Source organism: Corylus avellana, chromosome 2 (genome assembly GCF_965113065.1).
Source record: "Corylus avellana chromosome 2, dhCorAvel1.hap1.2, whole genome shotgun sequence".
NCBI classification, from domain to species: Eukaryota; Viridiplantae; Streptophyta; class Magnoliopsida; order Fagales; family Betulaceae; genus Corylus; species Corylus avellana.
In genome coordinates this window covers 30,759,126-30,831,214 of record NC_142491.1, presented here as the reverse complement: position 1 = coordinate 30,831,214, position 72,089 = coordinate 30,759,126, and the positions used below count along the sequence as shown (strand labels likewise).

Here is a 72,089-nt window from a genome sequence, read left to right as displayed (position 1 = left end):
TTTTTTTTTTTTTTTTTTCGTGGCCAAGGGGGTGGTCCGACCACCCCCTTGGCCACGGGGGTGGTTCGACCACCCCCAGATCGGCCGGGGGTGGCTCCAGCCACCCCCTTGGCCAAAAATGGGGTGGTCCGGCCACCCCGTTTTGGCCAAGGGGTGGCTGGAACCACCCCATCTTTCCCATCTGTTTTCTTTTTTTTTTTTTTTTTAAATATTTTGCTTAAAAAAAAAAAATGAAAAAGCTGACCAAATGTCAGCCCCGCACTGTAGCTGGAACAGTGCCGTTCCTGCTACAGTGCGGGGCTTTCCTTTGCCAAACATAGCTACTGAGTCTCAAACCGGTTTGGTGACGGTGTGTAAATGGTTACCAAAATCCAAGGTGTTACCTTAAGCGTATAATATGGGAGATTACAAATATCAAATGTACATTTTGTGCATGTCTGTCCTTGTGTTTCTATATGTGGAACAATTTACTTGCTAGTGTATTTTTGTTTTCTTTTGTAGTTTCTTAATTTAATAGAGTTATGATTGATAAAATGTTCTTTTTGGAATTTATAATAAGTTTTTGTGATATAGAAAAAGAAACAGAAAAATACTCAACAAAGGTTACCTAACATCATTATTATTAGGTCCCTTGGTGGTCATCCGGCGTATGGGATAGGTCCTATAGCTCCTATCATGGAATAATGCTATATATCACCCTATGATCTATTTCTCATCTTCCGGAGTTGATGTGGCATGTTTTCATAGTATTTGGTGCATGATGATTAGTTTTTGGTTTGAGAGAATCACGTCATATCAACTTTGAAGAGATGAGAAGAGGATAATAGGATGATGAATAGAATTACTCTTCAGTCCTCCCTATTATGTCTTCAACGACAAGATCGATAGCATTTTTAGACTTAAATCCCAATATTTTTTATGGCATTAGGTTAGTCGGTATATATGTAAAATGAGGTTTTCCTTCAATTTGACAAAATAATTGGAAAAAAAAAATGCCATAGAAGTTTTTGAGGTATTACTTTTTATCAAATCATTTCCTATTAACTAGTAATATGTTTTTTTTTTTTTTTTGTTTTTTTTTTTTGTTCATTTATAAGGTGAGCTTCAATGTCCTTGGTTTTAGAGTATCCATGGGCTTGTAAATTGTTAAGTCATCATGACCAAATTTCTTAAATCCTTAGTTAAGCCCTTGGTCGAAGAAGGTTTATTTTATTTACTTCTTAAGGGTAGAAACATTGTTAAATAGATCTTTTTATTCATCTTTTGTTATACTTTCAACGGCGTTGCCACGAATCTAGTTAAGAAAATTTTAAAATTTTAAAGAAAATTTGAAATGATATACATATGTAATTTTTTTTTAAAAAAAAAAGTGGTCAAACCATCCATAAAGGCCTGGGCCACCTCCCTCTAGCCGGCCTAGAACCAACCCCTAAAGGTTGAGAGTGGAATCAACCCTAAGCTTAGGGTGGTTTCTGTCATCCTCTTTCGGCCAAAATATATATATATATAACCCTCAAATATTACCATTTTGAGCAATCCATCATTTAGCCTCTTCTTGAGGCATCGGTGGAATGTTAACTAATCCCCTACTATTAGTCACTTTCAGCCATTAATGCCTACATAAGGTCTGGATCACCTTCATGTGGTGTTGCACGTTTTAGGATAAAAGAGTAAAGGGGATTAACCCCAAGCATTGCCATTTTGAGCAACCCATCTTTTCCTCACCTACCTACCATGTGAACCACTGTTTGACAGTTTAGTCGCTTATATAAGGTGAAATCATCCTAGCAGCTCCGCAAACACTAGGTCGTATCCTATCTCTCTTACTCTCTACTTTTCTCATTCTTATGTATTTCCTATGGCTATTTTAATGCTCCGACTTTATAATTAAGTTAACAAATAGAATAAATTATGTTTGAAAGATTAATAACAAATATTGGGTAATAGAATATAAATCCAAAGAAAAACCAGATCTGAGAGGAGGGAGCAGATCTACTCCCTCCTCTACTCCAAGCTCCTATCCTCCCCCTCCCCTTCTGCTTTTTTTCTTGTTTTTTTGTTTTTTGCTGTTTTTAGGTGTTCTTCGACCAGCCCAACAACTTCGGCCTCTTCCAACGTGCTATGCCGCTCATTTCTTCTTTGAGATCAGTGGGATTCTAGATCTAGGTCTTCAAACTTAGGTCTACTCTCCTCAACCGGTTTTCGTTCCGCCACGCACCAACGCCGGCTACTGCTGCTGCTTATCGTGTCCTTATCTTGAGATCGGTGGGTTTTTAGTGCGTATCGTCTTCTTCACCCCGGTTGCTGCTGCTGTTTGCTGGTTATTTGTTTGTGTTTTTGTTTTTGAATAAAAGTTTTCTTCAATTTAGATCTACTCTCATGAATGATCTATGGGGTGAGGAGGATTAGATCGGTGTGAGGGATTTTCTCTCACAGCCGGAAAATAAAGGTTAAAAAATATAGCTACTTATGTCTTAGATCTAGTTTGTCCAAGAGCAGATATGTGCATTAATTGCAGTTGTACATAGATTAGCGAAAAAGTTGAGGTAATAGATGGTACGTAATTGTAAGATCTGTTTTGTATCTAGGACGTTGTAACCTCATAGCTTTGAGCTATGATTTTTCAGAACTTTTATGCTCTATGATGTAAGAGCTTTATGATCTGGACCTTATTATCAATAAAATTAAAAAGATTCCCGTTTCAAAAAAAACAAAAAAAACAAATAGAATAAACTCTAATTCCATGTGGTGCTACTACTTTTCTATGATTCTCACAATGGGAAGATGTCATGTGTTTTTTTTTTTCTTCTTCTTTTTTAAACCACAAACTCACTTGTATAAATGACACAATATATATATATATAAGTTATTATTCATTGAAAAGTGCAGAAGAGTGCAACCCTATTACACATGATGTATACAAAGAAAGGTTCCACTAAAGTCAAAAAATGGAACATAAAGACAAAAATTGAGACATGGTGAAAAACTAAGGCACACTAAAAGTGTCGGCCCAATCAAAACATCTTGCATTCCGCTCTCGTCAAATAATCCACATTAGACACAGTGGTGCAATTCGCCACACCTCCTTTGCTGAACTATTACCTTGCTGATTGCACCAACAAGCTAACAAATCTGCTACCCCTCCAGACATGACCCATGTGATATCAAAAAGAGAAAATAACATACCATAAAGCTTGTGCCACTTCACAGTGAAGGAGAAGATGGTTGACAGACTCGTCACTCTGCTTACACATGCAACAACATTCCACCACAATAATACCGCTTTTACGAAATTATCCAAAGTCAAAATCTTTCCAAGAGTCGCCGTCCACTCAAAGAAACTGACTCTCAATGGAACTTTTACTTTCCATATACTCCTCCACTAGAAAGAGGAAGCTAGCACATTTGTCCCCGAAGAAGAAAGCATGCAAAAAAAAAAAAAAGACCATACCTCAAAGATATTTCGTTTGGAAGGAGTCCATTGCATGCAGTCCATCCCCCCCCCCCCCCCCCCCCCCCCCCCCCTACGACTACAAAAGGCATATAACTTGCCAAAAAAAGCCATCACCACCTCTACCTCCCAATCCTAGACATCTCGTAAGAAATGAACATTCCACTGTATAACACCATTCGACAATTGCATATGATCCCTAATCTATGCCTCCTTATTACTCACTATTTGAAATAATACAGGAAGCCTCCTTCAAGGACTGATCCCCGCACCAAATATCGTACCAAAACCTAATGTGGGAACCATCTCCTACTTCAAAGCTAATAAATCTTGAGAAAACTCCCCACCTTCTCTGAATATGTTTCCACACACCAGCTCCACAAGGGCCCTCCACCACCTTGGTACACCAACCACCATTCATGCACCCATGCTTGACCTAAACAACCAACCTCCAATGCGCTTTTATTTCCGTAGCATTTCGCCATAACCATTTACCCAGTAAAGCGAGATTGAAATTGTACAAGTTTCGAATTCCCAAACCACCATCTTGCAAAGGAGCAAATTTGAGCCCATTTCACTAAATGGAACTTAGGCTCCTCATTTAGACCACCCCATAGGAAATCTTGTTCACATGAATAGAGAATAAAGACAAGAAATACATAGGAAGGTTGGACAAAGTACTTTTAATCAGTGTGAGCCTCCCACCCTTTGATAGATACATTTTCTTCCAACCGCCAATTTTCTTCCCATCTTCTCGACAATATCATTCCAAATGGTGGTAGACTTTTAAGGCGCTCCCAGAGGAAGACCTAAATATTTCATAGGTAATCCTGCCACCCTACAACCAAAAATGCTTGCCATCCTATCAACATCCTCCACCTCACCAATTGGAACAATCTCAAACTTTGGCAAATTAATTTTAACCCCTAGATTTCTGAGTTGGAACTCATTGGCCCCACATAATACCAATGTATCATCAGCAAACAGCAAGTGTGAGACACTAAGTCTAGGATTGTTTCTTGTTCCCACTGAAGAACCAACCACAAGACTACTATCTTCTATAGGCTCCATCATTCTATTTAGTGCCTCCATAACAATAACAAATAGAAAAGGAGATCGTAGATCCCCTTGTCTTATACCCCGAGAGCTACTAAAAAAACCTGAGGGTTCCCCATCAATCAAAATTGAATATTGGATTGTTGAAATACAGAACGATATCAATTTCCTGCATTTCTCCCCAAACCACTTCGTTGCAATATGAATAGTAAAAAATCCCAATTCACATGATCATACGCCTTTTCTAAGTCCAACTTACATAACAAACCTGGTTCCCCAGATCTAAGACGGTTATCAATGCATTAATTAGCTATCAGAACTGAAATCCAGAATCTATCTCCCCTTAATATACGCATTTTGAGACTTTGAGATTATCATCTCTAGCACATTTTTCAATCGATTCACTAGCACTTTAGAAATCAATTTGTACACAATGCCCACAAAACTAATAGGTCGAAAGTTCTCTAACTCCTCTGCCCCTGCTTTCTTGGGAATTAGCGCTATAAATGTTGAATTTAGACTTTTCTGAAACCTCCCCTTGCTATTGAAATCTCTGAAAATAGCCATTACATCTACTTTAATCATTTCCCAACATGTTTGCACAAAACCCAAGGAAAAAAATCAGGGCCCGGTGATTTGTCTCCTTGTAACTCCTTAACCACCTCAAACATCTCACTTTCTTCGAAATCCCTTTCTAACCATAAGCCCTCCTCACTTCCAATAGGCTGAAAGGATAAATCATCAGGTATAGGCCTCCAACTACAACTCTCAGTGAACAATTGGGTATAGAACTGAACAATATGCACCTTGATATATGTGGCTTCTGAGGACAAAGTGCCATTGACAATTAAAGACTCAATGGCATTGTTCCTTCTACTTGAGTTTGCCAACCTGTGAAAAAATTTTGTGTTCTTGTCCCTCTCCCTCAACCATAGAGCCCGAGGTTTCTGACGCTAGCTTATCTCCTCACACAACAACAATCTCTCCAACTTTGAAGATAACTCATCTTTGCTCCTCCTTTCCTCCTCGTTCAACCCTTACCTTCCCCAAGGATATCAAGCTCCCTAATACCATCCAGTAACACCTTCTTCATTTTCCCGACATTCCCAAAAAACTTCATTATTCCAAAGCCGCAGGTCACCTTTCAAGGCTTTCAATTTAAGTGTTAGCACATAGCTGGGACTCCTATGAAATTGATAAGATTGCCACTAGGTTTTCACCTAATCCACAAACCCTTAGATTTCAACCACATATTCTCAAACTTGAAGTATCCTCCTCTTCTCTTCCTTACTCCACAGTCGAGTAAAATAGGAAAGTGATCAGACAATAGACGAGAGAGTGTTCTCTGAACCACACTAGGAAACTTCCCTTCCAATCTAGGAGATAGTAGAAATCTATCAATTCTAGTCCATCAATCGTTATTTGACCAAGTGTATTGCCCACCCACCAAAGTGATGTCCATCTGGCCCTAATCAAAAATGAAACTGGAGAATTCCCCCATAGGAGTTGAATACCGAGTAACACCTACCCTTTTACTCGGATATCTAATGGCATTAAAGTCTCCGCCAATGCACCAAGGCACTTCCCACAAACTCATGATGCCAACCAATTCATCCCACACGAGCTGCCTATCATTATCTTCATTAGGACCATACACACCATTGAATGCCCATTCAAAGTTATCACTCACACTTTGAAAAGAACACGCAATGATAAAACGCCCCACACAAACCTCCAACTTCTCCACCACCCTTCTATCCCATATAAGCAAAATACCTCCGGAAGCTACTTGTGACCCTGAATAACACCAATCCATATGTGTGCAACCCCACAAGCTCCTGACTAGCTCTCTAGTTACATGATGCAATTTAGTTTCTTGTAAGCACACAATATCCACTTTCCACTCCCCTATAAGACCCTTAATCTTCATTCATTTTTTCTCCAAGTTCAGCCCCCTCACATTCCAAGATAGAATCTTAGGCTTCATTAAACAACTGTTAAGCCCCTCCCTTTCCCATTAACCTTGGTTGCAATCTCTTTCTTGCCATCATAATTGATAGAACATGACAACCGCTGTAACTCTCATTTATCTTTGGAGATTGTTGGTGTTGGTCCCATTAACCTTGGACTTGTTTTGTTCTTTTGATCAACTTCAATTGCTCTAAACAGGGCCATCATCGTGTCCTCATGCCCTTTAAGTGACAAGCCAACTACATGGAAAAAAACCTTTCACTCTTTCCACAACCCATTCGCAAGCCTTTGTCTTATTCAACTCCTCAACCTACAACATGTCCCACATTTGTACTACCAGAGGCTCACACTTCATCACTTTTTCATCTCTAAACTGTATCAGTTCCATGCCAGTGAGCTATTTGTCACCAGGGACAATGTTACCAGTGATAGAATATGTACTGGGGTTACACACATCATCAGTGATCATCATGATGTTTTGAGCCGTTATTTTTAGTAAGAAGATTGTGAGAAATTGGTTTTAGAATTAAAAGTTATAATGTTCAAATCTCTTTATGTTTGGGTGGCGGTTAACACCATTTTTCTCATTTTTTTTAGTCACTTAAATTTTGTGGATTCGTGTTCTTGTACTTCTTTATAGTTGAGGGTCTCTCTTGTCTACTTCATGTATATTTGAATTTCCTAGTTGAGGTCTATTTTGTATAGTTCTTGTGTATTTGTTTTATTCCCATTTGAGCTTTCTAACAAGACGAATTACTTATAAAATAAAAAGTAAGTCGATGCATGTTGGAGTTGAACAAGATTTAGTACTTATTTATGTTTTAAATCGAAACATGGGATATAAGTATGTAATGAGATGAATCTGCAGAATATAAACTTGAAGTGTCTACTTTGGTGATAAGATCAAGAGGATTCTATTACGAGAAGTCAAAAAAGTAACTTAAATTAAGAGAGAAAAGAGTAGATAATGATCATTGTGAGGGGATCGGGCCTCCTATTCTTGCCTTAAGCAAAGGTTAATTTCCTTGATTGATTTGCCATACGGCATGTACATCTTATTTATAGGGAAAATGAAGCTAAATGTCAAATGAGATCCATGAAGTCAAGCATGACAAAAATGAAAACAACATTATCATGGCGTTTGACAAGCCGTGACGAGAACTTCGACAACAGCTTGATTATGGCGTTTGACAAGCCGATGATCCAAAATAGCAGTAGGTTGAGCGCGGACTTCTCCGATAGAAGTAATGTCAAGCAAATGCTGTTGAGAAAATACATTCATGCCCAACTTCGTTTTTAGGTAGGAAATATGGAAGACCAAATGAATCTTGGAGTCAGGTGGAAGATCGAGGCGATAAGCGATAGGACCAATGCACTCCAGAACTTATAGGGCCCATAAAATCATGGAGATAGCTTCATGGATGAATGCACTTGGATAGAAACTTGGCGGTAAGGCTGGAGATGGAGAAAGTCCTAATCGCCAATGTTGAATTCATGTTCACTCCTATGTTTATTGGCCTGATGCTTCATATGGAATTGGCCAACAGTAAGGTTATCGTTGAGGAGCCACAAAATTTGGGTGCAATCTTGAAGAACACGGTCAACCTAATCCACCATCGACAAGCCTGTAGTGTAGGTTGGTAGGATAGGGGAAGTCCGCCCATAAACCGCTTCAAAGGGATTCATTTTGGTAGCAGAGTGATAGGTTGTATTGTACCACCGTTCGGCCCATCAGTGCCATTAGACCCACTACTTGGGCCTATCTCCCATGAAGCTCGTAGGTAGTTTTCCAAACACAGATTCACCACCTCTGTCTGTCCATCGATTTGGGGATGATAAGTGGTTCTCATCTTTAACTGAGTGCCTTGCAAACGGAAAAGCTCTTTTTAGAAGTTAGAAGTGAAAACATGGGAGGGTGGTAAGCCATCGATGAAGTCCATAGAGATATCTGCCCAAGCAATTTGGTTACCCACTTATGTTGTTCCGTAGAGGAGTTTCTTTGTTCTAACAAATATTTGAGGCTGTGGTGATCAGTTCATATTTGGAACTAGCGGTTGATTAAATAAGGTCTCCATTTGGTAACAACATGGACAACTGCTAGCATTTCTTTGTCATAGATGGACATGCTGAGATGTAATGGTGACAATGCTTTGCTGGTAAAGGCTAATGGTCGACCCTCTTGCATAAGTACTACACCTATGCCAACACTTGAAGCATCACTCTCAATGACGAAAGTTTTAGTAAAATCTGGCAAGGCAATCACTAGCGTCATTGTCATAGCATATTTGAGTTGGGAAAAGGCGTCTTCAGCCTTAGTAAACCATCGAAAGGCCTCATTCTTAAGCAAGGCTATTGATGAGGCACTGATCTTACCGTAATTCCGAACAAACTTACAGTAATTGCCTGTTAAACCCAAGAATCCTCGTAAAGCTTTAATTGTTTTCGGAATGGGCCATGCTACCGTGGCATGGATCTTAGATGGATCTGCCACTACACCATCTTTGGACACAATGTGACCAAGATACTCCATTGCAGAGCTTGCAAAACTGTACTTAGACTTCTTCATAAAAAGGGAATGTTGCTGGAACAAGGAAATTACAGCTCGTAGATGACACAAATGATCGTCAAAAGAAGAACTGTAGATGAGTATGTCATCAAAAAAAAAAAAAAAACACAAATTTACATAAATAAGGTCAGAATCTGTCATTCATAAGGCTCTGGAATGTTGATGGCATGTTGGTCAATCCAAAGGGCATTACCAGGAATTCATAGTGGCCATCATGAGTCCAAAATGCTGTCTTTGGTACATCTTCATCATGGACTCGAACTTGATGGTAGCCGGAGCGAAGATCTAACTTGGAAAACTGTTGTGCTCCTCCCAATTCATCAAGTAATTCATCTATTACCGGAATGGGATACTTATCTTTAACAGTGGTGCTATTTAAAGCCCAATAATCCACGCACATTCACCAAGTCCTGTCTTTCTTCCGTACAAGTGACACAGGGGAAGAATAAGGGTTGACGATGGGTCTAATGATGTCGACTTTGCGCATCTCTTATACGGTCCGTTCAATTTATGCTTTCTGAAAGTGAGGGTAGCAGTAAGGTTGTACATTGGTAGGTGCACTCCCGGACATAAGAGGAATTTGATGATCATGTGACCGTTGGGGCGAAATCTCGTTGGGTTTAGCAAAGATATCAAGGAATTCTGATAGCAATGGTGCTAATGCGGATTCATAGTCTTCATGTGTTGCATAGCTTCACTTTTTAATTGTAACAAGTACCCCTTGTAGGTTTGGTGGCTACTAACAAAAGTGATGGTGTGACCACGTTCCCCATGGAATGTCACTCTATTCCCATTCAATGTAAACTTCATGGTTAACTTGGAGAAGTTCCATAGCACATATCCCAGAGTCCAAAACCACCTAATAATCACCATGAGGTAGTAAGTACAAATCAACTCACAGCTCGTGGCTTTGAACAAGCAACTTGACATTTGAAGACTTACTTTTGCACGTCAAGGTTCCCCCGTCTGCCAATTTAACTTGAAATGGCTCACAATGCTCCACATGGATCGAGAGTCTTTGAGCAATACCTTCACCAAGAAAGTTGTTGGTGCTATCTGTGTCAATCAATACTGTAACAGGTTCACGTTTGAGGAGGCCACTAACCTTCATGGTTTGCGGGTTTGAATAGCTGGCTAAGGCATGTACATTGAAAGTCACCTCACCTTCGTCACCAACATCGTCATTGTCTTCTTGCTCGGACTCCTCACTATTAACTTGCTCTACCAATTGCTCAATCATGAAGAGTTTCCCTTGTTTGCACACGTGCCCTCATTGCCACTTTTCATGGCAATGCCAGCGAAGCTCTTTTGCATTTTTTTCTTTAAGTTCTTCTAGGGTCAAACAAGCAGTTCTCTTTGTTGATGTTGAAGAAGAGCCGCCACCCCAGTGAACGGTCCACTTGACATCTAGGTTATTATGCATGTCTCTTCACTAAACTTTTCTTCTTGTACTCGTGCAAAGGAAAATGCAGCTACAATGGTTCATGGCCGATAAGTCTTAACTTCTCTCCTGATACTAGGTTGGAGACCCTCAACGAATGTACCGATCAACTGTCATTTAGACCAATTGCTGGCACGATTGGCCAATCGCTCAAATCGGCTGTGATATTCACTAACTAAGGAAGTTCATCGGATCTTGGCTAGTTCACCATCGACATCCTCAAATGCGAAGGGCCCGAATCATACCAAAAGGCCTTCCACAAAGGCCGCCCATGTAGGTGTTCCACGGCTTGCCTAAAACCAATCATACCATTGGATAGCTTCACCTTCAAGATTGATGGATGCAATATCAACTCTAGAAGCATGAAAAGTGAGGAAAGTGTAGTTTCATGCGTGGATGCAATATCACTGAGGAAAGTCAAGTTTCATGCGTGAAAAGTGAGCGTCAGGATTGTGGCGACGTGTAGTAGGTGGAGACTGAGAAGGAGATAGCCTTGTGCTGCGATCCTCCTGAATGGCTTGCGTAATAGGCTCCTTCAATTGCTGCAGAAACCCAGAGTCGAATCGTGACTCCAGTGGAGTTCCTTCTAGGTGTGGCGAATTACTACCGGAGGCCATTGAATAAGCTTTCAAATCAAAAATTCCTAGCACTCGCTTTTGGTTGCATGTGTAGGGCATGCAACTTTTTTTTTTTTTTTTTTTTCGAATAGGCTATTCTTAGAATAACAAAACCTGGGCTAAGGTTATCTTAAACAAATATCCAAACAGGACAGATCAATTACTAGACTAGAATAAAAACCAAGCCTTAAATGAGGATAAGTATATCCTTGTACTGCAATCTAATATATATATATATATATATATATATATATATATATATATATATATATATATATATATATATATATATATATATGTGTGTGTGTGTGTGTGTGTTGGGGGTGGGGGGGGGGGGGGGGGAGTTTTAGATAGGAAAGGCTAATATCGTGACATATGATGTTCCATTTATCTAAAAATGTAAGAGCTTGACATGTGGCATTCAAAATTAAAATGAAACTGTGCATTTCAAAACTAGGCATTCAAAACAAAACTCCTATCTCCCCTCCCTTACGATCAACCACCCTCAACTGTTTAAAAAATTAAAAGTAAGAAAGTTGAATAGTTTGTACAAACGTCAATCATTCTACCCAAAAACAAACCACTAGAACACTTGCAATTCGCTTACCATCTATTCGTCATTGTACTCCGAGTAAGTCTTAAATATTCTTTGTAAAAACTTAGTTTAAATTGTGTTAATTATGTTTATATATGATATATAAACATAAAAATGAGCAATTATCGGGAACTTGTAGTTGAAAGACTTAATTTTCATCTTGAAAATGAGCAATTTGTAGTGTTCGATGATTATGATTACTTAGATAATGTTTTGAATCAACCGAATATCGGAAAAACTAAATTTGCAGAATGGATGAAAGCAAGTGCTTTGTATGAAGAAGCAAGAGAATTGTTTTATTTTGATTTTCCTTCCAAATGGGAATGGCATAATAAATATAAGGAATGGAAATCAAGGAACCAAAGAAGATGTGTATGAATGATACTTTAAGCTCATCCTGGAAGTGGCGAAAGATTTTATTTGCGAATGTTACTTAATATTGTAAAAGAACCTCGATCTTTTGAAGAAATAAGAACTGTAAATGATGTATTGTACCCAACTTTCAAATTAGCATGTTACGCTTTTGGTTTGCTTGATGATGATAAATAATGACATGAAGCTTTAAATCAAACGTCACATTGGGCTTCAAGAAAGCAACTCTGTGAGCTTTTTGTCACAATGTTGATATTTTGTGATGTTGCAAAGCCTTATAAATTATGGACATCAAACTGGAAGTTGTTATCTGAAGATATTTTGCATCGAGAAAGAAGAATTGTGCAATATGAAGACCTACAACTTAGTGACTTGCAATTACAAAACTATGCTCTTTATGATATTGAAAGGTTATTGAACAAAAGAAGAAGGTCTCTTAGAGAATTTGAGCCAATGCCATATCTAGACACATTACTTCTTAGACAAAGTAACAATAGACTATTGCAAGAAGAATCAGATTATGATAGGAATTCTTTGAGAGAGGAGCATATTAAACTTCTTAGTGGTCTGAATTGTGAGCAAATAAATATATAGCAAGTAATAATTGGATTTATCACATACAACAAAGGTGGTTTCTTCTTTGTTTACGGACAGTAATTGTAGTTGCATCTTCTGGGATTGCAACATTGTTGTTACCTGGAGGAAGCATAGCGCATTCAAGGTTTCAGATACCGATCAAAGTAACAGATAGCTCAACTTGCGGGTTTAAACAAGGTTCACATCTTGCAGAATTAATGACGAGAGCAAGTCTAATAATTTGGGATGAAGCTCCAATGGCTCATCGAAATTGTTGTAAAGCTGTAGATCGTTCATTAAGAGATATTTTTTTCGTTTTAGCTCTATCTTCTAAATAATTTGCATCAATGTATTTGGTTTGCAACTCAGGATATATATCATTCACTATGTCATTAATATGATGACTCTGATGTTGAATTGTTAAATCATATGGTATTGCAATGGACATTTCACCTTCATTATCATCTAATTCGCCATCACCTATTTTCAAAATCCATTGTGTGAATTCCATAGTAACATTATTATTTGGATTTTATTCAAGTCTCATATTCTTTATCAAAGTAACAATTGTACAAAATTTCCATAATGAAGACTTGTTAACTGATGCTTCAACAATTTGTTTTCTTCGTCCTTTAGCTACAACTGGTAATATTTGTCGAAAATCACCACCAAGGACAACTTTCTTTCCTCCAAATAATTTGCGGATCACTAAAACGTAAAATATCAACAATTTGTGCCTTCCGTTCACTCTTTTGATCAAGAATTAATTCTCCAAAATTTCTAGATGATCTTTGTTAGGTTTATTTTGGCCTTATTCAATGATCAAAACATGTGTTTGTATTTTTCTATTTTTTCTCAAGTGTCGGGGTCAAGATTGGATGTTTGACAGTGCTCCTTGCCTTCTAGTCAGATGGGATGTTAGGACGGGCTCGTGACGGGACTTCAAGAAGTGCTCTCGGGCTGTGTGTTAGATGGCACATCACGACACGCTCATGACGAGACACAGTGAAGAGCTCTCGGCTTACTCGTCAGGTAGGCGTCAGGACGAGGATGTGACAAGACTGTAGAAGGAACTCCCTGGTTCCTCGTTAGATGCCTCATCAAGACAGATGCATAACAAGGCTGAGTTGATTTTACTATCCACGTCATGATGCGATTCATTTCCCGTTAAGACAAGAAGAAGGATTTTGTCTCCGTTGGATGCACGTCAAGACGTGAGGTACAGCTTCTGTGATATCTTGGTTTTCTTACTTTATTTATCTTCCCATTGCTCTTGGGAAAGCATTGGATGTGTTTACGGAAGTGTTGTATAATGTTCTGGTACCTGGACATCACTCGGACATCCATTGGGCATCACTTGGAAGTGATTATGTCATTTGGGAATGAAATTCCCATCACTTGGGTGTCATAACAGGATACGTGACGAGAAAACAGGGAGCTACTGCCCATTTCCTGTCATTACGGGTCTGAATCCCGTTAGGACGCGGCTAGTTTTTGCAGAAAGTTCATAACCATTTTTGACCTAGAAAACATCCGAATTTGAAGATGCTCATTAGAGGCACTGTTGTGGATCTAGGAAAGAGCTTTCTAGAGTTATAGCCAGAATACCCAGACTAGTTTAGTTCCCCATATGACTTTTTCAGCTTATGACAAGTTTGCCCTTTCTCTTTGTATATAGAGAAAAGGATGCCCATTTGGGAAGGTTGGACGTCCATGCATGAAAAATAGAAGGAAGAGTCTCTAGAGAAGATTGATTACTCCTCTATGTTGATCCAAGAGGGATTGAGTTGAAAGCCATTGTTGTTTTTCCTCTCTTGATGGTTGTGAAGCTATTTTCCATGCTTCACCATTGTTGTACCAAGTGGAGTTCCTGAGAAGCCTGAAGCTTTGTACCACTTGAGTTGTTGATTGTTGGCGTGTTGCCTTGTTCATTCGTCTACTAAAAAATTGCTACTTTGGATGCATGGTGATGGAAGCCTACCAAAGGGTCGGTAAGGAAAGTCACTGCTTGACGATGGTCATGATGGAGACAAGCTGGGATGCTTGCTGTTCGTACAGAGTCTAGAGGTCCTCCAGGGAGTGAGTATTTTCTATTCTATAACTGTGAATCTCCATCTAGTGATTTCTTGGGTTTGGCGGCTCCGAAGTGGTTTTTACCTTGAGGTCAAGGGTTTTCCACTTCGTAAACAAACCTTGTGTTTTGGTTGTGTTTGTTTTATCCTTCCGTTGTGCATGTTATATGTTTGATAAAATGGTTTAGTTATTTCCTGTTGAAATATTTGGTTCCTAGAGATAGAACACGATCCTAGTAAACTTTCAATCTCCTTCTTCAGGAAGAATCTTTATGGATAACTAGAGAACTATGGCTTACTTGCAAAGACTTGAATACGAAATTCTTTCATACATCCACTATTATTAAAAGGCGGAGGAATGCCATTGATTTCTTAAAATTGCCTTCTGCGGTGTGGACTTCTAATAGACCTGGAATTGGTAATTGTTTTACATCTCATTTCAAGACTTTATTTTCCTCTTATGCTCCTATCTTGGACGAGGATCTTTTATCTCTTTTTGATAATTGTATTTCTCCTGAGAAAAATGCTTCTCTTTGTGCTATCCCAATGGAACAAGAAATTGTTTTGTCTTATCTAGTATTGGTTCTACAAAAGCTTCTGACCCTGATTGGTTTACTGCACTCTTTTGTAAGAAATATTGGAGCATTGTCAAAGATGTGCTGATTTCAAGCATCTCGGAGTTTTTTTTGGAAAAAAAATCATCTTTTAAAAGAGCAAAATCACTCTTTTATTGCTCTCATTCCTAAACAATTGGGGTGCTTCGTCTGTTCATCACTTTTGACCCATCAGCCTGTGCAATATTATCTACAAGATTATCTCTAAAATCCTGGCCAATAGGTTCAAAGTTTTGCTCCATCATTTTATCTCTCCTTATCAATATGCTTTTGTTCCTTCCAAAAGTATCAAGATAATTCCATTTTGGCTCATGAACTTCTTTATTCCCTCAATTCAAAAAAAAAGAAAGGACGAGGATGGCTTATGGCTATCAAAATTGATATGGAAAAGGCCTTTGATTGAATGGAATGGAGCTTTCTTCTAGCCATATTATCTAAACTTGGATTTCATCCAACTTGAATCAACTGGATTAGAATATGTATCACTTCTCCTTCATTCTCCATTCTCATCAACTAAAGTCCTTTTGATCTTTTCAGCCCAGCTAAAGGGATCCTTTATCGCCATTTCTCTTTATTCTTGGCACCGAAATCATTTCTCTTATGCTGCTTCAGCAAGAATCTCTGGATCTTCTTAAAGGTATCAAAATTGCCCGAAATTGCTCTCTAATTACTCATCTCCTTTTTTGCAGATGATCTTATTCTTTTTGCTAAAGCAACTTCTTTAGAGTGAGTATTCTCAAGTCTTGCTTAGACAAATATTGCCTTTAGTCTGGACAGTCAATTAACATTTCCAAATCCTCTTTCCATTTTAGCAAAAATATTGCCTCATCTACAATCAATAGTATCATCGACATCTTTCCCTACATGATGGCATCAGTGTCTTCTAAATATCTTGGCCTGCCTCTTTTCTTTGGTAAACCTAAAGCAACTGCTTTTCAGGATATTTTGGAGAAGGTTTCAAGCAAAATCGAGGGTTGGCGAGCCAAAACTCTGTCCCAAGCTAGCAGCACAGTTCTTATTAAATCGATAGCGTCTACAATTCTTTCTTATGCTATGAGCACTTTTTTGCTCCCAATCTCTCTAAGCTCTTCTCTTGATAGAAATTCAAGAATTTTTTGTGGGGATTCCCAAAAGATAAATCCAAAAATCTCTCTCTAAAACCATGGAATTCTATATGCCTCTCGCGAGAATTAGGAGGTCTAGGTTTTCCTTGGATGCATGACTTTAATCTGGCTCTCATTGCCAAACTGGGTTGGAAATTATTATCTAATTTTGATTGTCTCTGGCTCAAACAGTTTCAGAACAAATACATCAAATATAGGAATTTCCTCTCCTCTCCCAATCCTTCTTCGGCTTCCAGGCTCTGAAAATGTATTCAGAAAATTAAACCTTTTATTCTAGCGGAATCTTGTCTAAAAGTCGCAAGAACCTCCTCTTCTCCAATCTGGTCCTCCAACTAGATCCCCACCATTCCCTCTGTCGAGCCTACGCCAAAATTCCCCAACAATCGGAATCTTCCCTCTCTCCAAATTAGGGATTTAATCAACCCTCTCATCCCCGAATGGAAGACTCCCTCTATCCATGCTTGTTTGATGCATCCTCAGCACAAGAGATTTTTAAAATTCGCATCTCTACGGATCTTGAGCCTAATTACATCTGGACTCCATCTACTTCTGGGCATTTCTTTACTTCCTTAGCCTACCATTTCATTAACTCTTATTCTTCCAATTTTTCCTTCCCTGCTTTTCCCAATCACTTTTGGAAATCTCTATGGAAGTTAAATCTCAATGATAGGCTTAAGCTTTTTTTGTGGAAGATTGCTTGGAATATCCTTCCAACCAAGGAGCGATTAGGACAACCGTTTCCTTCCATTTCTAAACTTTCTTGTCCTCTTTGTAAAGTGGGAGATGACTCTATGCATCACTTGTTCTTCAACTGTGTCTTTGCTAGAGTTGCTTGGCATAATTCCTTCTAGCCTCTGGATTCCGCAGCTTTTAATTTCTCTTCTATGGTGGATTGGATTAATATTATTATCTCTCCAGGTAGTTCTCTTGGTATCCCTCTAGTGGATAACCACAAGTTCTAAATCTTTGCCTATGTGGCATGTAATATTTTATGGTTCTACAGAAATAAAGCATTTCATGATGGACTCTCCTTCGATGCCTGCAGTGTATCTGTTCATATTAATAAAATCACTCTCGAGCATTTTCAGGCTTGGAAATCAAAGTCTCAAGCCCCAGTGGAAAAATGGATCGCTCCTCCCACACAATTGGTTCAAGATAAATTTTGATACTGCCATCGGGATTCTTTTTCTGCGCAGGCGGTAGTCTGTCGTGATCCTAATGGACAGATTATACGCATGATCTCCCAAATAAGTCCTCCATGCCCTCCAAATGTGGGGGAAGCTTTAGCAGCTCTTCTTAGGATTTCTTTAGTGTCTTATTTTCATATTGATCGCTTTATCTTGGAAGGTGATTCTGAGGTGGTGATTTTAGCCTTTAAACATCCAGAAATTTCCGAAGACTGGCAAATCTCCACCATCATTTCTGATATCTTAGATGCTATTCCTATTGCTTCTTCTTGGGAAGGTAAGAATGTTAATAGAAGTGTAAACTTCTGTGCCCATTATAGGGCATGTCGGGCAACAGCCAGATACTACTCTGGCAGCATTCCTTGATAGTGGAAAAAGATCCCTCTTATCTTCTTTTGTTTGTTTCTCGTAGTTTGTCTTCTTTCAATGTACTAATAAAAAATAATAATAATAAGAAACGTAAAATATCTCTTAATGAACTACCTATTTCGATGAGCCATATCCAAATGAGTAATGATACAGGTTACGCGGCGTGCGTAAACAGTAACGCACGCCGCTGACGTGGCATGTGCCACGTCGTTTGCCCCAAATTAAAAAAAAAAAAAAAAAAAAAAAAAACCTTGAAAGCACGCGTGAGTGAGTTTAGGGTTTCATTTTCATTTTCCCTCTCCTCCTCACTCTGCACACGCCGCTCTCTCTCTCTCCTCCCGACCTTCCGCCTCACCGCTCTCTCTCTCTCTCCCCGACCTTCCCCCTCTGCCCACCACTATCTACTTCCGGCAACGAGCGCCACCCGCACACCACCATCGGCAACGCCCACCCACGGAATCAGCTCAGTTCCAATCCGGGACGACGCCCACCAAACTCCAGCCGCGGACCGCCACCGAAAACGCTCACCATCCAAGATCCTACCGGCCGAACGCCACCCACGGCACCAGCTCAGAGGCTTGTTTTGTCAAGATCCGTTTTTTGCAGCTGATTTGGTGAGTGGAATTTTGAAATGGGATTTTTGTGGGTTGTGTTTGGGCACGGCACCAGATCATTGCTGGGTTATTTGTAGGTTGTGGGTTCTCTATGGCTTCACTGTTTTAGTGATGAATTGTTTCTCTGCTTTTCTCTGCAACCAACACCCACAATCTTTGGGTTTTCAATTTTTTGTGTGTTTTTAGCACAAATCTCTGTTTTAGTAATGAACTCTACTCTCTTGCCTGCTATGCACACCTTGTGTTCGGCAAAATGCCTAACCGACATTTTTGAGATATGAACTTCAATTCATGTTTTAAAATGCTCTTGCTAAATACCTATGGTGTTTAGGATGTGTTTTTGAGAATTTTTAGCATTAGTATCTTTGGTTATAACATGCTCAATTTTAGTGTTTGATGAGTTGCCTAAATGAGTGGTACAGGGGACTCAGCCGCATTTGTTATTCTAGTTAATTTTTGGAGGGTTTTTCTTCTTGTTGCTTTTGGGTCTTGTGTTATATTTTTTGCATATGTAGATTGTCATTTGTAATTAAGCTATTTGTTTGGCTTTTTATTTTATTTTTTAAATTTTGTTCGTCGGTTTTGTGTTATGTTCTTCTCTAAAGCTCAAATACAGGTTAAACACTGGGCAATTGGACAAATTCTTATGTCCAATGATGAGTCTCTTGCAGTTCTTTGACCATTTATTAAAATATGTTAAACATGATTACCAAAACCTGCGTTTTTTCTCTTTTCCTTTTTCATTTTCAAACTAACCCCTCTCCCTCCATCTCTCACTCTCTCCCAGACACCCATGCTCGCACACGCAATGAATGAGTCATTTACTATTTAACAATCACATACATGGCTCCCTAAAGTGGAAGAATATGATATTAAGTTTTATACTCACTTATAATGGATTCGTAGTAGGAATAAAAATCCTAGTCATTCCAAAAGGTTAAAATCCAAAGAGATATCTTGAAAAATAGACGCTTATTGACAAATATCTGCTAAACCATATATCGCTTGAAGGTTCTTGTTTGTTCTTCGGTTTTTCTAGGGATGGTGTTTTGGATTTATTACGTTTTAGTTATCTGGTTTTCTTAAATTGGGGGTTGATGTAGGTGGTTGTTATTGGCTTTGGCTGTTTTTATTGTTTGGTTGCATCATTTTTTTTTTTTTTTTTTTTTTTTTTAAAGCTTGTTAAGCCATGATTCAAGTGCATATGTAAAATAAAAAGTAGTGGAACAATGGATTCGGTGAATGAAAAGAGAATGAGATTTTTTATTTTGGGGGCTTTGTTTAATTGGTTTGGTGTTAATTTTCAGTATTTGATATATTTAAAGCGTAAATCAACATGTACTTGGGTTCTTGTATTCTGATTTTTTATTTATTCATAATCTATGTTTGTGACAGAAAGCATGGTGGTGATGTTTTACTTATTTTGATTTTCCTTGCTGACCCCTCTAATCAAATTTATTTTTAGTTTCGACATTATGCGGAATCAGTTTGTTTGCGTCCTATAGGAGAGCTACAAAAGAATCTAGACTATTTTGAACTCATTGTTTATTGGGTGGCTCAAAATTTTGAGAAAAGGGGTCAAGAATTATATGCATGTCATTCGAGATTTTCAAAAGTCAAGTTTAATTAGCCTACATGGTTGTGTTAGGCTGAGTTCACTGGAACACCATACTTCTTTTTCATGTAAAATGCTGAAAATTCTTAACTTTACATCCTAATTCAAATGGATTTTCATGAAATATGAACAAATAGAAAGTAAAATGCTTGAGAATGTCAAAAATTGAGCCTAACTTTATACTTTTCTCAGGAGCCAAAAGGCTCTATTGGGTTTTCAATGAAGGCTTTTTATAAAATGCATAGTTAATATGCTGAGAATTAAATGGAAGCATTGGCACTTTGGTTGATTTTGCATGTGATATTTTAGGCATTTGTTTGCATTTCTCAATATGATGATGAATGTCTCTGTGATGTTTATTAGAAATAAGCTTTTTTTTTTGGAGCCTAGATAAAATGTTTCTAGTGGGTACCATACGACTGAATTGGGGCCAAATCCCGACTTAAGTGGTGTTTAGACGCAATATTTCTAGGTTTGTTTTTGCAGACCTTATTTTTGCAGAATCTATGCATGTTTGTAATGCTTATGTATTTTTTGCATAATGGTACTGGAGATGAACTGAGATTCTAGTATTGTCTTGGTTGGTGTTTTTTAATTAGATTGTACATATGAATAGATTATGTCTGTATTATCAAATAGCAAAGATTACATTTGTGTGGGCATTGATCTTTAATTGTTTGATGTGTATGATCAGGAAGCATCATTCAAGAACTTGGTTGTTTTAGTTTAAATTTTCCATTTTTCGTAGTGGGTATGGTTTATTTTGGTGGGTTCTCACCCAATTTCATGTGATTCTTGATCTGGGTTTTGAGAATTATTGCTTGATCCGGGTGTTTAGGTGGTAAATGCTACCAGTTTTGGTGAAACAGGGCGGGTGGAAATTTCCTACAATCGGAATGTTTGCTTTTCCAGAGGGATGTTGAAGTTTGCATTTGGAATTTATTAAATGGAACTAGTAGTAGTGTCTGAAATTAGGTGGAAATTTCACTTGAGAATTTTTTGTTGTTAATGTTTGTCATTGGTGTTTTTGTTTTTGTATTCCATATGTTTGATGAAATTTTCATGAGATTTTTTGTTGTTGATGTTTGTGTTATTGCTGCTACACCCACAATCTTTGGGTTTAATTATGCTTATTTAAAGGTTTTTTCTAACATGTTTGTATAGTTTTTCTTTTTTCTGACCATGTTGCTAACATTTCCCACTTTTGTTTTTTGGTTGTTATACTGTGCTCTAGAAAATTTAAACAAATTGGTCCAGTCCACCGACTCAAATGTAAGGCTGCTGTCAAAGAAGGTTGGAGAGCTTGAGAAAATAGTGACTCCGCCATAGCATCAGCCAAGGCCATCCATGTCTATTTAAAACAAATTGTTCACACGATTGTCTGTTGTCCAATGGGAATGTACTGTAACCTCTTATGGGCGAAACTTCAAACTAGATTGTGCATAGAAATATAGAGGCCTTGCGTGTAAGTTTGCCTTGTGTAATTTAGGAAATATTTGGGAATGTACTGCCTTTTTTGTAATTTTGCGACCTTGTTGAATAGAATGAAAATGTTTTGTTTTTGTCTAGCACTTGATGTGCATGAAAATATGCAAGGAAATCGCAATTGATGATATTTACTCTTTGTCTACCAATTTTGTTGGGTTGTGATACAATTTTGCACTACATGCCAGGTTGGATTGTTCCTCTTCATTTGGTTAAGAGGTTGACATGCTGCGTTGTGATACAATTTTTATTAGACACCATAACTCACCAAATGTAATATGTATTTTTCATACCAAATGTAATATGTTCATAATGAAGCAATTTACATGGTTTGTCAAAAAAAAAAAAAAAAAAACCAGCAACCCAATATGTTGCAGCGTTACAAATGTCATCTCACTTTGGCATCTCAATTACAAGAAAAAGAGAAAAAGGCAACATTACCAACAATTTAATGAAGCACTACATTACCAACAATTTACATGGTTTGGCAATTACAAGAACAAAAAAAACCAGCAACTCAACATGTTGCAAAGTTACAAATGTCATCTCACTTTGGTATCTCAATTTAATGAAGCACTGCATCTCACTTTGGTTCATTTCAAGAAGATCAACTTCAATCCAGCTCCTCTCCAACCTTCTTTGTCAAGTCTTCAATCAAAAAATTATACAAACATGTTAGAAAAAACATTTAAATAAGCATAATTAAACCCAAAGATTGTGGGTGTAGCAGCAATAACACAAACATCAACAAAAAAAAATCTAATGGAAATTTCATCAAACATGAAATACAAAAACAAAAACACCAATGACAAACATCAACAACAAAAATTCTCAAGTGAAATTTCCACCTATAAATTTCAGACACTAATACTAGTTCCATTCAATAAATTTCAAATGCAAACTTCAACATCCCTCTGGAAAAGCAAATATTCCGAATGTAGGAAATTTCCACCCGTCCTGTTTCACCAAAACTGGTAGCATTTACCACCTAAACACCCAGATCAAGAATCACATGAAATTGGGTCAGAACCCACCAAAATAAACCATACCCACTAGGAAAAATGGAAAATTTAAACTAAAACAATCAAGTTCTCCACGACAGCTGACAACCAAGTTCTTGAATAATGCTTCCTGATCATACACATCAAACAATTAAAGATCAATGCCCACACAAATGTAATCTTTGCTATTTGATAATGCAAACATAATCTATTCATGTGTACAATCTAATTAAAAAACACCAACTAAGACAATACTAGAATCTCAGTTCATCTCCAGTACCATTATGCAAAAAATACATAAGCATTACAAACATGCACAGATTCTGCAAAAACAAACCTAGAAATATTGCGTCTAAACACCACATAAGTCGGAATTTGGCCCCAATTCAGTCGTATGGTACCCACTAGAAACATTTTCATCTAGGCTCCGAAAAAAAAAATGCTTATTTCTAAAAAGCATCACAGAGACACTCATCATCTTATTGAGAGGGTTTTTCTTCTTGTTGGTTGCCAATGCTTATGAATAAAAAAAAAATCAGAATACAAGAACCCAAGTACATGTTGATTTACGCTTTAAATATATCAAATACTGAAAATTAACACCAAACCAATTAAACAAAGCCCCCAAAATAAAAAATCTCATTCTCTTTTCATTCACCAAATCCATTGTTCCACTACTTTTTATTTTACATAAGCACTTGAATCATGGCTTAAAAAGCTTAAAAAAAAAAAAAAAAAAAAAAAAAACAGCCAAAACCAATAACCACCTACATCAACCCCCAATTTAAGAAAACCAGATAACTAAAACGTAATAAATCCAAAACACCATCCCTAGAAAAACCGAAGAACAAACAAGAACCTTCAAGCGTTATATGGTTCAGCAGATATTTGTCAATAAGCGTCTATTTTTCAAGATATCTCTTTGGATTTTAACCTTTTGGCATGACTAAGATTTTTATTCCTACTACGAATCCATTATAAGTGAGTATAAAACCTAATATCATATTCTTCCACTTTAGGGAGCCATGTATGTGATTGTTAAATAGTAAATGACTCATTCATTGCGTGTGCGAGCATGGGTGTCTGGGAGAGAGTGAGAGATGGAGGGAGAGGGGTTAGTTTGAAAATGAAAAAGGAAAAGAGAAAAAACGCAGGTTTTGGTTATCATGTTTAACATATTTTAATAAATGGTCAAAGAACTGCAAGAGACTCATCATTGGACATAAAAATTTGTCCAATTGCCCAGTGTTTAACCTGTATTTGAGCTTTAGAGAAGAACATAACACAAAACCTACGAACAACATTTAAAAAATAAAATAAAAAGCCAAACAAATAGCTTAATTACAAATGACAATCTACATATGCAAAAAATATAACACAAGACCTAAAAGCAACAAGAAGAAAAACCCTCCAAAAATTAACCAGAATAACAAATGCGGCTGAGTCCCCTGCACCACTCATTTAGGCAACTTATCAAACACTAAAATTGAGCATGTTATAACCAAAGATACTAATGCTAAAAATTCTCAAAAACACATCCTAAACACCATAGGTATTTAGCAAGAGCATTTTAAAACATGAATTGAAGTTCATATCTCAAAAATGTCGGTTAGGCATTTTGCCGAACACAAGCTGTGCATAGCAGGCAAGAGAGTAGAGTTCATTACTAAAACAGAGATTTGAGCTAAAAACACACAAAAAATCGAAAACCCAAAGATTGTGGGTGTTGGGTGTAGAGAAACAATTCATCACTAAAACAGTGAACCCATAGAGAACCCACAACCCACAAATAACCCAGCAATGATCTGGTGCCGTGCCCAAACACAACCCACAAAAATCCCATTTCAAAATTCCGCTCACCAAATCAGCTGCAAAAAACGGATCTTGACAAAACAAGCCTCTGAGCTGGTGCCGTGGGTGGCGTTCGGCCAGTCGGATCTTGGATGGTGAACGTTTTCGGTGGCGGTCCGTGGCTGGAGTTTGGTGGGCGTCGTGTTCGGTGGGCATCGTCCCGGATTGGAACTGAGCTGATTCCGTGGGTGGGCGTTGCCGATGGTGGTGCGCGGGTGGCGCTCGTTGCCGGAAGTAGATAGTGGTGGGCGGAGGCGGAAGGTTGGGGAGAGAGAGAGAGAGAGCGGCGTGTGAAGAGTGAGGAGGAGAGGGAAAATGAAAATGAAACCCCAAACTCACTCACGCGTGCTTTCAAGGTTTTTTTTTTTTTTTTTTTAATTTGGGGCAAACGACATGGCACATGCCAGGTCAGCGGCGTGCGTTATTGTTCACGCACACTGCGTAACCTGTATCATTACTGCAAACGACGTGGCACATGCCACGTCAGCGGCGTGCGTGAACAATAAGGCACGTCGCTGACGTGGCATGTGCCACGTCGTTTGCCCCAAATTTAAAATAAAAATAAAAATAAAAATAAAAAATAAAAAAAACCTTGAAAGCACGCGTGAGTGAGTTTGGGGTTTCATTTTCATTTTCCCTCTCCTCCTCACTCTTCACCTTGAAAAATTTTGCAGAGTGTGAGCTTACCACAATTTGGGGCAGCAACTGATGGAGTGACCGAAGGGGATTGGCCACAACTGGGGGTAGCAGCAGGTGGACACGTGGCCGTATCTGTCGAGCTGCGGCTTGCAAAACGAACAGCGTCGGTGGCCTTCCAGGCGTTTGAAGATGGCGGACTGAGCAGCATTTTGGGTTTCAGAAAAATTAGGGTTTGGGGGGGAAGAGTTGAAGAGCTGCCTCTCGTGGGGGAATGGGTTCCGGCTGGAGCTGATGGAAGGAAGTGGAGGTGGTCGTCGGCAGCGGTAATGGTGGGGAGAGGAGAGGAGAGGACACACGGTGCCTGTGGGGGGATAAAATGGGTTGGGGAAGAAAAAGGGAGAAAGGAAATGGGTCGGGCGGTGGCAGTGACGGTGGGGGAGAGGAGATCACAGCGCCGGTTTCGGTGGCATCACGGCGCCGGTGCCGGTGGAGAGAGAATTTGGGCAGAGGAAAAAACGGGTTTGAGGGGAAATTTTTTGGGGTGGGGGGTCTGGGACGAACGTGTTTAGTCTTTTAGATTTTGAATTTTTTTTTTTTTTTTTTTTTTTTGGTAATGGGGGCAAACGACGTGGCACATGCCACGTCACCGGCGTGCGTTACTGTTTACGCACGCCGGTGTAACTTGTATCACTACTCTAAGCGAATCAATGGCCATGATCTTCCCAGCTTTCAAAATAAATACTTATTTCTAAAGGATAAAGGAAATCCCTTTTTCTTTTTTTGACGGGTTGAAGAGATAAAATACAAAATAATTAGAAGAACTGGATTCGACTAATGTGAACGCGTGATTTGTGGCCAAAACTCAAAAGCAAATTATTTACCTTTTTTTAACTCTTCTATTATATATATATATATATATATATATATATGAGAGAAAGAGAGAACTTCGCGTCCACAGCTTTGATCGTGTGGGGTAAAGAAGGAGCGTATCTAGTCGTTTTTACGCAAAGATTGGCGTAGAATGAATCGTCCTTCTGTCGTCGGGAATGGGAACATTGGGAGCTTCGTGGAGGGTAGTTTCCACTTTCCAGCACCCTCGCAATCTTTTTTATTTATTTCTATTTTAAAAGACACACGTAACATTGTTTACGTGGGATGGAGGTACATTGCTGACATATGGCAAATGGGAACTATTACTATGTTCTTTCGTTCACATGTCGCGTTTTAATTGGTCCACCTTGGATATATTAACAATTGGTAGGCTATTCATAATGGACTTTTTTAACGAAATTGCTAAAAACGTATCAGAACTGAAACAAAACTTCCCATCAAGGCTTTTGCTGTAGTCTAAGAAAGACTGATGGGTTCACCACACAGTTGCTCCAGCTCACCTTCTAACATATTCAGTAAATCTGCTTTGCTCCGCCTATAGACCCAGGTTTGAGCGTCCCGATCCCAATCAAACCTCGCCGGACCACTGCACGAAAAACATGTCTTTCAGATGGCAGAAGAGAATTTCAGAAAAACAGAGGAAAGGAATTTCGTTAAAAAAGTCCATTATGAATAGCCTAATAGTGCAAATAACATAGACAAAGATTGTAGACACCACACATATAACATAAAATGCTGGGTCCAGTCCCATATTCACGTTTCATTGGTAAATTTTCTGCATTAAAAGACATGGCCTATAAATGATGAAGCATGCCCCTTTGATAGATAAAGAGCAATTGGTTTTAAACAAGTGATGTCTTTCACATCCAACTCTAGAAATGAATCATAATTTTCAATCAGTTCCTGACAGATAAGAAACGAATTCATAAAATATTGGGAGGTATATTGGATAGTATTGAAAGCAGAATCTCTTTCTATAGGAAATTCACAAAAGCTTTTTTTTTGTACAACAAGAAATAATTAAGTAATTAAACATTGGAATAATCTGACTCTACCTGTCTCTAAAAATAGTCTATTTGATAAAACTTAAGTCTTAGGGAGCGATTTGATAAAAAGTGATCTTAGAGACGTTTGGAGCATTTTTCCCTAATATTAATTAAATTTGTTATGCTATTATGGTATGTACAATTACTTCAAGTAAGGAACGCACACCTAAGCCCCCTTCTTTTGTTGGAAGACAAACGAGGTTGCAAGGCAGCCACTTAAATAAGAAGATTTTGTTGATTAATTTCTAGATCGAATAAATGTTCTAAGTGTTCTATATTTTCTTGATAAGGCCATTAACCCACGGGAATTGTTCATGATATTTCAAAGAGGGCAGAACCCCCAAAAAGCTTCTAAAGAGAATGAAAGAAAAGATAGCACCCCATTAGATGGTATCACAAGAACATCAGATGCCAAATTTGTTCTGAATTATATACAGGACCACAAAAGCACGCACAGGATTGAAGATAAGACATCCTGTGTCTCTTTTTAGTATGAGAGAAGGATGCAGGGTTACCCATATCTGGATGCCTTCTAGGATTGAGTACAAAAATGCTGGTGTGTATGTTTGTGTAATCAGATCATCCTCAGCAGACTTGAGTGAGAGTGAGAGAGAGAGGGGGGGGGGGGGAGGGGGGGGGGGGTGTTGGCGGGCTCTGTTTTAGTATTTTGGGAGCATAAGAGAGTTTGTAAGGGAGAAGAGATCGGAGTTGCAGAATTTGTCAAGCTGGATTCTCTTTGCTGAGATGATTTATATTTTAGCAAGTATGATCTTCATCAAGCTTCTAAAGAGAACGAAAGAAAAGTTAGCACCCCATTAGATGGTATCACAAGAACATCAGATGCCAAATTTGTTCTGAATTATATACAGGACCACAAAAGCACGCACAGGATTGAAGATAAGACATCCTGTGTCTCTTTTTAGTATGAGAGAAGGATGCAGGGTTACCCATATCTGCATGCCTTCTAGGATTGAGTACAAAAATGCTGGTGTGTATGTTTGTGTAATCAGATCATCCTCAGCAGACTTAAGTGAGAGTGAGAGAGACAGAGAGAGAGAGGGAGGGGGGGGGGGGGGGGGGGGGGGGGGTGGTTGGTGGGCTCAGTTTTAGTATTTTGGGAGCATAAGAGAGTTTGTAAGGGAGAAGAGATCGGAGTTGCAGAATTTGTCAAGCTGGATTCTCTTTGCTGAGATGATTTATATTTTAGCAAGTATGATCTCATCTCATCAGCCATAGAATTAATTAATTACTTACTGAGTTGTGATAGCATTAACTATTTTCGGATTGATCCAAGCTTGAAAGTGCGACAAATGTTGGGGGGTAAGGTATGAAGTCTGAACACATGCTGTAAAATGTAGAGCTAAATTATAATGCGTAACATGTTACATCGTAATTCTAAAACCTGGAGGTCTGTAAAAGTTTCAGTGAAGCTTAATTTTTTAATGTACCATTGATTTAGTAATGCTTTGAATGATCATGGGCTATACTTTCTTAGACATAATCTATGCAAGACCTATTCACATCCTCCATTTGATCACAACTAGAGATTTGGTGGCAAGCCCGGATCTTGAATTGTTAACATTCGTGTGTTCATCTGTAAGCAGAACATGCCAAATATATGGAATCACATTTACATCTTAGAGCTACAATCTTTAGGCATCAAAGATGTGTCCAGATAATGTAAGCCCTCCTGCCCCTCTTCCATGCATGCACATGAGGTTTGGTGAGGAGTCTCTTCCTTGATGCATGAGGAATGCATGTTCCTATCCAATGGGATTCCCATACGGGAAAGTACATTCCAAGCTAATAACTTAAAGGTTTGTGCACATACAACAAATGTGGAAGCCCCAGTCTTAGGAGGATAAGGTAGATTCAGAATACAAACCAATCCAGTTGCCTAGGGAGGAATACCAAAACAGATTTTTTTCCCCTATAACTTTCCTCCACAAAGATGAGTCTAATTCTAAAAGCCTCCACTCCATTAGGAGTATGCTCATGGATGTCGAGTTCCAACCTAGTTGGCTTTTCTTTCGAAAGTGATTATAATAGGAAAAGAAGTTAAAATATGAGGAGAGAGAGAAGATGACAAGTCATTTTATGACTTGATTTTGATACCATAGATCCTGCCCAGTTAAAAAATGCAAAAGGTTCAAAACTTCTAAGCTGCATTTTTTAAAGATGACAAACAATACATGACCATATAAGCAAACTATTTTTTAAAGATGACAGAAACAATACATGACCATATAAACAAACTATTTTTTAAAGATGACAGAAACAATACATGGCCATATAAACAAACTATGTACTGCTACTTTATAGTTCATCTATAAATGACGCACACCTCATTAATTCAAGGTCTGCCAGGAGATACAGGCTCACAGAAATTTGCACTAGTCCTAGGCCCCACAAGAGTAATTGAGTGATAAAGATGGCCTCACTATAATGCAGAACAAATTTCAACCACCACCCAGATTGTTTAGCTAATTTATACCGACAGAAACAATACATGACCATATAAACAAACTATTTTTTTTGATAAGTAAACAAACTATGTACTGTTACTTTATTGTTCATCCATCAATGATGCACACCTCATCAATTTCAAGGTCTGCCAGGAGATAAAGGCTCAAAGAAATTTGCACTAGTCCTAGGCCACAAAAGAGTAATTGAGTGATAAAGGTGGCCACTATCATTCAAAACAAATTTCAACCACCACCCAGATTGTTTAACTAATTTATTAAAAATTCCCAGCTCTAAAGTAACAATAAGGAATGATCAAATCATGGGTGCAAATAAGACCTATCAAACAAGAGGATACCAAGTCTCTAGAAACTTAGGGTTTTCTAATCAAACAATAAATATTCAACTTGATGCTTGGTGAAACCACAAAATTCTATTAATTTGCAGAATAAGTTTATGGCAATAAATCAGTAGAAACATACATTTAAGTACCAAAAACACCCACACATTAGTTTTGTCAGTAATCTAGCATTAACTAATCAAAAAGGGGTTAAATACCTTTAACCTCCCTCAACTACCACTCATTTACACATTGCCCCCACAAACTACCACCTCTCACAGTTAACTGCCTTAAACTACCAACCACGGGCGAAAAACCCCCTTCGTTAGTCAAGATCGTTAAAAGTGACGGAATATCAATCACGTGCTACACAAGTGCGTTTTTTAGTTGTGAAATGATGAAAATATCTAGAGTTTAGAAACAAAATTTACTTAATATCCTTAAAATTAAGAAATTCAAAAAAAAATAATAATAATTAAAAAAAAAAAAAAAAACTCAAATTAAAAATTCCAAAAAAAAAAAAAAGGGTGGCCGAACCACCCCGAAACACACTTGGAGGTGGCCCGTGTGATCGAGGGTGCCAATATACCCCCAAGTACCTAGGGTGGTTCGACGACCACCCCTATTCTCTCTCTCTTTATTATTTTTTTTAGTTTCAGTTTTTTATTCTTGTATTTTTTTACTTGAGGGTACTTTGGTCATTTTCTGACTAAAAAACATGTGTTATGCACGTGACCAAGATGCCATCGGATTTAATGAGTTGGCCTAATGGAAAGGGTTTTTGGCCAACGATTGGTAGTTTAAGGTGGAAGAGTTTGACAAGTGGTAGTTTGTAGTGTTGAGATAAAATAATTCTAGGAACCCGAATGAAGCAGAAAATAGTATAATAGAAAATAACAGTCATACAAAACATCAAGATTTAAGTGGTTCGGCTTAACAAACCTACATCCATTGGTGGAGACGACCCAAGGAAATTCACTATCAAAAAAATAGAGTACAAAGAAAACCACTCAAACCTAAAAGCCTCAATATACCCAAATCCCACTATCACACAAAAAGAGAAAATATTCTCTAAATTCTCTTAGTGCCGTAAGACACACCAAGCTTGTGAGAATACAAAAAATGAGAACATTCTCAAGCCTCTCTCTTTCTCTCTCTTCTCACGAAGTCACTGCTGCTTTCTTATTGAATGGCCAAATGACTATAACTCATATATACTAATGGTAGTCGATCAAAATGCTTCATGGTGAAGGAAAGAAAATACTTCTGCTAGGTGAGAAAAAGAGAACAAATAAGTAATACAAGGCTGGGGCCCACCACAAGACTTGTGAAATCAAGTCATTACACGACTTGTGCGGATGTGTAAATAAGTAGTAGTTGAGAGGGGGGGGGGGGGGGGTTTAAAGGTAATTAACCTTTAAAAAAACCCCGATCTTAGCGAATTTCAATAGATCCCAATCATTTTTAACAGCATGTCAAAAAAGTGATAAATCGATTTGTAGTGCATTAAGTAGATTTATAGTACAGTAAAAGCAATTTGTGGATAATTCTCAATGAAGATCATATCAATTTCCTTCAAAAGATTTAAGCTGAATCTTTTCAAACAATCATTAAAGTCTAGTTTTTGGTAGATTGATAGGCATTATGTAATTTGAGCATGTCCACTCTATATTTGCTGCTGCTTCAGCTAAAATCTAGGATATGGTGACATTATGTAATTCAACATACACAGCTTCAAGGATATAAGTATACCAGGTTAGAATAATGCTCATAAGGATTACAAAACACAACAGATATATATAGTTCAGAAAAATGATGTATAGCTCATACCTCACTGGGGAAGATAGCCAAATTTGTCTATTTGGTGTTTGTTTGTTCAACACATAGGTACCCAGATCCCCGAGTTTCAAGGTTAACACCTCATTCTGCCACATGCACACCCGATAAATGTTACAACAATTGCAATGCCTTAAAAAATTAAGCCAATTCTAAAAAAGAATTAGTCACAGTCTCACCCCATAGTCTACGTCAAAGCCATCTATTTCAACATTATCACCATATTCCTGCGCACCAAAGACAATCAAAACCACATTGCTTGTGAGTGCTTATTGTCATAAAAGAACACAAAAACATAAGATAATGTAAGATAACTAACATAAAAGAAAACTTTTACGCACTCTACAATATCCATGAGGAACAATTCGCATTTGACAATCAGAGAAACTATACAAATCTAGATCACAGCATCTATAAACCAACATACAACCAGTAAATCCATTTCAAACATCAAGGCCTGATATAGTTCTAAGCCTCTATTCTAAAACGGGTATGTGGAAAACCAGGTTAAAACACTTAAATTAAGCAAAAATAGCAAGATTTTTCAAACAAGCCAAGCCAATGGCAACAAATACCTCGAGTTTCGCTAGGAGGTGATGTATTGTGGAATTGCTTAGCCTGTGAAACTCATCCTCCTGCAGTACAGAACTGTTTTCACATTAGTCATTAGCAAACCCATTGTTGTCCATTTCCATTAAACCAATTTCTTAAAACTAAAGAAAAATGCTAAACCACTCACTCAAATCTAACAAGTAAAAAAAAAAAAAAACCAAAATTAAAGATGTAAGCTCTAAAATTTTCATTATTTTTCCGTACATTTTAGGACTTCAGAAAACAACAAGTATTATATCTAAGCTGAATGGGTAAATTATCCATTACTTAACAACAAACAATCAACACAGTACTTAAAAAAAGTCAAACTTTTTACTTTCTATTTGATTTTCCTTAGGTTTCTCGAGAACCCAACAGAGGAACAAAGATTAACGCACCTGTAATCAATGGCGGCGGGGCCTTGAGGGTCGTCTCCAAGATTCAGTGGACGAGAGCAGAAGGTTCTACAAGCAGGAGACCACCGAGTTGTCTCAGACCTCGAAGCTTCTAGAAGCAGAAAACTGAATCTACGGATCGTCGAAGAAGAAGAAGAGGAAGAAGAAGGCTTTAAAAGCCTTGGGAGCCTTCTGAGGAATTGCAACCTGGAAGCCATGGCAGTAGGGAATACGGCTCGTTTCTGTGAGAGAATGAATTTGATCAGTGTGGTGTGGATATCTACATGGGCCAACTCCAATGGTGGGACAATTCTCGGCCCAATAAAATGGGCTTTAGACTGTTCCCTTCTCCTCTTTGAAATGAAACAATGATAATGACACATCTTTTGGATGCATTAGTATTAATGCATTATAATTAGCTACAAACCAAATCCTTTTTCAGTTATGATTTCTGTAAAAACATCTTACATTTATTTATTTGAAACTATTTTATCAAATAGTCAGTTCCTCTATAGTCCTAGTAGAGTTCTCAAAACATCTAGCATTTCTTTCAATCCATATAAACCACATAAGACATAGAGGGATCATTTAATGAAAAGAGAGATCACTTGGAACTATTTTTAATGAAAATTTATTATAGTGAATTTTGAATTGAGAACAAGTATGGGAAATCAATCTCATTTCTGCTGTGGAAGTATGAAATTTCATGCTTTGGTTTTTCCTTTTCTTTCCTTAGTTTTAAGCTGGACTAAAATTGATTGGATGACCCACCCTTGTTAAGACAAATTTTAGATTTGGCAGGAGCAAATACAATTTTGAGCTGCAGATACATGTCTAATGCATGTTGATCATTGTTTTGTTTTATCATCTGGAGATATATTGTTTAGCAGGATTACTGTAAACTATCAGCTTTCCAACTGTTTAATCCACAAGCAATATATTGTCCTTCCTTTGATTTTTTCTGGAAAAAAAAAAAAAACTCTTGGGTCTGAGTTGGAAGACATAATAACTTTAATCCATGAACTTGCTGGTATGTAGGTGTTTTCACTCTAGGAACTTTCTAGCATAGTATGTGAAAAGGATATAGAAACTTGAGTTCTGACCTTGGTGGGTGCTCTACTAAAGTTATGTCCAATTTGAGAATTTCGCGTTGGAAAAAGACAAGTTTAGAGGACCAGATGGGAGAATCTGGTAGTGAGAAGGCTGTTTCCAGAACCAACAGAAAAGATGAAGCAAGAACTACCACTATCAAGAAATGATGGGTTCAAGCACTACCAATCAAGGTAAATTTAGCAATCACTTCTTCTATTATTGGTCTGAGTCAGTTTACTGCTTTCTGGTTTATACTTTGACTGGCGTTGATTTTGATTCTGAGAATCAAATCACTGTGAAGCAGCTTGAGATTACAGTCTACTTGCCGTGGTTAGGCTCAAACAATACATTTCCTTGATGTGCTGAAAAACATTGTTACTTCACTACGCTTTGTTGTTGGCAATGCTTAAAGTTCAAGTCAAAATCGTAAATGAAAATGGTTGGATTTTGGTTTCATGTATGTATACCTACCATACAAAGACAGAACTCTTGCTCATTACCCATATATCTTTTGCATTATATTTTTCGTTCTAGTTACGAGTAATGTGGAGATATTTTTCTGGTTTTATATGATCTAAGAGCAATCATGAGAAGTTCTATCCCTAGCTCAATGCCCCTCCTCCCCTATAAGAATGGGGTGGAGGTGAGGTCATAGATACAAGACCTGTTGGGTGCATAATAACTTATCAATAACTGCAACGTAAAAAAGAAAAAAGTACATCCAATGAAGCTTCACGGAGCAAGATGTTGGGAAACTATGAAATGATATAGTTATAATGAGGATGTTAAGGCGGACAATTTGAGGAGTTATGAAAGATGGTATAAAATATAAAAGAATGATGAAGAGATTAAGATTAGCTTTAATTACATTGTAGAATGATAGTGCACTTATCTAAAGTTGGTATGAGTTAAGGGTTTTTGGAAGGGAAAGATAATTTTGAAGGACGTTGCTTAGACTAAGTTAGAATAATTTTGTCCTGTGATAAAGAAATGGCTCTTGACTAGCAGAAAGGAAATTAGGGTTCATGTTGTTGACGACCATTAAAAGGAACTGTCTTCGAATTGATTTATGGGAACAATGAATGAGAAATTTCTTGGTTACTATTGATATTAGTATTTACATTTGTCAATAGTAGTATTATTTACCCAATCTTGATTGTCCTTTGTAGTGTCACTAGCTTTGAAGGGTTTAGGCTGATTTCTCCAGTTATAGCTTGTGCATGTCATGTGCTGCATTGTTTAGTATATTGGAAAGGTGATTAATGTCTTTCTGAATTTTTTTTCATGAAAGTAATTTGGCTGGTTTTAGCATGATTTCAATATTGACTTATGAAAATAGCTATAAAACTTTCATGACACTACAAATTTAAACCAATTTTGAAAAATCAACCCCTAGACCTCCTTCCAATGACCGATAATAAGATCTTATGTAAAATTTATTCCCATCCCAGTAACTTGCACCACATCAAGTAAATCAAAGTTTTCAATAGATTCAAGTAAGTCTAGCAATAAATATACAATTAATTTGATGCATATACCTCAAAATATCAAAGAATTTTCAACAGATTCAAGTTGCTTTGTCTACTGCAATATCAAACAATTTGGGTAGTAAAATTTTCAAAGTTCTTCTCCATACCTTAAGCTCTACCGAAATTGAGTTCAACTAGATTTTTGTCACTTGCCAATAAAATTAAAAAGAGTTCGACTTTAAATAGAAAAAGATCCTGGAAGGAGCTTTCATATTAGAACTCTAATCCAACTTGTACTAACAGCTTTCGTAGATGTTTCTCCGGAAGAAGCTAAGCAAAAGAGCCCTTATGAAAGTTTTAAAGATGCCAATGGAACAAGTTCGTTCAAGGATGCTCAGGTGGTAAGTATTTGTTGTTGAGCTTTTGAACGAGCTGTGATGTTTAAGTTAATGTCTTAAGGTTTAACTATTTGAGCATTTTTGAAGGTTTCTCAAAATGGAGCTGCTTCTGAGCGCATAGGTGGTTCTGAATGCTCCCAAGCTACCACTAACCCTACCGGTTCTGAGTTGTTCCAATCTACCCGTAACTCCACTGCTTCTGAGGGGTCCCAATCTTCGGGTATGTAGTCAATTGCTTTTATTATTATTATTACTAGATTGCATTGACCATTTGCAGTCCTTCATTACATGGTTTGCTCCCTTGGTTTTATTACTGGCTTTTCTGTTATCTTCTGTTTCTAGTAAGTGTAATATCTTAAATCTATACCAGGACTTGTTTTACTGATATCATGTAGAAGAGTTCTTTAATTCTAGAATTTTTTCTTAGTTCAAGATTCCTATGTGGTCTTGATGGATGGTTGTTGTAGATGGAAGTATTTGGTGTCAGGAGTAGCTTAGCGTTCACCAAGGAATTAATGGAATTTGTTTAGAGTTTAATAGGCAATCTGCTCACAAGTTTTATGTTGTGTAGTGCTAACTTCATTGAAAATATAAATATAATTTCAAATCAATATCTTAATCATCAAAGTTCTTTGAAGCAATATTAATTGAAAAACTTGGTTGGAAATAAAAGCCTATTGCAACTCTGACCCTCCAACATTAGTCATTAATGTATCTTCGAAATTAATGTTTGAATTCATGGTACAAATTTTACACTGCTTTGGCATCTCTTGAAACAATTTAAGTGAATTTCCAGTGTTTTTCTATATTGATTTCATATGATATAACATGTCATTTCTGAATGTTTATTTCCTTATGCATTAACAAAAGAAGGGATTTTGGCAATCCTAATTATCAGATTTTGCGATTTTAAAAATTATTCTTATTTTAAATTATGTTCGTGAACTTTTACAAATCATATATTTGACCAGTGTCGACCACCTCTGCCACATTACATCAAGCACCACCAAACCACTCTACCACTTTCCCCACCTCCACCATTTTTGTTACATCTTATTAGATTTTGAAGTCCTAGTTTCTTAAGAACACAAACTTGAAGATTCTTTGAATGGGTCTCACCAATTATGCATCTTTTCAATAAAACTTTCTGCACAAACAACATATATTTAAATCCAATGGTTTATTACCTTTATTCTTCCACCTCTCTCCTTTACTCACTTGTTCAAGATTTTTTTATTTTTCTAAGCATGTAGTTATCCCAAAAACCCATTGGAATAGTCTTAATTTCTGTCTTTGTTTAATTCTGTAACAAGTCAATCTTAGTTCTATGACCAGTTCTTTGTTAGTCAGGCTTTTCATTCTCTTTCTTCCGCTCATTCACTTTCTTCTTCAGGTTCTTCCACCTGCTTTGATACCACTATGTCAAAACAGCAGCCTTCTAAACATTGTTGATGTTTCAAGCAAAATTATTGAGTTTTAATTTTTTTGGTAGGCTGCATGGGCTTGTGTTTGAAACCAACGAAAATCCTTTCTTCTGATCAAAGCACTAGAATTTTGAGACTCCACCTTGGCCTTTTCTTTTATTGGTAAAATTCAGGGGCGGACTTACTTGTTGCTCGTCCCCCCAAAGTTTTTAAAATTTCCCCCAAAGTATATGGTTTTTTCAAGTTTGTCCCTCTAAAATATTATATTTGTCCCCCCAAATAATATTTTTGTTCCATTTTGCTCTCCTCTAGTCCTCTTGGCTCTTCCAGCAGAGAAACCTACAAAGCTCCTAGTCTTTTTTATGAGGTCATAGACAAGATAGCATAGCAGGCTGCAAGTGCAGTAACAGCTTTTCTTAAGCTGTAGAGAGAAGTACAAAACTTAAAAAAAAAAAAGATTCACAAAAAATCTAACTTTGTAACTAGTTTTCAAAAATTGAAGTTTTTAGATAGGAATATTCTATAAAAAAGTTACAATTTGTCAAAAATGTCTCCATATAGACCATACTCGTTGGCTTCTAACAAGATCTCTAATTTGGTTTGAGATTTTGAAGCAACTTTTACTTGGCTTTGAACTCTATCTAGACTCTAGCGTCATGTCTCTTCTCTGCCGACTGCCATCAAACTCATTACCTAAATGTCTCTTTTCATATAGTCATATTATCATCCTCTCCTCTACTCAGATTATAACAAATGAAAGTTATTTTTCTTTGGATTCAGCCTCTCATTTTATTGCTCATTGCTAAACAACTAAAAAAGTTGAAGCTTTTTTCTCTCTTCTCTGCGACTCTGCCATCGAACCTACAAAGCTCCAGTAAGGAATTCGGCACTCTGTAAGGCTTTATCTGTTTTTTTATTTTTTTATTTTATTTTTGTTTTTTATGTGTGTATATCGTGTAGAGAACCAATAAGGTTCTAGAGAGAGTTATAGATTTCTTTCTTTTTTGTTTTTTTCCTACAAGGGCAAAGGCTATCTGACTATAGCAATTTTTTTTTTTTAAGAAGGTAACCTTTTATATTTTTTCCATAAAATGACTAGAACTGTTGTTACCCACATGATTTGCTTTAGTTTTGTAAGTTGCCCTTGTGTGTTATGATTAATAGATATTCTAAAATAATTTTATAGACATAACTTTTGTATACATTAATGGCTTATGATTTACTATGAAATTAAATTTGAGACTTCTTTGTTTTTATTTTACATAAATACGCACAAACGTACCTATATAGAGAAATTATATATATCTACGTACCTTCCTCCCCCCATACTAAAAGTCCTGGTTCCGCCCCTAGTAAAATTAACATGTACAGAGGTAGCAACAAATTTTATTTTCAGAATTCTATAAACATAAAATGAGCAAGGCTATGAACAGTCAATTCTGCTTTTTTCTTTTTTCTTTTTTTGGTTGAATAAGCAATTTCATTAACAAACAAACCAAGAACACATCAACAACTAATACAAGCCTGATTAACAGACTGAAAACAGCCAAATTCAGAAGGAGGCCAAAAAAACAACAAACAGCAGAAAACCTCTAGCCAACAGCCCAAAACAATTAAACCAAACCCTTACAGAGGGCTAAACAATAGCCTCAAATCAGAAACAAAAACCAACAAAACAGAGGAAAAAGACCCTATCCTCAAACAAGCCACATATAAAATCTACAGCAACACCCTTACAGAGGAAACATATTATCCTCAAAACCATAAACAAACCACAAAAAACCTGCAACATATCATCAACAAAACAGACTTTCAGACAAGGTCCATAAGGAGCAGAGTAAATTCTGCATTTCCAGCACATTCACCTCAACCCACCCATTACAATTACAATTTATGAGGATTAGTGTTCAAAGTGAAAAATTTTGCGGAGTGTGAGCTTACCACAATTTGGGGCAGCAACTGATGGAGGAGTGACCGAAGGGGATTGGCCACGACCGGGGGTAGCAGCAGGTGGACGCGTGGCCGTATCTGTCGAGCTGCGGCTTGCAGAACGAACTGCGTCGGTGGCCTTTCAGGCGTTTGAAGATGGCGAACTGGGGAGCATTTTGGGTTTCAGAAAAATTAGGGTTTGGGGGGAAGAGTTGAAGAGCTGCCTCTCGCGGGGGAATGGGTTCCGGCCGGAGCTGATGGAAGGAAGTGGAGGTGGTCGTCGGCGGCGGTGACGGTGGGGTGGGGAGAGGAGAGGAGAGGACGCACGGTGCCTGTGGGGGGATAAAATGGGTTGGGGAAGAAAAAGGGAGAAAGGAAAGGGGTCGGGTGGTGGCAGTGACGGTGGGGGAGAGGAGAGGAGAGGACGCACGGTGCCTGTGGGGGGATAAAATGGGTTGGGGAAGAAAAAGGGTGAAAGGAAAGGGGTCGGGTGGTGGCAGTGACGGTGGGGGAGAGGAGATCACGGCGCCGGTTTCGGTGGGATCACGGCGCCGGTGCTGGTGGAGAGAGAATTTGGGCGGAGGGAAAAATGGGTTTGGGGGGGAATTTTTTGGGGTGGGGGGTCTGGGACGAACGTGTTTAGTATTTTAGATTTTGAAATTTTTTTTTTTTTTTTTTTTTTTGTAATGGGGTAAACGATGTGGCACACATGCCACGTCACCGGCGTGCGTTAGTGTTTACGCACGCCGGTGTAACTTGTATCACTACTCGAGTGGCTCTCCTCTAGCTTATAGCCAAACACCTCTAGTCTTCTCCAAATAACACTTCCAGAATTCAGATTGCACGCTCAAGCTGCACAACCCAACCCCAAAACGTTATTTTACAGTCGTCAGTAGCGCACCACCACCACAACGGCGGCGAAATACAGCAACGGGGAGATAAACCACCAGGGAGGATCAGCTACTGCAACTCACGGTCAGACACTACATAATTTTTTTTTTTTTTTTTTTTTAAATGAATCGACTAAAAAAAAGAAAAATTAAGATTTCCAAGAGAATCGAACTGCTCTGATACCAGATGATATGATCCAGAGGATTCTATCACAAGAAATCAGAAAAGTAACTGAAATTAAGAGAGAAAAGGGTAGATAATGATCACCTATTCTTGCCTTAAGCAAAGGTTAATTTCCTTGATTGATTTGCCATAGGGCATACATCTTGTTTATAGGGAAAATGAAGCTAAATGTGAAATTAGATCCATGAAGTCCAGCAATCTAGAATCAGAGACCATCTAGAATGAGGATCCTATCATTTGGTGACTGCAAAATCCATACTTTGTGAAGTTGGAGATAATTATTGATTGGAAATTCCATATTGTAGGTACATAATGGCGGGCATTGATGGTGTACATGACTTTCTAGACAGTGATGATGAAACCGTAGAAAACTGTGATGAACTAGAAGGCACAGAAGATGGGCTATTGCAGCATTGTAATTCAAACACTGTTGTGAATGATCACATTAGTCTAATAGAACCGTCAACAGCAGGTTTAAGTGCACAAAGCTTGGAACCATATACTGGGATGACTTTCCCATCATTAGATGATGCAAGGGATTTCTATTATGATTATGCCAAGTGTATGGGTTTCACCATAAGAACGAATAGGATCAGACACTCGCTAAAGAACACGGCTATAATAGGGCGGGACTTTGTTTGTTCGAGAGAAGGTTTTCGTGCTGTAAAGCATACCCTGAGAAAAGACAGAGTTCTTCCTCCACGGCCAATTACAAGAGAAGGGTGCAAAGCCATGATCAGGTTGGCAGTAAGGGATGAAGGTAAATGGGTTGTTACCAAGTTTGTACGAGAGCACAACCACAAGCTAATGACTCATTGTAATTTTCCTGGTGAACTGCCAATCGTAAATATACTTAGTGAGGTATGTCTATGACTGATATACTAATCTTAAAGATGGTCTATAAATCAATCTTTGTTGTCTTAATTGAATTGAACAGTTTAGCAGTTATCGTTACTCAGGATTTTATTTGGAAATCCTTTGTGAGAATTACACCCTCTAGTGATTGTCCAATATTATTATAGACTTCACCAATTGGATATATATGGCACTTTAAGCCCCAAAGAGGTGTAAGCTAAACATAGAGGATTTTCCTATGCTCCTAATAGTGACCAAGTGTTAGGTTGAGTTCACCTATCATGTGAAAGCACATAAACCAAAATTTTTATGGAAAACTGAAGATTGTTTTTAATGTGCCCCCTATGGTGTTTTAGTGTTGTTTATGATAGTGTTGGTCCTGGTTAAATGGGATTCTGGGAGAAGATGGCTTGGATATGGTCCTACCCTTAAATGGGATCTGTGTGTGTGTGCAGGCAATTATATGCGATTCAATACCTTCCCACTAAATTTTGTAGTTTTATTTTTATTTTATTTTTCCTTTTCCTCTATATTTCACACTTTTGCTATAAATGAAGTTTTTTTAATTTCTTGATTGCTCAAGCTTGCCTTGAATAAGATTGATGTTGAGCTCTTTTATAACTCAAAATTGTATGAATATAGTTAGAGGTTGTAACAGAATCTGATAAAACCTGTTCCAAGAAAACCAGTAATCTTAATTTCAAGCATATGCATCTGCCAGTATGGTCATAGCAAATAGTGCTTCTTACTTTTGGAAGTGATTTGCTTTTTTTTTTTGTTGGTTAGTCAAATACTGCTTCTTACTTTTGGAAGTGATTTGCTTTTTTTTTTTGTTGGTTAGTCAAATACTGCTTCTTCATCAACAAAAGCTTCAGTCCTTTGTTTTCTCACCCTACCATTGAATTCATCTCTAGTTATCCATAGTACAACTTGTTTAGAGAAGCCCATTGCTTCACTACTCCATTTGGTATGCTATTACCTTCAAAGTTAATATTGGCTCAATATCTGACTGATTCTGCTACATTTGGTATGCTATTACCTCATGATGTTTTACCAACATTAGCTTTCTGAGTTGTTTAGGACTTTTGGGGATTTTATTTGGTGCTATATTACTGTAGTCGTGCTGATTAGGAGATTCAGAAGTTTAGGCTTGATGATTGTCGCAGGTTGGGGTTTTAGAGAGTTTGCTTAATGGGCATTTTGTCTGTAAGCCACCTTTACAATTTGTATAGAATAACAGTGGAAACAAACTTACCAAAGGAAAATTTTTGGCATAAAAAAAGTTGGAAAACTTCTATCATAGTGTGTCATAGGTATTTGGTCCAAATTCACTTCATTTTTACTATTGCTATTTTTCTTTTAAATTTTTTAGAGCAATTACCTTATGGGAAGTTGTAGCAGCTGCCAATACATGGTCAATATTATATAATGTAGACTGACTAGTAAATCCTATGCCTATACTGTACAAAATAATATATAGGACAGCATGCCATGACAAGTTCATATGTTTTGTTCTTTACCATGGTAAGTGCCCCATGATCTGTTAGTGAACAATAGGATGAAGGAGTACAGTAGCAGTTCTAGTTTACTATGGTAAATGCCCTAAAATTATGAAAGAAGTTTCTTCACTGGTCCATTTGAGAACATCCAATAAAACTGAATGGAAAAAAGTTTCTTCACTAATGTAAACATAATTCATTTTGCTGGCTTCTGAGGTAGCCATATTTATAAATAACCCTTTTTTTTTTTCTGTTGAGAAGGGGATGGTCTTGATTTGTAAGATCCGAACCTGAGACTAATCACATCCCCACCCCCTTTTCACTTGAGCCAAGCATTGGGGGGGTGCACTTTGATTGTTTGTTTCTTAGTAGTAGGACTATAAACAGACTAAGCTGTTTGAGCAGGGGGGCAGCATCTCCTCATTTGGTGAGGGGTGGCCGCCTCGGATCTTGGCTGTCATTCACATTAGAGGGGCCGCATCTCATCTGGTGAGCAGTGGCCTCCCTTCACAAAGGGGTAGCCGGCCGCCACTTTGCAAGGGACACCCCTCACCAGATGAGGGGTGGCCAGTGAGAGGAGGCAGCCTTCATTGGTGAGGGGCTGCCCCCTCTCTTCTTTTATTTTTATTTGGGGACTCCATCAGAAAAAATAGACAAAATTGGACATGAGGATCAATTTGATACAAACTCTAACCCCATAGATCATTTTAGTAATTTTTCCTAATTTTTTGTATCCTCATTTCTACTAGCTAACTTTTCAAGTGTAAAATATGTTTGTAGGAAGAGAAGGATAAAAAGATCCAGGATCTATACAACGAGCTTCAGCATGAAAGAGAGCGATCTGCAGCACTGAGACAACAGCTAGGCTTGATTCTCAAAGATCTTGAGGAACATGCTCAATTCATGTCTTTGAGAGTTGAAGATGTAGTTAACAGCATGAGAGAAATTGAACTTGGTGATGTATAGTTTCAAGCCAATGACACATGAGTCTCTTACAACCAAAATTTAACCCTTTTACCAATTGAGATCCAGTGACTCAGTGATCCTTTTGTTTGTAACATGAAAGAAGAAATAAATACATTGCTGGTCTCCTAGCAAAAGAGTTGTTGACTTCCCTCATGCTTTCCAATCCAGTAAAGTCCAGTTTTAGGTTCAATCAGATGAAGACCATTTTGAGGTAGGTTTTATTTTTCCTTTTCAGTTTCTTTTTTTTACTTCTCTTTGATCAGATAAAAGAGATAGTCTAAACATCATTCTCCTGTTCTTTTTCCATACTACTTTTAAAAAAAATCAGCTATTGAATTTGCCCATACAACTTTTTTTAAAAATCAGCTATTGAATTTGCAGGACCCACATAGAGAAATGCATATAGTTCTGGAAGATGAGAGGATGAGATGGCTCATGATTAAATTTTGTTAGAATTTTCTTGTGACTATTTTTTCCACACAATGCTAAAAACAAGCTTATTTTATATTTGTTTAATGGTATCTTTGAGCCCGTCCAGTCTTCTTAAGAACCTTCTTCTCTTTGCGTTTTGGACAAAACATCAATGTGGTGATTTTGACACAAATCTTTCTTTATGAAAATGCTTTATTCGGGTCCATCTAAAAAGAGAAGTGAGAATTGATCCAGTATGACATCTACTCATCTAGTACATTAGATTTGGTCAATAGTTTGTTTCCTCGTTTGTTGGACAGACCAAGTAAATGTCAACTCTCTCTCTCTCTCTCTCTACAAGAAAATAGGCTTTTGGTCAAATGAACCACCTACTCTCCATAAACCACCAAGTCTCAAGCACATGAGTTTATAAAGCAAAGAAAAATAAATAAATAAATAAATAGCATAGAAATATTATATACTGCCACACAGATTATTGGACTGGCGTGGTAGTGTCTATTAGTTATTATTATTATTATTTGTTTTTTTAACAAGAGCGGATCTAGAGGCTCATGAGCACTAACGCATTAACTCAATAAAATGAAAGGAAGTGAGAGTGTAATATATAACACTACTTATAAATTAAAAATAATAATAATAATAATAATAATTAAAAAAAAAAAAAAAAAAAACCCTCCATTACATGTAAGATAACATTAATTTTAAAAGAGAAAGAGAATAAAATAAAAAGTGGAAAATGAAATATAGACCAAGTCTACTCATTTCCAAAGGGTTATGAACTTATGATGATAGATTTTGATGGTTATTTTTTTTAATAACGCCATGCCATTTTAGATGGAAATATAATTAACTAAACAACCGGTATTTTGACACAATCCAAAATACCGGTACAATCCAATCCGGTTGACGGCTGACCCGAATACTAAAATTGGTGGATACGTAATTAGCTAATAGCAACAAGCAAGCAAGTCTCCAAGGATAGCTCAATTGGCTGTGAACCACGCCTCATGAAGTGGAGGTCGCTAGTTCGAATCCCCCCTCTCCCTTTCCTTGTGTGAACATGTCAAAAAAAAAAAAAAAAGCAACAAGCAAGCAAGGAAAGCACCCTCTCTTTTTTTCTTTTTTTTTTTCTTTTTTTTTTTTTTCTTTTTTATGGTTAAAACGTTGTTGAAAGGATTGATTATAAAGTGAAACTCACTCACAAGGGAAAGGTATCTAAGAACTCATATACATATAGTTAATATTACACTTAATCAATGTAAGATATTTGGGATCATAATATTTCATCACGCTTCCAAATTCGACATGCATAGCGCCCACTCTATCTTATTGACAGTCCCCTCTATGACTCAAACCCATAACAGATCATAACATTTCACCACGCTTCCAAATTGAATTACTATTTTCTTGAACAAAGGGGCGTAGGAGTGAAAAGACGGGTGGTTATTAACCGTCATCTAACTGCACTAACAGCTAACCGCTTTTGAAAATGGTTACAGTTTTAGGTTTTAAGTTTTGAAAAAATGCTAACCACATATATTTATATATAAATACATGAAACAACGTCGTTTTTGTGTTTATATATCTATATATATATATATAGAAATGTATAAAAATCTAGAAATGATGTCATATGTGTAGGGCATTATCGTATTACCATAGAAACAACGTCGTTTTGGTTTTTGGTTAACTGCCGATTAACTGCCTAGGCAGTACGGTTAGCGATTTTAGCCAATAACCAGTAACTGTAACTACATTTTCACCTCTAAAGAAACGTTTGTTTTTAATTACCTGTGTCAGAAGCCTAACATTTTATCAGTTATACAAATTGCTCTTGATGAGGTGTGTGTGGTACGAGTGTGGTGTGATATGCATGAGGAAATGTATAAGAGGAATTTTAAATAAAAAAGAACTTCGTGAATTATGAATTTTATGGAACCCAAAAAGCTAACAAAAAAATTAATGAATGATGAACCAAATAAAATCAAATCTCTGACTCCTAATCTCTCTCTCTCTCTCAACTATTTTCAATTTTCCTTTTAATTACTTGTGTTACAAGCCTAACATTTTATCAAGCTAAGCAAATTGCTCTTGATGAGATGTGTGTGTGGTACGAGTGTGGTGTGATATGTTAAAAAATACATTTTTAGAATAATATTATGCTTTTATCATACATTTTTTTTGGTAATGTTGATGTAGAATTCAAAACCAACTATTGTATCTCTCTGATTTTAGTTAACAATGATTAATTTAAAATGCCACGTCAACCTTGTTGCATATAATTAGAGTATATATATAGCCTTTGTCCCGTTTTAATCCTACAATAATGAGTTTTAACAAACTATTTCATTAGTCATTGTTAAAATTTAACAGATTGTATATAACATTAATCTGTTAAAAGCTTTGATACCAAATGTTAACAAAATAACGCACAGCGGAATAAAAGTATTTCTATATATTCTTCTGATCTCACACCAAAATTGGATCTACTACTTGAAGTTGTTTCCCATGCTTTGCCTCTTGAGTCTACAATATTCAATATTTTCTTCCTCTAGCAATGAAGCATACTACAAGAGTGATGGACACGAATCTACACAATAACATCCTCAAAACATTAATATTTTGCGTGAATCTTCAATTTAAAAGGAATTTTAAGAGATCTCAATCCCTCCTTCACACGCTTTTTCTTAGCATGGAAACATTCAAAGGTTATATAATACGTTGATGATACTGTGGTGGGGGTAACGTTAACAGCTGGTCTCCCAACTACTTGGGTGTCCAGGAATCATTACACGTATAACATTAATTTTGCTCTTCGCTGGTTGTTGTTTCCCTGCTGGATCCGTTGCTGCATGTGAAAGTTTATACTTTGTCCTTTTTTTTTTTCTTTTTTTTTTTTTCTGGTTAATTTATGTTTGTTTAATTTGTTCTAGTAAAATTTTATTCGTTCGTAAAAATAAAAAATAAAAATAAAAATCTCCATCAAAAGCACACAGAATGCAAGAAAAGATTATGAATATGATCCATATATCAATATTTACTATGACAGAAAAATAAAAATGAAGGAGTTCGCTCAAGCGGTAAGAGTTTGATCTTAGTGGGTTTAAATTTCTTTGGTGTCACGCGCCGGTCGAATCTGATCCGTGTGAAGAGAACGCTTTGTCAGAATCACAGATATTTACCCGACAAGACAAGAATGGTACTTGCTTTGAAGGAGTTGTCCATCATTAAAAAAAAAAAAAAAACAAAAACTAGAAATAAAAATAAAAATAAAAATAACCAACAAAGCAATTTAGAAAGTGGAAAACAAAATATAATTATATTAACCCAAAGCGGTAAAGCCACCTCCCTTCATCATCTGCTTAAACTCCTTATAATTAACCATACCATCGCCATCCACGTCGACCTTCATTATCATCTTCTTGCACTCCTCTACGGTCCGCCCTTGCTTAAGCCCAAGGGAGGCCAAAACGGACCGGAGCTCATCGACGGTGATAAATCCGTCGCCGTTTCGATCAAACACGTTGAAGGCCTCCTTCATGTCCTCCTCCTCCTCCTCTCGCTCGTCCATTATGGTCTGGTACAGATCCCCAAATTCGTCGATGTCCACGCAGCCGTCGCCGTTGACGTCAATTTTGTCGATCATCTGGGCCAGCTCCTTGTCCGGGATGAAGATGCCCAGATTCTCCAACGAGTCGTTTAGCTCCTTCTTCGTGATCCGGCCGTCGCCGTTTCTATCGAACAGTTGGAAAACGCGCTTGAACTCCGTTTGATCCATTGCGTTTTGGGTGGTTACGGAAACAAGCGAAATAGTGAGAGTGCGGAGGGTTGGGGGTTGTCTGGTTGAGAAATACTGAGAGAGGAAATTGGGTGCTTAAATAGAGAATTTCAGCAGCACTCAAGTTTGGTTACCTAAAATAGCTCAGAAGTTATTTTAGCCACCCAACTAATAAAATATTCATTAAGATCCGTTTGGTTATGCGTTTTACACTCAAAAAATTCGTTTGAAAAAAAAAAATATCTGCTTGGTAAGAAAAAAAAATAAAAACGCTTTTAAGGGTTTAAAAATGGCCAAAACGCACTTTTTGACTTAAAAATTCTATTTTTCAAATGCAATCCCAAACATACTTTAAAAACAATTTTTTATTTATATTGTTAATGTTCTACCAAATTATTAACTGTGTTAATGTTTTCTTTAAATTATTAAAACAATGTCAATTTCTTCCATGACAGTAATATCCTTTGTAAATTTAGAGAAATTCTTAAAATTATAACAAAAAAAGTAAAAAATAAAACTTTTTAAAAGTAAACAAAAAATTAAAAAGAAACAAAAAAAAAAAAACAACTAAGGTGATTTTTTAATTATTTTTTTGTTTTTATAATTTTGTAAACTTAAATTTTACATTTTTCTTATTTTCTTATTTATTTATTGTTTTCCGAATTTATAAGGATATTTGTCTTATTAGAATTTTTTTAAAGTTATTTTTGTCTTTTTGTTAACCTTAGCCCTTAGAAGTTAGGAAAACATTGATATTGTTTTGGTAGTTTAGATGATACATTAACAATAAGGTAATAGTTTAAGGAAGTTATGGGTACTTTTCTTTTAAAATAGATAATTTGTTGAGATGCTATCCTGGTCGGTACTTTATAACGTATAATTTATATAGATAAAAAAAACTAATTTAATTGTTTCTCTTTAGTTAAAAAAAAAAAAAAATTATTAGGTAGCTTTAAAACTATAATTAAATTAAAACTAATAAAAATTCATCTCATATTCACGGGTGGTTTTAAAACCCACTTATATATATTTGTACAGCTAGTCTCTTGTACATATCTTCTCATTAAATTTGTGAGACTCACAAATGAGTGTGTTCCATAAATTTAATGATTAATTTGCAAAAAAGAAAGAACGCAGATGCGCATGTAGCATGTTTCATATATTAAATGAAAAGGTGAAACTGAATAGGATAAATAATAAGCCAAATGTAAGTATTTTTTTTATTAAAAAAAAAAATCTGTTAAAGTAAAAAATATTTTTTTTAAAAAAAATAAATAAATTTTAGTTAGTATTTGCTAAAAGCCTAAAACATATATAATAAGTGCGAATAATGCTATGAGTCTTTCTAGAAGACTCTTAGAATCATCCTAAATGTAATTTGATTTTTAAAATCATTATTATGATTTATTAACTTTTGATTTATTGATAATTTAAGTTACATGACTTAAAAAAAAAAAAAAAAAAAAAAAAAAAAAAAAAGAAAAAAAAGTAGAAACACCGATAGCATTACTCAATAAGTGCTTATGAGTAAGAAAGAATCAAAAGCAAAGCATCCATGTGAGAGAGAGAGAGTTGGTGGTAGTGGTGGCCCTGGAGAGCTGTCGTTGTGACTCTTTTACGCGGTATTAGACGGACTGTCGCACAAGTGATTCTTTTCTTTTCTTTTTTTCTTTTTCTTTATTCTTTATTCTTTCACGCGGTATTACTACTTATTAGATTAAGAAAGGGCATTATTATTATAATTAATTTTTCACAATTTTCAATTACGAAGACGCGTGGTTATAATTGCTCTTTCCATAAGCTTCTTATTGCTTTGAAATTTTTAAATTAAATTATTATCAGCGAGAACAAGAGAAAGAGAGAGAGGGAAATGTGACCGTTGATAACGGATCTGTAATAAACAAAAAAGAGACGTTGGGGAATGCGACCCGACCCTTTAATAAGGCCGGCTGAATCATCTCAACGGCTCCTTATGCTTGATTGGTGGAGGTGGCGACACGTGCCAGTGGGGGTAGGGGACGTGGGAATTACTACTACTACCACTATAAAGATTGATGGCAATTTGGCTCCCTCATTGATATGGACTTCGGACGGCCTTGAAAAGGACAATCGTACACCCTGTAATTCTTGTAAACGTTGGCTTTGCTTTTACTACTTTTAGGACAAAAATGTTGCATGTAATTTTAACTTGACATATATATATATATATATATATATATATATATTTTTAAAGAAAGTTGTAACTTTTATTAAGAGATCAATTCGAGCGATTGCCACAACAAAATAACGTCATGAATACGGTTAGGAATTTCTTCCCTCCAAGTAAAATGAGTGAGTGACATGGAACACGACCAATTTGGCCAAAAAACGTACAACAGTATTCCCATTTCTGCTCACATGGCAACATCGCCAGGGGGCTAGGGAGTGTAAGATTGTTCTAGTCTTAGCCACTAGACGTCCAAACTGACTCCAGTTTTGCTCCATGGAGTTCACACCCTTCATCACTTGCATCGCGTTGCCCTCCAAGATGATGGGTTTCACATCAAACTCCTTGCATAGTTTTGCAGCATCACAGGAAGCTACTGGGATGCTATTCTTAGAACAATAGAAAATTAGTCGAATAAATGGCAAGGCTCATTAAATGAACTGATACTGCCAAAGAGTATATATATATATATATATATATATATATATATATATGAGAGTAGATGTAGCATTTCTCTTTACTCTAAACACTATTCGATTAACTAAATTTTAACTAAATATTATTTATTTTATTTTAGCAACCAATTGTTTTAAAACAATTTTGTAATGGCCCAGGAAAAAACGCTAGTCACATCTGCGCTATTACTCCAAAAGGACTAGTCAATTTGGAGCTTTCTTAGAATTCACTATAAAGTCCAGTTTTACTTAGTAACTAGGTAATGTGAGACTTAGCACCTATGACTATCTTTATAAACCACTCACTTTATATAGACTTCTTCTCATCTTCCTAATATAGGACTGGGGTGTTACAAACTCCCCCTTTTAAATTCCTGACGTCCTTGTTAGAGCTACATCATATATTATGCAGTGCTCCAGTACCACATGGCCTAGCGTTACTAGGTGGCTATGATACCACTTGTAATTACTAGGGAAAAGTGCTAGCCATATCTGCGCTATTACTCTAAATAAACTAGTCAATTTGGAGTTTTCCTATAATTCATTATAAAGCCTAGTTTCACTTAGCACCAATGATCATCTTTATAAATCATTTTCTATATGTAGGCTTCTTGTCTATCTAAATACCAGTCAAGTGCAACACATTGCTGTAAAAATATAATCAAATAATGAACATGGAACAACAATGGCAATGATAAACTTGGATGGAGATCATGAACCCTGGCTTGATGAAGGACTCAAGTGCATAGGGCAATGTGTTTCTCTCTCTCTCTCTCTCTCTCTCTCTCTCTCATACACACGCCAAGTATAAAAGGAAAAACGAACAATGGAACTGGCGAAACCTATAGACTTGGCAAGAGACGTGGAATTTCTTATAAATAAATTCCTTATAATTATTTATAAACTCTAATCTCATGTAATAAGGAATTAATGTTAGACTTAGCACTCATAAGTATTTAGAGCATTCCTATTGAGATCTTTAAATTGGCTTTTCTTTAAAAATTTTAAAAAACTCATAAAAATAGTCATTTAACAAGCTCTCTACTCTATTTCAAATTTAACTTTGATCAACAAGGCTCTCCAAATACCAAGGGCTAAAAAATGAAAGTTATTTAGTTTTTTAATCTTATATATTCATTTTCCTCATCTCTTTCGTCTACCAAGAACAAAATAAAAAAATAAAAAATAAAAAAATAATAATATTTAACTAAAGTAGAGGAAGATATAGTGTGTTTGATATTTGACTCATTTTAAAAATGACTCTTCAAATTTAAAAAAAGTGAGTTTTTCTTTTTCAAATTTAACTTTTATTTGAAGAGCTCAATATGGATGCTCTTATATAATTTATTCACTCTGTACTGGCTATTTATTTTCCCAATATGAGATTGAGGTGTTACAATTTCCTCTTATAAATCTCAACTCTATGTGGGCTAAATTTCTCACATTAGAATTTAGAGCATCTCCAACAGATTCTCACATTAAACCCTAAACTCTATTAGCTATATTTAGCTAATATGAGCCATTTTTCTCATGCAGACTAGCCCAAATACAATTTGTGTTACAATGAATAGCTATTTCTGGCTATTTACCACACTAAATCTTTTTTTTAAAAAAAATTCTCTCTTCTCTCTTCCTCTTCCTCAATGCTCAACCTCTCTCTCTCTTAAAAGAGGAAATGATGGCTAGTTAATTAGTGTTGCTGGAAATGCTTTTAGTGTACGCCTATATTTGCTGAAGACCCATATCTTCTTTGCGTCTCTCTAAAATTGATGCGGTTCTTAAAATATTGAATTAAATTTTGATCAAATGATAATTTTATAAGTAACATCAGTTTTGAAAGAACACAAAAAAGAGTGACATTTGGCATTACTCTATTTGCTTATTTGAGGCAGAGTAATTAGAATAGATACTGTTTAAATTATTATTTTATGAGACAATAATGGAATGGTATAATATTATACAAATTGTGCTTGGACACTGTCCTAGCTAGTGTCCTTTCCTTAATTTAGCAGCTTCTAAGCATTAGTTTTATGATGGGGTTGACAAAGCTGCTGCAATATTGGTCTGGACACAAGAGACAAGAGACAAGGGGCAAGAGACAAGAGACAAGAGAGGTTTTTGTTATCCATTTATATTACAGCTGGCAAACATGTCTGTCTTCTTCTCTGCTCACGAGCAGCTCTGTCTCTCTGAGTCTCTCAAAGACACACGCATTTGAATCGAATCTAAGCATCTTAGCCTTTAATCACGCAGCCACACACGCCAAATCTGAGGGAGATGAATTGTCAATGGCCAGCTTTCAATCGCACACAATATGCCAAGGGTTGGAAATTTTTGTTCAAAACATTTATATTCTTGTTTTGGAGAAGTTAGAAAAATAAATAAATAAATAATTGCCTTGCTTTGTCGAGCTTTCTAAGGTTTGTTTGATAAAGCCTTTGAAAATGTGTTTTTTAATTTTTTGGTTGAAAATGTGTTTTTCGAGATGTGTATTTAACAGGAAGAGAGTAAGAGAGAGAGAGAGAAACTCTTCAAAAAAAATTCTCATAAATCAACATTCAACAAATAAAATATTTCTAAAAAAAAATAACTACAAGCTTTTTTTTCCTAATCAGACTATATACATTTGGATGGTCACGATTTTGTTTTTGTTTTAAAATTGCAATTTCTTGATTTTTTTTTTTTAAATTTTGGTTCAGATTTCTGAAACTCCAAATTTTGGTTCAGAGTTCCGGTTTGAAAACCAGATTTTTTTGGGTATTTACAAATTTTTGGTTGCCTTCAATCTAATTATTGGTCATTGATTCCACCAAAGTTCCATGCATAAACCGGAAATCAATGGCCAATAATTGGCATTTAAGGAATCAGGTTGTCATAAAATGTTTACAAAAAATTGGGTTAAAAATCAAGGATAATTACATTTTTCTTCCATAACTATAACGCATTGTCATTTTGCCCCATGAACTTACAACCCTACTACTCAACCCAATCAAACTACTATTATGTGCCCAAAACCCTCATTCCGTCAGTCAAATGCGTTAATTCAGACGGTCAACCCATCACTTTGTCTCCATGAACTACAACGTATTGTCATTTTGTCTCCTTGAAATGAGTCTTTTGGGCACAAAATGGTAATTTGATGGGATCAGGCAGTAGAGTTGTCGATCTGTTCATGGGGCAAACTGACAATATGTTATAGTTGATGGGTGAAAAGGTAGTTATCCCTAAAAAATTATTTTATGGTTTTGTGAATCTGCGACTACACCTACACATACACTTAATATATATATATATATATATATATATATATATATATATTTTAAAAATGTAAACCAACGAGTAATAAACAAACAACAATGTGATGCATCATACTATTTCCCTTCCTCTCCTCGGGCATGCAGGGTGTTAGTCGTGCATACTCATTTCTAACAAATTATGCATGCAACTTGTTATAATATAAACTACATTATCCAACACATGTCATTCAAACATAAGATAAAGTATCCAAAACACAAGAGCAAACTACGATCGGCAATCAGATTATAACAGAAACGTAATGCCAACAAAAACATATTCAAGCAAAGAAGACTACCAATAGTAGGAGTAATTCTAGGCAACATAATGTACAAACAATTGAACTAAGGCGGTAGCGTATAACTGTCTTTTGCCATTGTTTGCCTAATGTGCCATTGTTACCATGTACACCCACTTCTTCGACATCGGGGGACGGTGTTAATAGATTTTCCAACAACTCATCTTCCCAATGTACTTGCCCTTGCTAGAACGTGGGTGGCGACAAATTTTGTAATAGCTCATCTTCCCGATGGAAACTACTTGAATGATTCTGCAGTAACACCAGTCGATCAGGGATAGAATATCAATGTATAAAAAAAAATGCATATTAATATTTGAAGTAACTCGTTCAAATTAGCGAATGTTGCATCAAAACAAGAAATTTACTATTATGTTTTCAGCCACCAAAATTAATTGCAAAACATACCACCTTTTCATTATGTTTATATCTATCCCACTAGTTCAAAGTGTCTACTATATGTGAATATCTAATTGTGCATCATTGTCAATGCAGAGTCACAAACAAAGCAATAACAACAAATGAATTATTGATACAAATTTCAACTCAAAAGCTAATGATATACCCATCATCCTATGCAAGTCAAACAACAAAATCATGTGTTATTGTATAGGTAAAGCAAAAACATCGCATACCTTGTAGAGGGGACACTTGTAAAAGCACCTCATGTAGTTCCTATCGGGTCTAAAAACGAGTAGTATCATCGGTCCAGTACATGTACATTGCATCTCGAGCTCCATAACTAATTTTCTTAACACATAGATGAAGCCAACAAAAATGACATACATGTAAAATATAAGTCCAACAACCGACATAGTAATACATAGCAATTATCAAAATGGCATAGATATATAATAGGAGACCACAACCAACATAATTATACATAGAAAGTACCAAAATGACATAGATATATAATAGGAGTCTACAATCGACATAATTATATATATCAAGTTCTTTAATGAAATAGACACAAAATAAGACTCCACAACCGACATGCCTATACATAGCATGTTCGCAGCACACTTTGCACACGCACCATGCCATCCACAATGAGCATACTAGGAAACAGATTTTAACTTTCAAGCACAAGAAAATGTGTTATAATGGCGAGCCATACACAAAAAAATTGTCCCATGGCACATCACATAGCATAAACTAATAAACAGTATTGTCGGTACGATACCAAAACAAGAACTATATCACCATAGTCCTATTGCAATACGCAACCCCATGTCAGTTCGGCAGGTGGATATTATCCCACAGCAACTGTGCAATCTAGTCCCTTGTGTTTACCATGGCCAAAGCAGCTTCATTAGAGAAGTCATAGTGGTTGAGGTAATCAGCACCATTGCCAAGAATCACAGGAGGGGCATGTTCAAAGAATATATCATTACGGTCAGCCTGACGAATGAAGTTGTGCAGTGTGCAGCATGTATTGACTACAAGGGGTTGGCGAATAACTTTGTACTTGGCCATGCCATTTAGCACATGGAAACACCTTTTTAGCACTCCAAAGCAGCGTTCAATTACCATACGAAGCAAGGAATGACGGTAATTGAACAATTCATTGAACCCTCAAGGGTCACCACCACTTTCGAAATCTTGTAAATAATACCTTTCTCCACGATAGGGGGGAAGGTATCCTTTTGAGCAAGGGAAACCCGAGTCAACTAAGTAATACTGACCTGCAAGTAGACATACACTTTTTCTGTGTAAGTTGATATTAGACAACATTATTTATAAGGTTGACACTTGGTTGCGAAGAGATGACTCTCACCTTTGGGCGGTGTAGGACATTCATTTTCAGGTCTAGTTACAGCATCATATAAGACCCTTGAGACATTGGTTGTCCCCTCCCAGCCACTATACACAAACGTGAACATCATGTCAAAGTCACAGGCACACACTATGTAACGACCTAGCAAAAAAGCGCTAACCACATATGCACTATTACTCCAAAAGGATTAGTCAATTTGGAGCTTTCCTATAATTTATTAGAAAGCCAAATTTCACCGAGTAACTAGGCAATGTGAGACTTAGCACTCATGACTATCTTTATAAACCACCTACTCTATGTGGACTTCTCCTCATCTTCCCAAGATGGGACCGGGGTGTTACAAACTCCCCCTCTTAAATTCCTGATGTCCTCGTCAGGGCCACGTCATGCAGAGCTCCAGTACCACATGACCTGGCGTTACTAGGTGGCTCTGATATCACTTGTAACGACCCAAGAAAAAGCGCTAGCCATATCTGCACTATTACTCCATAAGGACTAGTCAATTTGGAGCTTCCCTAGAATTCATTATAAAGCCCAGTTTCACCTACTAACTAGGCAATGTTGGACTTAGGACTCATGACTATCTTTATAAACCACTCACTCTATATGAGTTTCTGCTCATCTTCCCAATATGGGACCAGGTTTTTACAAACTCTCCGTCTTAAATTCCTGATGTCCTTGTTAGGGCCACGTCATGCATTACTCTAGTACCACATGACTTTGCATTACTAGGTGGCTCTGATACCACTTGTAACGACTTAGGAAAAAGCGCTAGCCACATCTATGCTATCACCCCAAAAGGACTAGACAATTTGGAGCTTCCCTATAATTAATTATAAAGCCCCGTTTCACCTAGTAACTAGGTAATGTGGGACTTAGCATTCATAACTATCTTTATAAACCACCCACTCTATGTGGCCCATTACTATCTTTATAAACTACCCGTTTTATATAGGTTTTTTTCTCATCTTCCTAGTATAGGGCCAGGGTGTTACAAACTCTCACTCTTAAATTCTTGATATCCTTGTCAGGGACACATCATGCAGAGCTCCAATACCACATGATCTAGTGTTATGAAGTGGCTCTGATACTGCTTATAACGACCCAAGGAAAATTGTTAGCCATATTTGTGCTATTACTCAAAAAGGACTAGTTAATTTGAAGCTTCCATATAATTCATTATAAAGCCCAATTTCACCTAGTAACTAGGCAATGTGGGACTTAGCACCCATAACTATCTTTATAAACTACCTGCTCTATGTGAGCTTCTTCTTATCTTTCCAATATGGGACTGGGAGTGTTACAAACTCTCCCTCTTAAATTCCTTACGTCCTCGTCAGGACCACGTCAGGCAATGCTAACACATGACCTAACGTTACTAGGTGGCTCTGATACTTGTAACGACCTAGGAAAAAGTGCTAGCCACATCTACGCTATTACCCCAAAAGGACTAGTGAATTTGGAGCTTCCCTAGAATTCATTATAAAGCTCAGTTTCACCTAGTAACTAGGCAATATGGGACTTAGCACCCATGACTAACTTTATAAACCGTTCACTCTATGTGGGCTTTTTTCTCATTTTCTCAATATAGGATTGGGGTGTTACAAATTCCCCCTCTTAAATTCTCGACGTCCTCGTCAGGGCCATATCCTGCAGAGATCCAATACCACATAACCTGGCATTACTAGGTGGCTCTGATACCACTTGTAAAGACCTAGGAAAAAATGCTAGCCATATTTGCGCTATTATTCCAAAAGGACTAGTCAATTTGGAGCTTTCCTAGAATTTATTATAAAACCCAATTTCACCTAGTAACTAGGCAATGTGGGACTTAGTACCCATGACTATCTTTATAAACCACACACTCTATGTGGGCTTCTTCCCATCTTCCCAATATGGGACCGGGGTGTTACAAGCTTCCCCTCTTAAATTCCTGACGTCCTCGTCAGGGCTACATCATGCAGTGGTTCAATGCCACATGACCTGGCGTTACAAGTTGTATTAGAGCCACCTAGATGCCTCCCTGTATACGTTACACTAACAGCAAATACCATTCCTCTTTGTTTTTGTTGTTAAGTGGGTGACATTGTGCAAATAGATATATATATATATGCAACAAATAGGCAACCATCTTCAATACATTTAAATAAACAATGGTTCGCCCAACTACATAGTACTGAACCATACATTACCGTGATCCTACTAACAAGAGATCAATTACCACTTAAAAGAAATTATCCTTCCTGTAGGTTTAATAGGAAAAGACAAGCAACAACCGACATACCATTAATGCAATGCCACCAAAAGTTTCTTCAAGCAAATAAGAGCGCTAACAATAGGAGTACCCATAGGCAACATAAACAGCACACGACAAAACCAAAATAGTATTATCTAGCATTATTGAGCCACTGGTTGCCCAATGTACAACTATTACCATGTACACCCACTTCTTCGACATCGGGTGATGGTGTTGATATATTTTCTAACAACTCATCTTCCCAATGTACTTGCCCTTGTTGAGACGTGCCTGGCGACAAATTTTGTAGTAGCTCATCTTCCCAATGGAAATTACCTGGATAATTCTGCAATAACACCAATCGATTAGGGATAGAATACCAATGTATAAAAAAATAAATGCATATTAGTAGTTGAAGTAGCTCGGTCAAATCAGAGAATCTTGCATCAATGTGCAAATTTACTATTATGTTTCAACTACCAAAATTAATTCCAAAATATACCACTTTTTCATTACTCTTATATCTATCCCACTAGTTCAAAGGTGTATACTATGTGGAAACATCTAATTGTGCATCATTGTCAATGCACAGTCGCAAACAAAGCAATAATAACCAATGAATTATTGATATAAATTTCAATTCAAAAGCCAATGGTATACCCATCATCCTATACAAGTCAAACAGTGCAATCATGTACTATTATATAGGTTAAACAAAAACATTGCATACCTTGTAGAGGGGACACTTGTAAAAGCGCCTTATGTAGTTCCTGTCAATTATAGAAACGAGTAGTCTCATCGGTCTAGCACCACATGTATATTGCATCTCGAGCTCCATAAACAATTCTCTTAACACATAGATGAAGCCAACCAAAATGACATACATGTAAAATATACGTCCAACAACCGACATAGTAATACATAGCAATTATCAAAATGGCATAGATATAAAATAGGAGACCACAACCAACATAATTATACATAGTAAGTACCAAAATGAAATAGACATATAATAGGAGTCCACAACCAACATAATTATACATTGCAAGTTTTTTTAATGAAATAGACATAAAATAAGACTCCACATCCGACATGCCTATACATAGCATGTTTGCAACACACTTCGCACACGCACCATGTCATCCACAGTGAGCATGCTGGCACACACATTTTATTTTTCAAGAACAAGCAGATGTGCTATAATAGCGAGTCATACACAAAAAATATTGTCTCATGACACATGACATAGCATAAACTAATAAATGGTACTATCGGTACGATATCAAAACAAGAACTATATCACCATAGTTCCATTGCAATACCTAACCCCACATTAGTTCAGCGGGTGGACATTATCCCACATCAATTGCGCAATCTAGTCCCTAGTGTTTGCCATGACCAAAGTAGCTTCATCAAAGAAGTCATAGTGGTTGGGGTAATCAGTACCATTGCCAAGAATCATAGGAGGGGCATATTCAAAGAACATATCATTATGGTCAGCCTGATGGATGAAGTTGTGCAGTGTGCAGAATGCTTTAACTATAAGGGGCTGGCGACAAACTTTGTACTTGGGCATGCCATTTAGCACATGGAAACGCCTTTTCAGCACTCCAAAGGAGCATTCAATTACCATATGAAGCAAGGAATGATGGTAATTGAACAATTCTTTGAACCTTCGAGGGTCACCACCGCTTCGAAAATCTTGTAATGATATCTTTCTATGCGATAGGGGGGAAGGTATCCTTTTGAGTATGGAAAACCAGAGTCAACTAAGTAATAGTGACCTGCAAGTAGACATACATTGTGTATAAGTTTGACACTTGGTTGTGAACAAAAGACTTTCACCTTCGGGCGGAGTAGGAAATTCATTTTCAGGTCTAGTTGCAGCATCATATAAGACTCTTAAGTCATTGGCTGTCTCCTTCCAGCTGCTATACACGAACATGATCATCAGGTCAAAGTCACAGGCACACACGACATTTTGGGATACGAATGCCATTTGCCCTCGAAATGCGTTTTAATTTTTCACTGGAACCCAAGCTTGAATATGGGTACCATCAATGGCCCCCACACAATCCTAACATGCAAAACATTGGAAAACAATTCAATAGTTAGGTAGGTCCCAAATAAATTCAAATACCCACAGACTACCAAAAATATACATAAGGCTTTCATACCTCAAACTAGGAAAAATATTTTGGATTGCCCTAGATGTAGGGGTGCACTTTGTCAAGCTGCCTAGGCCTTATAAGGGTCCTACCTAGGTTGCATGACGCCCTCATCACACACTTGAAATTGTCTCAGTGGAGTGTTGGAACCGGTTCGCCGCAACCCTCATCCCTTGCCGATGGCCAACTATTAGGTAGAAGATGGCCAGTGATTCTTCCACACTCAGTGAGCAAGTATCTTCTAGGTAGTTTTCCCTTAAAACATCTGTTAATGAGACAAAAGTATTCCTCTGCATGCGAAACAGCTCATAGCAAGTACCCGGGTGACCAACTAACACTTCTTGCACAAATGCAGCACCTTGGAGTGCCAAAGTGCGTTGGAGTATCTTCACAACTTCAGCTGCTTCATCAAATGTGTCCTCAATTTGAAGCAAAAACTAGAACATCTTTGCAAACCAATCATCGTCATCCATTGCATTATGATCAGCGTTGTAGAAAAAGAAGTTAGGGGTAGATGGGTCCATCCTATACGGAAAATTGCAACAAGGAAAGTCAAACAAAGCACAAGATTTTAGAGATATTTTTAAATATGCACCCCAATTGACATGGGGGAAACAAAATACTTTAAAATATATAAATAAGGAATTTTGAGAAAACAAGGACATTGACATAAATCTTTCAACAAACTAACATCGACTTCATAATGTTTAGATCTTATTAGTGTCATATATCAATTTGTACCGATGATAATGACATACACCTAAAAAATTTATTAAAATTAGTATGTGTAGGTAAGGCCAGTTGTAATACCCCGATAAATTATCACCTATTTATGACAGTGTTACAAATCCTTTGAATCAAAGATTTTTGGAAAAACAGGTCCAGCACAAAAACCTTAAGACCTTCCTTAGTGGGCCTAAGCCTTTGAGGCCTTTTTGCAAGCAAAAGCCCAAGTCCACATTTTCTGGACGAGTGCTCGCTCGGGGACCACATTGAGTGCTCGTATGAACCTCACGCCACCCTCGTGAAGATTGTACTCAAAACTCTTTTGGCTTTTTGCGAATAGTACGCGAGTGCTCGCGTGAATAGTACACACGAGCGCTCGTTGACCATTTTTAGACCCCCGATTAATACCAAAAAAAAAAGACGCACGCCTGAAAAAGCATTTTTGGCTCGTTGTAACAGTACATGAGCGCTCGTCACTAGGGACGACATGAGCACTGATTCCTTTTTGAAAAAATGCCCATTTTGCCCTCAGCTTCCTTCCCCTATAAATACCACCCAACCTATTCGTTTCCCAGCTTCAGAAACCCTAGGAAAGCCCTGCCATTTTAGTCTTAAGAGAGTGTGAGCTTTAGGAGAAGGAAGGAGCACACTTGGAGAACCTAATTGTTAAGGTAATCCCTACACCTCCTTGATATTATGTTGTTAAATTTCTTGTGTTACCATAACCTAAGCAATTCCTTGAAGTTATGATTACTTCTTTCATTGTTTTAAGCATTTTATTGTTAAGGCAAGCATTTGCATCACTTCCTTGTTAACAAGACTCACTTCAAAAAGTGTTTTCGAAAGATGTCATTAAGAATGCTTGTGTTATGTTTTTGTGTTCAAAACGAACCTATTCACCATATACAAAGGTGTTTTCAAAAGTTTCAAACACTTCTTGAATTCTTGTGTTTACTTGCCTTGCTAAGAGTTTAGTTAGAAGGAACCAACCCATATTTGTAGATAGAAGCTTAGAAGCATTTTGAGCATTATTGGATAAACCATAGTCTTTGGACAAACGCTCACCCTTGGGAACGAGCGTTCGACCAGAGGCTGGCTCTTGTGCTCCTTAGCCCTTTAAATGTTCAAAGGTCTTGGCAACTCTTTTTAGTTAGATGGAACTTCGTAGAATTCTCTAAGTACTGCTTGTAACGATAGGCCGTGTTTTATCATAGCAGGAATTCGTGATGTCGGGGGGATTAAGCGAGTATACGAGGTAAGTTACCACTCACGAACACTTTCCTTAAAAACATTGGATATGTCAGTTGACAGGCCACGCGTATGATATGACCATGTCTACTTTTTGTAATAACTTGGTAACTGCTTTAATAAATAGTTGATAAGATGCATCGTATGACATGGGCACCGTTACGTGCGAAATAATGGCCATGGGCTTACTATATAGATTTCATTCTATAGTCAAATGTATGTGTTGTTATATGGGCTTTGGATCCAATAGTTTTCGTGACCGGCGCAGCTATTCCCTCATGGTTGATCACTACATGACAAACATCATTAGTAGTGTGGGTCACAAAGGTCGGACTCGGTTGTGCCACTAGTGGTGGACGATAGCATACAGTGGTTGGGGCACCAGCATTATATTACAGGTCCCTCGGAACAGCGTCAACACTGCTGAGAATGAGTAAATGAGTAATATATCGGGTAGACTATACATGAGAGTTATGACCTATAAACCATTAGTTTTTATGCATTAAAATACTTAGGTGTTTGCTGTCGGGAGTACACCACCTTTTATCAAACCAAACGATATTTTCAAGGTGTATTAACGGGGGCAACACCTCTTTTAAATGTTTACCAAAACTGCACGTTTATTTTTGCTTAATAATGAGCTCATGTTATACCTAATTGTGAGGTTTACTTTCTAAGTCGTTAGACTTACGTTGTTATTACTCTTATAGGGAGTCTGTTACTAGGACTTAAAAGTGGCACAGTTGCCACTACAGCTTTATCTTAAGATTCTTCATACTATCATCAGGTTTGCTTTTTATTATTGATTAGTCGCTTCTTGTCTTTATTTGAGAAATATACTTGTATTGTAGTGTTTATAGTTTTCACATATTTATTTCACTTTCCTATGCATTAACTCTGATAATGTTTAGAGGGGTGATTCCTCATTTAGCCACCAGTTAGTTTAAGTTGGGTAATTGCTAGTAACTCTGCCAGGTTGGCCAATGCCAATTTTGGGTGCGTTACACCAAAACTATGACAAAATTCATTAATAAACCTTGCACACATTTTTTTTTCTTTAAAATCCGGGGTGCCCTATAAAAGGCCTAACTTTGGTGTACTGTTATATATAATCACTTTTATATGGCAACTCCTAAAGTAAGGGGATATATAGAAATGTTGGCAGCTCACCATGAGGGGGTTTTCACCGCTTAATATACTGTTACTATTTTTCAAATTATCTACCACCAATGAAGTTCTTGTTCCAACCTTTCATGTCTTTATCTACTTTCGATGCCTTCTTAACATAATAAGTCAAAAAAAAAAAAAAAAAGACTTCTTTTCTATAATTCGGATTGTATCTTCTATATAGGTTGAATATATATATGGGGAAAATATAAAAAAGCCTCCCAAACTACCAAAATGTATAAAAAATGCCACTTTTTTTTTTTTTAATTTTTTTTTTATTTTTTATATATATATATATTTCTATAATACCCATATTCTTTTAACAAATAAAATAATAAAATAATTGTAAACAAAACCAAACAATTTTTCTTTTCGTTTTTTTTTTTTTAAAAAAAAACCAACGGATGAATAAATACGAAAAAAAAAAGCTTTTTTGAAATAAATAAATAATTAGTCATTGTAGTTGGCATAAATTACAAACTGCTTCATGCCGTATTAAAGTAAAAACATTTGGTAGTTTGATGGGTTACTTTAGTATCTTTCATTTTGGAATATCTCAAGAACAGTACCTTTGATTTTACTTTAATACAATATAAAACAATTTGTAATTTAGGCTAACTACAGTAACTAATTATTTATTATTTATTCCAAATTTTTTTTTTTTTTTTTTTTGTTTTGTTTTGTTTTTACATGCCCATTGGTTTTCTTGTATTTTTAAAAAATTGTTTGGTTTTTTTTTTTTTTTTTTTTTACAATTATTTTATTATTTTATTTGTTAAAAGAATAGGGGTATTATAAGAATATAAAAAAATAAGTGGCCTTTTTTATATATTTTGATAGTTTGGGGGTCTTTTTTTATATTTCTTCCTATATATATATATATATATATATATATATATAAAGAGTATATCAGTTTGGAGCAAAAAGTTGAAACAACGTAAAGACCTGACTGTTATTCTATTTTCATAAAGCACGTTTCCAAAATAAGTGTAATTGCATTAGTTGAGTCATGAGCAAAAAGTTGATCTCAGTTTAATTCCAACAAAAGAAATCAACAAAGAATGTCAACAAAAGAATTAAAAAAGTTAAAAACAAAAAAAAGGCTTCCTAAGATTTCTCATCTAAGAATTATTAAAATAAAAAGGAAATTGATGATAACTGTGTATGCGAAGACCCATTTGCGAGTGGGTAACAACTTTGAAGATTCACGAAAAAACAGAAGATACACGAGTGTCAAAAAAAGTGCTAACATAAATACATTATTCTGTTTTTGTGGAGGATGGCTGGACGATATTATTATTATTATTATTATTATTATTATTATTACTTTTATATACAAATCTATGTGAGTGATTTAACTGTAATAAAAAGTTAAAAAGCTAAGACAAGTAAGAGGTATTGGTTTTTTTGGCCAAAGCAATATTCTGTTTAGATTAGATGTAATGGACAAGTTTATCTTACTACAAATGGTCAAGTGGGAAGTTGCTCCCTTTGAACGTCTTTTTTATTTTTTGAGACATGCATATGTACGAAGGTTGGGTCTACCATGACAGTTGCATAGAAAAGAGGTATTTTAACATACAAAATGCATGCGACTAAACACACCATAATCAGAATTTAGCATACCATCAATTCAAATAAATATTTGAGAATATTCTAAGTTAGACTGTTAGATATATAAGAGTCATGAAACCGAATGGAAAATTTGCTAATAGTTGCACCCATAAGGTGACATTGGCTCATTGTCAAGGAATATTACATGCCAAACTTAGAAATAAAATTTAACATAACATAAACGCCCCTTAGCCATAAGACATAGTAGGGAAAAATAGGAGCATTTGGAACGCTCCAACCATTTGGAATGCTGTGAACATCAGGCAGAAAATTGTCACAACACTGGCAAGGATTTGGAGAAATTGCTAAAGTGAGGCTACCCATGCCTTCTTTCTAAACAGAGCCAAAGCTATAAAACCATTATGAATGCTCTCGTCCCTAAAAAGCTCAAAGGCCTTAAAGTACCTACCGTCATCCAAATCATGAGCAATTTCATCCAATATGGCTATAGCCCTACTCATGCTATTAGAGAAGGACACACCACTACCTGCACCATTGCCATTGGTTTCTCCTCCACCACTCATTCTCCTCGGATCCTAAATCATCATCTCCTTCCTCAATCAGGACAGGTCACAAAACTCTTTTAGGCCATCACTTCTATGGGAGTCCATTGAAGAGGAAGACTCCTTTCCCTTCCCCTTCCTCTTGTAGTCTGATCTGGGACCGAGTTATCCACAGGACGCTTGCTAGGCCCATTTCCCCTAATGACTACACCCTGATTAGTGGGAGGAGCTTGGCCCTCCCGAATTATTACACGCCTATTAATGGGAGCAGCGTTATTGCCCCCATTACTACCACCACCCCCAGAACCACCAACATTCTCCCTACCATTACCAAGATCTACATTCGCCTCATTACTAACATGCATTCCAAACCACAACAATGCATCGTTCAGGTCATCCTCTTCATCACTATTTGGTGGGGTCCTAGTAGAGGAATGCCGAAGCACCCCTGATGTGTGCTAAGTATTGCATATTTGGACCCTTTAATTTACATTAGTTAATCCTTTAGCTATGTCGTAAGCTCATACTTTGTGTTAGTTTTATGTTTTTAGTGTTTTTAGGTTGTTGAAGGAAAATTGTGCATTTAAACTGAAAAATATGGAGTTTTGGAAAAAAGCCACCAAGGACTAGCATCGTGTGAGCACAAATGTGCAGCAAATCCACATGCGTTGGTGCGCTCAAGCACACTGGCCATGCGATCGAGCACACCCACAGCCAAGACTCGCATCAGCACATGAGCACACATGCGCTGCAGGAGAAAACTCATGCTTGAGTGCGCTCGATCGCACACTAGCACACCTAATGTGCGATCGAGCGCAATGACCTGACAAAAACTCATTTAAGCGCTGATTTTAGGGTTTTAAACCCTAGAAGCCCCTATAAAAACAATGTTAAGCTTCAAAAAGAGGAGGCTGGTGACAAAGTCCGATTTTCCAGTTTTTCTTTCTTTAGTTTAGTTTTCCTTAGGTTTAGATTTATTTTCAATAATTATGTAGAGCTAAATTCTCAACTAAGGTTGAGGATGAAGCCCCACCGATAAAGATCAACAACATGAATGTGTTGTTCCAACTTGGCAGGTGTGGATTCCATAACTTTAGTATTTTTATCTTGTTATTATTTTTATTTTATTTAGTTTATGCTCGTTTATTTTCAGAATAAAAAACAATTTGGAACTAGGTTAAAATAGAATTGATTTAGATAGGAATTTGATCTCGCACTTGTATAAACTATATTGCAAACAACTCGTGCACCTGTGAGTACTTTAAAACTCACAACAAGTTTTTTTGTGTCATTGCTGGGGAATTGGTTTTGTTTGTGAAAATTAATTTTTGTCTCAATTGATTTTATTTTTCTACTAGTTATTTTCTTTCTGCAATTTTTTTTTTCCTGTTTGCAAAACGAATAAAAAAAGAAAAGAAAAAGAGTTTGGTTGTTTTGGGTTTCTGTTTTGCAGTTTGCCGAAGCAGTCCCTGCTAAGATGCTCGGGTGCACTTTAGCACCCTCGAGTGCAGTCAAGCACAAGGCAGCGAGGCAAGCCACACCTGCACTCGCCTATTCCGCGCCTGCGCTCAAGCGCGTTGCACACGCATGCTTGAGCGCGCCTTTGCCGCTCGAGCGCACTTGCGCAGTAGGCAGCACCATCATAGCATCTAGCGCACATGCGCTCGACCAACTCTTGCGCAAGCTCGAGCGCACACATGCAGTAGGCAGTACCACTGATGGATTAGCGCATCTGTGCTAGATCCCACCTAACCTGTGTTCAAGCGCACGTCCGCAGACCGCACTAAAACGGGCTAGTACCTAAAATTTTGCCAAACTTACGTTTTGTCCATTTTGTGAGTTTTTGAGTTTTTGTTTTTAATTTTTGGTATTGTTTCTATTTCATTTCAAAAAAAAAAAAAAAAACAAAAAAACAATTGGTTACCGTTTCATGTGGAGGTGTGTTTTGTTTTAAAGAGTGAGGGTGAAGCATGAATTTTTCGGTTGATAATTTTAATGCTTCTCCTAGTTGTTGGACACCAGCTCCTACTAACTACTCTCACATTTTTAAACCACATGAACCATGTTCATATTGCTCCAATCCTCATCATCAAATTCGAAACTGTCCATCCTATGGGCAATTTTCCAATTTTTCTTATGAGCAAATAAACACTTATTTATCCAGTCCGGGGTTTGAATCAAATTTCAATTTTTACAACTTGGACTGAAGCAATCATTCTGGTTTCTCGTGGCAAGCTCATGCTATGGGAAATTATGCTCCCCAATGTCATGAACTACACCATCATGAATATCCGCAGTTCAACAGCCATTCTTCCATGCCTTCACCTTGCAATTACCCTCCTCAAGAGTCACTAGTGCAACATTTTTCAACTGCTCATGTTGATGACTTAGAGGAGAGAGTGAACCAACTCATGGCAGCTAGGCGTGCCCATACCCATCCTCCTCATACTCACTCACCTCATAAGTCATGTTCATATTGTTATCATCTTTCTCACCAGATAGATGATTGCCCATTGATTAATCATTACATGATTGATAAGGATGATGCTAGCAAGTCTTCACATGAGCATGTTCAAACTGTCACCATACTTGGGAGTGAGCAAAAAGTTGTCAACAAGGTGGAAGAAAAAGATGAGCAAATTGAGCCCCCACCAACTCCAAATTTGTCCAATGACAAGGAAGTGAGTACTGAAGCTCATTCATTCGTCACAATCCCTCTTGAGACACTTTATGGACCCCAAGCTTCAATTCTTCAATGTCTCAAAGAGCCGTCTCATCCTAAACCTCTTAAGGATCTATGCACACAAGGTCACAAATCTAGGAATCATGTTCCTAAGAAGATCCTTCAAAGCAAGCAACTAGGCTACTTGAGACGACAAAACATCATTCCATAGGGCTATCAAATTCTTAAGAAGAAAGGGTGGAAGGGATTGGTTGGACACCTGAATGATCGGGGAAAACACGGTGAATTTTCTTTTCCGCATTTCATTTCTTAATTCCTTTACTTTTTCATTTTATTTCACGTTATTTTATTTTCTCTTTTAATAGCAATTGATCTGATGATGCTTGTTCTGTGAGAAAAGTTTGCTGTTAGTTTTTTTTTTTTTTTGACAGGTGTCATGGTGTTCAAGTTTGGGGGACACCCCGACCTTTGCACACTTCAGTTCCTCACCCCACGGTATTGTATCTCTTGCCACATTGGGACAATGTGTCATTTAAGTTTGGTGGACAAACACACTGTCTGTTTGTTTAATTGTGTTTGTTTGTTTGTTTTATTTTGTTTTATTTATTTATTTATTTTCAAAAAAAAAAAAAAAAAAAAAATTTGCTACGTTGTTGATTATACATGAGTTACATTGTGACTGTGGTTTGCATTTCATGGGCTTGTTTAACATCTCAAACACATCATGTCATTAGAAATATGAGTCTTTTGACTCATTTTTGGTTTAGAGAGACTTCATATGTTTGAGTTGATCATCACAAGTACATTAGCATAGAATCTGTGAGGTATGAGATTTGAATTGAATAGTGTGTATTTTGAGATTTGTAGGATGAATTTTTTATGAAACTTTGGCTTGAAAATAGATAATAATAATAAATAAAAAAAAATCATTTTGAGTTTCCTATTGAGTAACCGGATCTCTTATCTTATTAAGCATTGAGTGTTTGTTCGCGTAAAAAGATGTGAAATTCAAGTTGGTTGTTTGTATAGCTAGTTTGGCTTTGTAGCCTTTTTGACTTGAGTCATTAAGCCCTTAGGGATGCTTTTACATCTAGTGCCCTAAAACTATCTAGTTTGGGAGTCACTGGCTCAACACTCGTTACATAGGTTAATTAGAAAGCTTTAAGAAGCCGAGAATTGCACAGCCTACATAAAATTTAAAAAAAAAAAAAAATTGCATATCTTGACTTAAGCCTTGGTTGTTTTCATCTGAAAAAATTCCTATGAATTTTGAGGTACACAAAACTTTGAGAAAAATTAAAGCCTCATTATTGTATGTTAATTTCACTCTGCACTTATTGGAGCATGTGTTGTCTCAAATTTTCTTCTATGAGTGAAGTGATTTTGGATGTCCTAATGATATGATTGTAGTGTTTAGTTTGTTAAACTTGCTTATGAGGTAAAAACTATGTGTTTGTGTGGAAGTTAATGTTTGTCAATAACATAGTGCTTAAAAATAATGTTTGTGGATATCATTGCTGTTAAACCCTTACGAGACTTCACTCATCCAATAGGGATGCCTAGGGGTTTAAAAGGCTTATTGCATATGCTAAATGCAATCGTCTCTCCCACGACAGAAGATTTATGTTTCTTGTTTTCATTTTGTCTTTCGTTTTGTTTTCTTAAGGGACTAGCAAAATGTAAGTTTGTGGGTATTTGATGTGTGCCAATGATTGCACATTTGGACCCCTTAATTTATATTAGTTAATCCTTTAGCTGTGTCGAAATCTAATGCTTTGTGTTAGTTTTATGTTTTTAGTATTTTTAGGTTGTTGAAGGAAAACTGCGCATTTAAACTAAAAAATACGAAGTTTGGAAGAAAGCCACCAAGGAGCAACATCGCGTGAGCACAAATGCGCAGCAAAGGGTTCTACATGCATTGGTGCGCTCGAGTGACCTGGCCATCCGATCGAGCACACCCACGGCCAAGACTTGCACCAGCGCACGAGCACACAAGCGCTGCAGGAGAAAAACTCACGCTCGAGTGCACTCGAGTGCACCAAGTGTGCGATCGAGCGCAATGACCTAGTAGAAACTCATTTAAGCGTCGATTTTAGGGTTTTAAACCCTAGAAGCCCCTATAAATACAATGTTAAGCTTCAAAAAGAGGAGGCTGGTGACAAAGTCCGATTTTCAACAGTTTTACTCTCTTTAGTTTAGTTTTCCTTAGGTTTAGATTTATTTTCAATAATTATGTGGAGCTAAATTCTCAACATAGGTTGAGGATGAAGCCCCACCGATGAAGAACGACAACACTTTTGTAAGTCAATATTATTATGATTTTATGGGTTTTTAAAGTTTCAATTGTTTTACTTTAATTCAATTATTGAAATTACTTTTGGATATCTATTGTGATTCTCGGATACATGTGATGTTTTAGGAGAATTTCATATAATTGTTTGTTTGGATCTTGATTAAAATAAAATTGGATATCTATTATTATTATTATTTTTTTTGTCATATTGAAATTTTCTATCCCACATTTTCCTCACATCAATTACAATGCATTGTCATTTTGCCCCTATGAACTGACAATCCTACATAAGGGCAAAGTGACAATGCATTGTAGTTGATGTGAGGAAAATGTGGGATAGAAAATTTTAAGATGGCATGTGGGGCGCACGTGACGGGTTGAACATCTGAATTAATGCTTTTAACTGACAGAATGAAGGTTTTGGGCACAAAATGATAGTTTGATAGGGTTGGGCAATAGGATTGTTAGTTTATAGGAGTAAAATGACAATTCGTTGTAGTTGATGAGGAGAAAAGATAATTACCCCAAAATATTTCAAAAAGTTTTGATATCCACCACTAGGTGACAGGTTAATTGGGTCGTATTTTGGTTGACCAGTCACCCGTTTTGCCACCCTATTAACAATTTAACATGTAACATTTTAAACCAACCCAACTGCTCTCAATGAGGTCTCTGTCATGGGTTTTGTCTTATTGTTTATTCCCAATAAATGAAGCAATTTTTTGGTAAGTAGATCATAATTGAAAGCAGTGGGATATATATATTTGACTGAAATATATATATATATATATATATATAAGAAAGAGGAAACAACATAGTATGTCTTTAAATATTGTTGTGGAGGCTGCATAATAGATAGGAGACCCCATTAGGTAAGATCATAAATAATGCCACTTTTTATTGTTGACAGAATTTAATACCTCAACCAGACCATTTAAATAAAACTGACCAATACTAAATACTAAAAACATATGAACAGAAGGAAGGATTAACATGTCTCACAGACCAACGCAATGAAAAAGTGAAATATACCGAGTAGATTAAATTGAAATAGAGAGATGTACCGAGTAGATTAATATGAAAGAAAGAAGAAAAACGTCGCCTGAGAGATTCGAACTCTCGCGGGGAAACCCCATGTACTTAGCAGGCACACGCCTTAACCACTCGGCCAAAGCGACGGTTATGTTTATAGGCGGACAAATAAAAATAAGAATCAAATACGTGAAGCTTTGGTTGCCATTGGATTTTATATTCAAGTTTGGTATGCTAATTTTTGGAACGAACTAGGATTTTAAGTTTGTTATTGAGTTCTTTTAACTTGGTGCATAAACATAGCCAAGTTTTAATATAATGCTGATGCAATAGATAGTCCTAATCAATCATTGAATAGTCATGGTTTTAAATAAATTCAACATTCAGTTCAGATTGATACATCAATATTGTGTGATAGGTGTGAGACCAAAAAAAAAACACATGATATATAACATTTTTCTTAGCTAAATTTTTAGTTAAAAAAAAAAAAAAAAAAAAACTCACTTGCGCCCTATTGAAAAAGATGTCATATTCTTAAGACAGGCCTAATTGTGTCATTTGGCATCAAATCTATTAGTTATTTTTTTAGAGTAATATTACTCTTTACACTTATTTATTACACTAATTTTAAACTGACTAATGTACACATATTTTATGAAATAAGCCATATCAATTGGTATGAAATAAGTAAAATA

General features: G+C 36.8%; 3 protein-coding genes and 1 non-coding gene across 6 annotated transcripts; 1 reads left to right on the top strand and 3 right to left on the bottom strand.

Moving 5' to 3' along the window:
• Positions 1-22,077: 22,077 nt before the first annotated feature.
• On the bottom strand, positions 22,078-39,501 carry LOC132168188 (frataxin, mitochondrial). Of its 2 annotated transcripts, XM_059579307.2 has the most exons (7): positions 39,103-39,501; positions 32,782-33,020; positions 32,368-32,440; positions 31,972-32,019; positions 31,787-31,881; positions 26,608-26,693; positions 22,078-22,373 (listed from the first exon to the last, which is right to left on the bottom strand). In XM_059579307.2, exons 2-7 carry the CDS (start codon positions 32,994-32,996, stop codon positions 22,339-22,341), a joined length of 552 nt encoding a protein of 183 aa, XP_059435290.2. In that variant the 5' UTR covers positions 32,997-33,020; positions 39,103-39,501; the 3' UTR covers positions 22,078-22,338. The 2 variants fall into 2 exon arrangements, with proteins under 2 accessions (XP_059435290.2, XP_059435289.2); XM_059579306.2 differs by lacking the exon at positions 22,078-22,373 and having other exon boundaries at positions 25,881-26,693.
• A 382-nt stretch (positions 39,502-39,883) lies between these two features.
• On the top strand, positions 39,884-44,021 carry LOC132189365 (protein FAR1-RELATED SEQUENCE 5). 2 transcript variants are annotated; one of them, XM_059604084.2, is made up of 4 exons: positions 39,884-40,065; positions 40,470-41,025; positions 43,299-43,695; positions 43,866-44,021. In XM_059604084.2, exons 2-3 carry the CDS (start codon positions 40,477-40,479, stop codon positions 43,482-43,484), a joined length of 735 nt encoding a protein of 244 aa, XP_059460067.2. In that variant the 5' UTR covers positions 39,884-40,065; positions 40,470-40,476; the 3' UTR covers positions 43,485-43,695; positions 43,866-44,021. The 2 variants fall into 2 exon arrangements, with proteins under 2 accessions (XP_059460067.2, XP_059460076.2); XM_059604093.2 differs by having other exon boundaries at positions 43,851-44,021.
• A 2,893-nt stretch (positions 44,022-46,914) lies between these two features.
• Positions 46,915-47,820, bottom strand: LOC132163541 (Calcium-binding EF-hand family protein). Its single transcript, XM_059573862.2, has one exon. It carries the CDS (start codon positions 47,692-47,694, stop codon positions 47,239-47,241), a length of 456 nt encoding a protein of 151 aa, XP_059429845.2. The 5' UTR covers positions 47,695-47,820; the 3' UTR covers positions 46,915-47,238.
• A 23,638-nt stretch (positions 47,821-71,458) lies between these two features.
• Positions 71,459-71,540, bottom strand: TRNAS-GCU (transfer RNA serine (anticodon GCU)). Its single transcript has one exon. It is a non-coding gene; the product is annotated as a tRNA-Ser (tRNA).
• Between the last annotated feature and the right edge of the window lie 549 nt (positions 71,541-72,089).

Excerpts from the sequence above, each read along its gene's own strand:
- LOC132168188 (XM_059579306.2), bottom strand. The coding sequence starts at position 32,996 with ATGGCTTCCAGGTTGCAATTCCTCAGAAGGCTCCCAAGGCTTTTAAAG. Across the intron at positions 31,882-31,971 it reads GCTTTGACGTAGACTATGGG|AATGAGGTGTTAACCTTGAA; the intron begins GTGAGACTGTGA and ends TGCATGTGGCAG. Across the intron at positions 26,694-31,786 it reads TGGCTATCTTCCCCAGTGAG|TGGTCCGGCGAGGTTTGATT; the intron begins GTATGAGCTATA and ends TTTTTCGTGCAG.
- LOC132189365 (XM_059604084.2), top strand. The coding sequence starts at position 40,477 with ATGGCGGGCATTGATGGTGTACATGACTTTCTAGACAGTGATGATGAA. Across the intron at positions 41,026-43,298 it reads TCGTAAATATACTTAGTGAG|GAAGAGAAGGATAAAAAGAT; the intron begins GTATGTCTATGA and ends ATATGTTTGTAG.
- LOC132163541 (XM_059573862.2), bottom strand. The coding sequence starts at position 47,694 with ATGGATCAAACGGAGTTCAAGCGCGTTTTCCAACTGTTCGATAGAAAC.